Source organism: Ranitomeya imitator, chromosome 8 (assembly GCF_032444005.1).
Source record: "Ranitomeya imitator isolate aRanImi1 chromosome 8, aRanImi1.pri, whole genome shotgun sequence".
Classification (NCBI taxonomy): domain Eukaryota; kingdom Metazoa; phylum Chordata; class Amphibia; order Anura; family Dendrobatidae; genus Ranitomeya; species Ranitomeya imitator.
In genome coordinates, this window is record NC_091289.1 from 200014595 (window position 1) to 200082702 (window position 68108).

The 68108-nt window shown below is 49.5% G+C and overlaps 2 protein-coding genes across 4 annotated transcripts in view; both read right to left on the minus strand.

Annotated features, from left to right (window-relative positions):
* Positions 1–4448, minus strand: part of SSX2IP (SSX family member 2 interacting protein) — a 19851-nt gene extending 15403 nt beyond the window's left edge. The window contains exon 1 of one of the 3 annotated variants that reach the window (XM_069735821.1): positions 4385–4448. The gene's annotated coding sequence lies outside the window, so the exon portion shown is untranslated. Of the gene's footprint in view, positions 1–4049; positions 4253–4384 lie in introns of those variants that run through there. The other 2 variants (XM_069735822.1, XM_069735823.1) reach the window with 2 other exon arrangements.
* Positions 4449–33321: 28873 nt separating this feature from the next.
* LOC138647040 (atrial natriuretic peptide receptor 1-like) lies at positions 33322–60687 on the minus strand. Its single transcript, XM_069735824.1, has 18 exons — positions 60497–60687; positions 59301–59446; positions 58780–58849; positions 58563–58707; positions 57580–57666; positions 57131–57271; positions 56879–57000; positions 56267–56405; positions 54283–54331; positions 53121–53222; positions 40624–40743; positions 38744–38837; positions 37779–37866; positions 37228–37367; positions 35364–35516; positions 35107–35205; positions 34889–34980; positions 33322–34497 (listed from the first exon to the last, which is right to left on the minus strand). Exons 2-18 carry the CDS (start codon positions 59373–59375, stop codon positions 34432–34434), a joined length of 1782 nt encoding a protein of 593 aa, XP_069591925.1. The 5' UTR covers positions 59376–59446; positions 60497–60687; the 3' UTR covers positions 33322–34431.
* Positions 60688–68108: the final 7421 nt, after the last annotated feature.

Here is a 68108-nt window from a genome sequence, read left to right on the forward strand (position 1 = left end):
GACCCTGGTGGCACCTCCATAAGGCTGCCTGTGTCCCCCCTACAGCCACGGTCTGTCAGAAGAGGCCAGGAGATTGAACAGCAGGGGCCCGGTACGAGTGTGTGGGCATTTAAAAAAAAAAACAAAAAAAAAAAAAAACAACAACAAGTAGAGAACACTAAACTACAAAACCAATTCTGAACCATGGGCAAGAGTGGCCCCGTCCCTTTAAGACTATTTATACATCCAGTTCTGCACACGTTGCAGATTTGACTGTGGAATTTTCTGTGCAGATTCTGCATTTCTTGGCAGGAAACGCAGGTCAGAATCTGTGTTTTTTTGGTATGTGCACACGTTGCAGATTTTTGTGCGGATCTCTTCCTTTAAGGCTTTGTGCACACGTTGCGGATTTGCCTCTGGAATTTTTTGTGCGGATTCTGCATCTTTTGGCAGAAAACGCAGGGGCGGATTTGATGCATTTTTACCCCTGTGGATTTCTATAATGGAATAGATACAAAAACGCTGCAGATCTGCGCAAAAGTAGTGACATGCTACTTCTTCTAATCCGCAGCTTTTCCGCACCATTAGCAGTGTTTTCTTATCCATTGCTTTACATTGTACTGTAAATCACTTGCGGATCTGCAGCGTGTGCACATTGGATTATATAATGCAGACATTCTCAAGCGCCTCAAGAGGGGAGATCTGAGAGATAGGAGAGGTCCTGTTATCTAATGATGCCCACCCCTCGGCCCCTGCATGTCTATATGACACCGAGCCATCAACACTTCATACCTGATGCCCCTCGGGTGCAACACACGGGGGGCTGCTGCAATCCTGTGTGGTGACAAACAGCGTACACTGAACATTGAAAAGGCGCAGATTCTGACCTGCGTTTTCTGCCAAGAAATGCACAATCTGCACAGAAAATTCCAGTCAAATCTGCAACGTGTGCACATGGCCTTAGTCCTCTGGAGGGGGACGAGCTGCTCTGGAGCCCGGGCCATGAACACATCCGTGATACAGATCCTGCCTCTCCTCAGTAAATGATGGGAACAGACGTCCTCACCTGTGCAGGGCGCGACCATCACACCCAGAAACTGTCAATTCTGACAGACGCATCAGCTGGGAAAACAGGAGCCATGCAGCTGTTACAAAGCGTCCGGCAAAAAAAAAAAAAAAAAGTAAGAAGGTGTCAAAGCTCCAAAAACAGAGGTGGTCGGAAGCAATAGGCTCGAATGGGCTTGTTCCCAAAATATCACTGTGCAGCAGGGACACGGGGAGCAGTAAATCAACTTCTCAGAAATAAACTGACAGCAGAGACGGAGCAGATCTGGAGCAAGACGCTGATTAGCATCTGTTCCTATAAGGCCGGTTTCACATGTCAGTGGCTCCGGTAAATCAATGTGTCTCTGCACATGCACATGTCAGCGTGTTTTCATGGACCGTCCGTGTGCCGTGCAGGAGACAGCGCTACAGTAAGCGCTGTCCCCCCCACATGGTGCTGAAGCCGCGATTCATATCTTCTCTTCAGCAGTGTTCGCTGGAGAGAAGATATTAATAATCCTTTTTTTGTTGTTTTTCTTGTGTTTAAAATAAAGATCCCTGTCCCCACCCCCTCCCTGTGCGCCCTCCCGTTGTTAATAAAATACTCACCCGGCTCCCTCGCAGTGTCCTGTCCTCGCCGCAGCTTCTCCTGTATGCGGTCACGTGGGGCCGCCAATTACAGTCATGAATATGCGGCTCCACCTCCCAATGGGATCTTTATTTTAAACACGGGAAAAACAAAAAAAAGGAATATTCATATGTTCTCTACAGCGAACGCTGCTGGAAAGAAGATATGAATGGCGGCTTCAGCACCAGATGTAGGGGACAGCGCTTATCTCTAGCGCTGACTCCTGCACGCTCCGTGTGGTACCCAGTCGGCACACTGATGTGCCACATAAACGCACGGGCACAGATAATTCCGGTACCGATTTTTCCAGTACCGGAATTATCTGGACGAGTGAGACTGGCCTAAGGAGGACGAGTCCTAGGAGATGTGACAACCCTGATGGGAGGTCCGCACACAGGAGCACCACTGCACCCAGCAGACGTGGCCCTGCACTCATATGGGGTCACCACAACAAGTAGCACAGGAGCAACCTGGAATCTGACACAACCGCCGCTGGGGTTATATCACAAGGTCAGCGCTGGTAACACTACAACTCTCAGCATGCACTTATCTGCCAGGAGTAGGTGACACTGCACAGTCAGACGCCCCACAACCAGAACCCCATAGTGTCGATCCGGGGCAGTCACATACGGGGCAGTCACAGAGGCTTCCTGAGAATCCTGATACGGTGGTTTTGTGAATCAGCGTCACGTGTGCCCGTCTCTGCCGGTTCACAGCGCCGTCACGTCTCTCTCTCTCACGGTTCACAGCGCCGTCACGTCTCTCTCTCTCACGGTTCACAGCGCCGTCACGTCTCTCTCTCTCACGGTTCACAGCGCCGTCACGTCTCTCTCACGGTTCACAGCGCCGTCACGGCTCTCTCACGGTTCACAGCGCCGTCACGGCTCTCTCTCTCTCTCACGGTTCACAGCGCCGTCACGGCTCTCTCTCTCTCTCACGGTTCACAGCGCCGTCACGGCTCTCTCTCTCTCTCACGGTTCACAGCGCCGTCACGGCTCTCTCTCTCTCTCACGGTTCACAGCGCCGTCACGGCTCTCTCTCTCTCTCACGGTTCACAGCGCCGTCACGGCTCTCTCTCACGGTGCCGTCACGTCTCTCTCTCACAGTTCACGGCGCCGTCACGTCTCTCTCTCGGCGCCGTCACGTCTCTCTCTCACGGTTCACGGCGCCGTCACGTCTCTCTCACGGTTCACGGCGCCGTCACGTCTCTCTCTCACGGTTCACGGCGCCGTCACGTCTCTCTCTCACGGTTCACGGCGCCGTCACGTCTCTCTCTCACGGTTCACGGCGCCGTCACGTCTCTCTCTCACGGTTCACGGCGCCGTCACGTCTCTCTCTCACGGTTCACGGCGCCGTCACGTCTCTCTCTCACGGTTCACGGCGCCGTCACGTCTCTCTCTCACGGTTCACGGCGCCGTCACGTCTCTCTCTCACGGTTCACGGCGCCGTCACGTCTCTCTCTCACGGTTCACGGCGCCGTCACGTCTCTCTCTCACGGTTCACGGCGCCGTCACGTCTCTCTCTCACGGTTCACGGCGCCGTCACGTCTCTCTCTCACGGTGCCGTCACGTCTCTCTCTCACGGTTCACGGCGCCGTCACGTCTCTCTCTCACGGTTCACGGCGCCGTCACGTCTCTCTCTCACGGTTCACGGCGCCGTCACGTCTCTCTCTCACGGTTCACGGCGCCGTCATGTCTCTCTCTCACGGTTCACGGCGCCGTCACGTCTCTCTCTCACGGTTCACGGCGCCGTCACGTCTCTCTCTCACGGTGCCGTCACGTCTCTCTCTCACGGTTCACGGCGCCGTCACGTCTCTCTCTCACGGTTCACGGCGCCGTCACGTCTCTCTCTCACGGTTCACGGCGCCGTCACGTCTCTCTCTCACGGTGCCGTCACGTCTCTCTCTCACGGTTCACGGCGCCGTCACGTCTCTCTCTCACGGTTCACGGCGCCGTCATGTCTCTCTCTCACGGTTCACGGCGCCGTCACGTCTCTCTCTCACGGTTCACGGCGCCGTCACGTCTCTCTCTCACGGTTCACGGCGCCGTCACGTCTCTCTCTCACGGTTCACGGCGCCGTCACGTCTCTCTCTCACGGTTCACGGCGCCGTCACGTCTCTCTCTCACGGTTCACGGCGCCGTCACGTCTCTCTCTCACGGTTCACGGCGCCGTCATGTCTCTCTCTCACGGTTCACGGCGCCGTCACATCTCTCTCTCACGGCGCCGTCACGTCTCTCTCTCACGGTTCACGGCGCCGTCACGTCTCTCTCTCACGGTTCACGGCGCCGTCACGTCTCTCTCTCACGGTTCACGGCGCCGTCACGTCTCTCTCTCACGGTTCACGGCGCCGTCACGTCTCTCTCTCACGGTTCACGGCGCCGTCACATCTCTCTCTCACGGTTCACGGCGCCGTCACATCTGTGTCTGGCGGTTTCTCTGCCGTCTGTTTTGCAGTCTGCGATGCTCCTAATACCGGACTCCGCAGCGAGCCATGACCCGGCCGTCTGGTCCAATCTCACGCGGTTTTCCTGCGTCTCGCTGCAGTTCACCTTCTTTGCGCCATTTACAAAGGTCAGGAGTAAAATCCGAGACTAAACTGTCACCAATGGTGCAAATGACAGGAGAATCCCAGGCAGCTCAGGAACACGGGACACTCTCCACCCCCAGCATGCCCTGCACACAATCACATCCCGTCCTGCCGGTGTTACAGCCGCTCCCCTCAGAGGTCGGTACCTGAGCGCCTCCTCCCGGGATCTGCAGGTGCTCGAGCTTCTCTGCCCTCCGGCGGTTTATAGTTCCGTCCCACTAACTACCGGCCCCATAGGCCTGCGCGGTTACTAAGCAACCAGAGAGCGGAGGGCGGGACGTGCCTGGTCTCCAGGCAACCAAGGAGCTGAGGGGCGGGGCTTGAACACCTGTTACACCGCGCGGAGTATGACGGGAAGACAGCGCTTACACCTGCTACCGCTGTGGGCGGGGCCGGAGAGACAAGGTGGAGTGAGAGGTCTGAGGGTCCCGGAGACTTGTCGTCATGGAGACCTGTGTGGGGAGGACAGTGATAATGTGACACAGTCCTGTGTGCTGTGCCGCCATTACAACCTCCATATACAGCGCAGGTACAGAGCGAGGGATCATGTCACTGCTTATAACCTCCATATACAGCGCATGTACAGAGCGAGGGATCATGTCACTGCTTATAACCTCCATATACAGCGCAGGTACAGAGCGAGGGATCATGTCACTGCTTATAACCTCCATATACAGCGCAGGTACAGGGCGAGGGATCATGTCACTGCTTATAACCTCCATATACAGCGCAGGTACAGGGTGAGGGATCATATCACTGCTTATAACCTCTATATACAGCACAGGTACAGGGCGAGGGATCATGTCACTGCTTATAACCTCCATGTACAGCGCAGGTACAGAGCGAAGGATCATGTCACTGCTTATAACCTCTATATACAGCGCAGGTACAGAGCGAAGGATCATGTCACTGCTTATAACCTCCATATACAGCGCATGTACAGGGCGAGGGATCATGTCACTGCTTATAACCTCTATATACAGCACAGGTACAGGGCGAGGGATCATGTCACTGCTTATAACCTCTATATACAGCGCAGGTACAGGGCGAGGGATCATGTCACTGCTTATAACCTCTATATACAGCGCATGTACAGGGTGAGGGATCATGTCACTGCTTATAACCTCTATATACAGCGCAGGTACAGAGCGAGGGATCATGTCACTGCTTATAACCTCCATATACAGCGCAGGTACAGAGCGAGGGCTCATGTCACTGCTTATAACCTCCATATACAGCACAGGTACAGGGTGAGGGATCATATCACTGCTTATAACCTCTATATACAGCGCAGGTACAGAGCGAAGGATCATGTCACTGCTTATAACCTCCATATACAGCACAGGTACAGGGCGAGGGATCATGTCACTGCTTATAACCTCTATATACAGCGCAGGTACAGGGTGAGGGATCATGTCACTGCTTATAACCTCTATATACAGCGCAGGTACAGAGCGAAGGATCATGTCACTGCTTATAACCTCCATATACAGCGCAGGTACAGGGTGAGGGATCATGTCACTGCTTATAACCTCTATATACAGCGCAGGTACAGAGCGAGGGATCATGTCACTGCTTATAACCTCCATATACAGCGCAGGTACAGAGCGAGGGATCATGTCACTGCTTATAACCTCCATATACAGCGCATGTACAGGGTGAGTGATCATGTCACTGCTTATAACCTCCATATACAGCGCAGGTACAGAGCGAGGGATCATGTCACTGCTTATAACCTCTATATACAGCGCAGGTACAGAGCGAGGGATCATGTCACTGCTTATAACCTCTATATACAGCGCATGTACAGGGTGAGGGATCATGTCACTGCTTATAACCTCCATATACAGCGCATGTACAGAGCGAGGGATCATGTCACTGCTTATAACCTCCATATACAGCGCAGGTACAGAGCGAGAGATCATGTCACTGCTTATAACCTCCATATACAGCGCAGGTACAGGGCGAGGGATCATGTCACTGCTTATAACCTCCATATACAGCGCAGGTACAGAGCTAGGGATCATGTCACAGCTTATAACCTCTATATACAGCGCAGGTACAGGGCGAGGGATCATGTCACTGCTTATAACCTCCATATACAGCGCAGGTACAGGGTGAGGGATCATGTCACTGCTTATAACCTCTATATACAGCGCAGGTACAGAGCGAGGGATCATGTCACTGCTTATAACCTCCATATACAGCGCAGGTACAGAGCGAGGGATCATGTCACTGCTTATAACCTCCATATACAGCACAGGTACAGAGCGAGGGATCATGTCACTGCTTATAACCTCCATATACAGCGCAGGTACAGAGCGAGGGATCATGTCACTGCTTATAACCTCCATATACAGCGCAGGTACAGAGCGAGGGCTCATGTCACTGCTTATAACCTCCATATACAGCACAGGTACAGAGCGAGGGATCATGTCACTGCTTATAACCTCCATATACAGCGCAGGTACAGAGCGAGGGATCATGTCACTGCTTATAACCTCCATATACAGCGCAGGTACAGAGCGAGGGATCATGTCACTGCTTATAACCTCCATATACAGCGCAGGTACAGAGCGAGGGATCATGTCACTGCTTATAACCTCCATATACAGCGCAGGTACAGGGCGAGGGCTCATGTCACTGCTTATAACCTCCATATACAGCGCAGGTACAGAGCGAGGGATCATGTCACTGCTTATAACCTCCATATACAGCACAGGTACAGAGCGAGGGATCATGTCACTGCTTATAACCTCCATATACAGCGCAGGTACAGGGCGAGGGATCATGTCACTGCTTATAACCTCCATATACAGCGCATGTACAGGGTGAGGGATCATGTCACTGCTTATAACCTCTATATACAGCTCAGGTACAGAGTGAGGGATCATGTCACTGCTTATAACCTCCATATACAGCGCAGGTACAGAGCGAGGGATCATGTCACTGCTTATAACCTCCATATACAGCGCATGTACAGGGTGAGGGATCATGTCACTGCTTATAACCTCTATATACAGCTCAGGTACAGAGTGAGGGATCATGTCACTGCTTATAACCTCCATATACAGCGCAGGTACAGGGCGAGGGATCATGTCACTGCTTATAACCTCCATATACAGCGCATGTACAGGGTGAGGGATCATGTCACTGCTTATAACCTCTATATACAGCTCAGGTACAGAGTGAGGGATCATGTCACTGCTTATAACCTCCATATACAGCGCAGGTACAGGGCGAGGGATCATGTCACTGCTTATAACCTCCATATACAGCGCATGTACAGGGTGAGGGATCATGTCACTGCTTATAACCTCTATATACAGCGCATGTACAGGGCGAGGGATCATGTCACTGCTTATAACCTCCATATACAGCGCATGTACAGGGTGAGGGATCATGTCACTGCTTATAACCTCCATATACAGCGCAGGTACAGGGCGAGGGATCATGTCACTGCTTATAACCTCCATATACAGCGCATGTACAGGGTGAGGGATCATGTCACTGCTTATAACCTCTATATACAGCTCAGGTACAGAGTGAGGGATCATGTCACTGCTTATAACCTCCATATACAGCGCAGGTACAGAGCGAAGGATCATGTCACTGCTTATAACCTCCATATACAGCGCAGGTACAGAGCGAGGGTGTCACGATTCCCCTGACCGCTGTCACCACTGGGTCAGGATTCACACCGTGACCGTCACCCCTACGTCACGGATCAGGGTGACTTTAGGCCAACAGACGGCTATCACATGTGCAGGGGGGCTTATCTTAGTTATCCCTCCACTGCTAACAATGTGATGAAAAACCACACACAAGGCTATTGACCTCTTAGTTTACAGCAGGGGCTTATTCTAGGTATCCCACTGCTTTTCTATATACCACGAACTGCAGGGATTTATGTATATCCCGCTTACAGTTCCACTTAACACTTGCAGCTCTCTGGCGCCCCCTTACTCTCAGGTCAGATTAGGTACTGCACCCTGGGTAATTAGTCGCCAGAAAGGCTGCCTGCTATGTACTGGCTATTGGGCACGCTGCAGCGACGCGATAACTACTCCCACGCAGGCAGGAACAATAATTATCAAACCCGCAGTTGCTTCAGCATAATCCAACCGTCAGCACACTTTCGCTGCCACCAGCTTCGATTAAACGGGTCCGAAGCTAACCCAACACAACAGTAACAGTAGCGTATTTCCCTTCAGAGACTTAGGGTACGGTTTAGAACAGGAGAACGAACTAATATATAATAGTATATCCCATTAAAAATAATTAGGCAATGCTTTATCAAAAATAGTTTATAAAGAGGTTATAAATGAGACAGTTGCAAATATGTACATGGGTAATTATAACATAAAGGGAATAAATGAGAAAAGCAACACTTACATGTTTAAAGCATGACAAGCAACCAGGCTAGTGGAGTTTTTCCATACGTCCCAGCTCATTGGGACGTGAGCAGGGCTCTTCCAGGACAGGACAAGAAATCCAGCAGCAAGTGACTCCTCAGAGCCTGCCAGACACTTAAAACATTAAGGCTGTGACATCACAGAAAGGCTGGCTTATCCAGACCCTCCTCTCTCTACATTCTGCCTAAACTTTAAACTATTCTCTCTGATTTCTATAACTTCACTACAAAACATGTCAGCGTCCTAAAAAGCTCATCATTCATCTCAGATTAACATGAGCATTCTAATGAGATCAAATATGTCCTATCTGGGATACATATTTACAGAGAAAACCCTACTTCTTTACCAGATGGAGTTAGAAACCCGAGTGTCATGAGATGTGTAGCTACACCGAGTGGGACTACGAATATATATTTTCGTATTTCTAGCTTAAATCGTTTGCCTAATATCTAACAAAAACTAAACAAAGAATCTTTCATGGATTTTTGGAGCCATTTTCCTGTTCTAGCTGGAGCGAGATTCTACCCTGGCCGTAAATTCCTCTCGGCCATAAAACTTCCCCCAGTGCAGGGGCACAGCAGCTCTTGGCTGAATGAAAGGGAAGGGGGGCTTGTTAGCCCACAGCCTTGAGCAAGAGAACTACTTATGATATTTCATACCATATCGTGACACCTCCCCCTTTTGGTGTGCGCTAGGGAGGCAGGACCTGATGGTTCTCCTCCATGCGCACCTCAGCAGGTTCACCCTGGTGGGCCAACCCATCACCATTGCCATGCTCTGGCTCCATGGTGCCTTCGCCTACCCGGTGCCCCAGGTAGGGAACCTCCCTCATGCCCATCTGACACTTTCCCGGCTTGATAGTCAGTCCTGCTTGGTGAATTCGCCTGAGCACCTCCTCAAGATGCTGCAGGTGTTCCTTCCAGGAGGGACTGAAGATGGCAATGTCATCCAAGTACGCCACGGCGTACGTCTCCAGTCCCTGAAGCAGGCGGTTGACCATCCGCTGGAAAGTGGCAGGGGCATTCTTCATGCCGAAGGGCATGACCGTGGACTCGTACAGTCCAAAGGGTGTGATAAAGGCGGACTTCTCCTGCGCCTCGGGGCTCAGGGGAATCTGCCAGTATCCTCTACTCAAATCCATTATTGTCAGGTATTTTGCGCCAGCTAACTTCTCAAGCAGCTCCTCGATGCGCGGCATTGGGTGCGCGTCCGAGGCTGTGATGGCGTTGAGCCCCCTGTAGTCCACGCAGAACCGTGTGGTCCGGTCCTTCTTTGGCACGAGAACTACAGGCGATGCCCACGCGCTCTTTGACCGTCGAATCACCCCCAGCTGTAACATCTCATCGATCTCTTGGCGCATAGTCTGCTGCACCTGGTCAGAGATTCGATAGGGTGTTCGCCGTAGTGGGGCGTGATTCCCGGTGTCCACCTCGTGGACTGCTAACTCAGTCCTCCCAGGTCGGTTGGAGAACACGACCCGGAAAGGTTCCAGGGTGGTTTGCAACTGCACCCGCTGGGGTTCAGTTAACGAGGCGCTTACCTCCACATCCTCGATGGACCCATTGGCCTTGGCTTGGGCCAGCAAGTCCAGGAGGGTGTCTTCCTCACCGTCTTCGGGCAAGCTGCAGACCGGTAGGACGAAAGGTTCACGTTCGTGATGAGCCTTCATCATGTTGACGTGAAAGGCCTTTCGCCTACCCCGAGCGTGGTCAAGCGTGACCACGTACGTGACCGGGTTGAGCTGTTGGTGGACGACGTACGGGCCCTCCCAGGCTGCCTGAAGCTTATCCGTTGGTACGGGGACCAGCACCCACACCTTTTGACCCACGTGGTAGGTCCGCTCCCGGGCGTTCTGGTCGTACCAGTGCTTCTGATCAGCCTGAGCCTGCGTCATGTTGTCATGCACCAACTGCGTCAAGGTCTGCATCTTGTCACGGAAGCGCATGACATACTCCACTATGGACACTTCAGAAGGGTTTGGCTCCTCTTCCCAGGATTCTCTTACCAACCCAAGGGGTCCCCGGACTCGCCTGCCGTACAGGAGCTCGAAGGGGGAGAACCCCGTCGAGGCCTGTGGAACCTCTCGGTAAGCGAACAGCAGGTGTGGGAGGTACCGCTCCCAGTCGCGCCCTTGAGTCTCAACCAGCATGCGTAGCATCTGTTTGAGGGTACCATTGAAGCGTTCACACAAGCCATTGGTCTGTGGGTGGTACGCACTCGATACCAGGTGCTTCACCTGCATTTTCTTACAGAGAGCCTCCATTAGGCGAGACATAAATTGGGTCCCTTGATCAGTAAGCATTTCCCTGGGAAATCCTACACGTGAAAAGATGGCCAACAGGGCATCCGCCACCTTATCTGCCCTAGTTGACGACAGAGCTACTGCCTCTGGGTACCGGGTAGCATAGTCTACCACAGTAAGGATGTATTGCTTTCCAGAGCTGCTGGGGACGGCCAGCGGGCCCACAATGTCCACCGCGATCCTCTGGAAAGGCTCCTCTATCACTGGCAAAGGGATCAGGGGAGCCTTAAGAGCAGGCCCCGCCTTCCCCACTCTTTGACAAGTGATACAGGAGCGGCAGTAGTTTGACACATCTGTCCCCATCTTAGGCCAATAGAAGTGTTGAGACAGCCGGGCCTTAGTTTTGCTGATCCCCAAGTGTCCAGCTAGCGGGATCTCATGGGCAATCCGCAACAACTCACCCCGGAATTGCTGTGGGACGACCAGCTGTCTTTCCCTCAACCACTCCTTTTGTGATTCTCCGGGTACTGTCTCCCGGTACAACCTTCCTTGTTCCCAGAACACCTTCTCCTTATCAGTCTCGGAGAAGCGCGTCCCGGCGAGTTGTCTCAAACTCTCTAGGCTCGCATCTGTGTGCAGAGCGGCCTGAAACTCCTGGCTAGGGGAAGCCAAAAGCGACGTCAGGGTCCCTTCCCCACGGGAACCCTCTTGGACCTGCTCTGGGTCCACCTCTGGTTCAGTCACAGTGATGACTGAGGACGGTCCGGAAGGCAGACAGTTATCTGCGTTCCGGGCACTCTGACTGCGGGTGACAGCAGCTACATAGGCTGTCTCCCCGGGGGTTTCTACAGGCCCATCAGCCGGCGCTGCTATGGGCTCTACCTCCCCATCCACCCCCAACACTCCAGGGGCAGTGCTACTTATGGGCCAGTTACCTTCCTCGGTGGCACTGGTCACTTTCATGGCGTCACCTTCCTCACGGTTCCCATGCATCTCCCCATTTCCTGTAGCACCGACACTTGCCCCTGTTAGGGGTTCCTCAGCCGTCTCACTCCGCAGAGCGACGTGGCTGGGCACACCTGTACCTATGGACACATTAACCTTCACAGAAAAATCATTATCAGGTTCAGCTGGCACAGGTACAACATTTTCACCATCAATCCTAGGGAAAAAATCATTAGTAGATGCATCAACACAAGATAAAGCATGGTCAGGTAACACATGCGATTTCCCATCATCATCATCATCAGGGTTAACTTTACCCTCATTAGTAGATTGGGGAGGGGTGTCAGGAACGTAGTATGCATACATCCTCCCCAAATCAGTCCCCAACAAAACATCAGTGGGCAAATTATCCGACAGCCCAACTTCCTTCACCCCGCTCCCAGCACCCCAATCAATAAAAACCCGGGCCATCGGTAAGGGACAGCTGATGCCCCCAATCCCAGTGACAGTTAGGGTTTTCCCCGGAATGATTTCTTCAGGGGCCGCCAGTTCGGGTCGGATGAGGGTTCGTTCAGCCCCGGTGTCCTTGAGGCCTGTAGCAACATGGCCTCCCACAGTGACGGGCTGTACGTTGTCACACACCCTCCCAACCACACCACCCACCAAAAGAACTGCTGCATTAGGCCCTGGGGCCTTGGCTGGGGGGTTCTTCGGCCTGTCTGGACAGAAGGTACTGATATGCCCAGGCCGCTTGCAGGTGTAACACGCGCGAGGTTCGGTGGTAGGTCTGGTGCTGTTGGCCACAGGGACAGGACCTCTGGTGTGTTGGCTGGCAGGGGTACTGGCGTTGGTTGCAGGCTTACCCCCTCTCCAGCTGGTGGTGACTGGCTTCCGCGCTTCCGATCTACGGTTGGCCTCATAGGCATCGGCAATCTGCGCTGCTTTCGTCACGTCTTTGGGTTCTCTGTCCATCACGAACTGTCGCACCTCAGCTGGGCAAAGATGAAAAAACTGGTCTTTGATCATCAGGTCTCGCAGCTGTGCAAAGGTGGTCACTGACAGTCCTTGGGTCCACTGGTCAAAGTGGGTCCCCAGTCCATGCACCACATCACTGTAACTGTCGTGTGGGCCACGTTGGAGGGTCCGGAACTTTCTACGGTACACCTCGGGTGTAAGCTGGTACTTGGCTATCAGAGCCTTTTTGATGGCCTCATAGTCACCATCTTGTTCTTGAGGGAGAGCAGCAAACGCATCCAGAGCTTTACCTTTCAGCCCTGGTGTCAGGTATCGGGCCCATTCATCTGTAGGCAGCCGGTACTGTCTGCAGGCTTTCTCAAAGGCCCGCAGAAAAGTGTCCAAGTCTCCGTCCTTCTCCATAACAGGGAAGTGATCGGGCCGGGGCTTAGGTATCTGAGCGCTGCTGGGCTCACGGTTGGTCTGAGACAACCCCTGCATTTGCAGTCGGGCTAACTGCAGCTGGTACTCCCGCTCAGCTTGCCGCTCGGCTCGGGCCTCTTTCTCGGCTTGCTGGGCGTGGGCCTCCTGCCGGTATTGCTGAATCAGCTGCCGACGTCCCTCATGGTCGTCAATGGGGAATTCTTTCAAGGCCGCCTGCAGGTGGGGGTCCAATTCGCCCGGATTACTAACAGGGCCAGCATTCAGTGGTTGGACCTCTGCTGCAGCACCATGTTCGCTGGTGCTGGCTTCTGCGGCCTCTGAGCTCTGAGATTGGTCTCGAGCGGCTTCCCATTGCACCAGATCTGCGACCAGTTGGGCTTTGTTTTTGCTTGCAAAGTCAATGTGCTGTGTCTTGCATAAGGCAACAAGGGTGTCTCTGGTCTGCTGCTCATAAAAGGTTTCTCCCAGCCCAACCATGGTTGCCAAATAAAAGATAGGATAGAAAAACGAAGAGAAAGGGAGGGGATAATTACCAGTACGCAATTGTCTCACAACTAAAAAGCACTGAGTTCGTTCTCCAAACTTATTTGCGCAGAGTCCTCGCAAGAACTTTCTGCAAGTTTTTAGTGAGAGGAATGATTACTCAAACCAAATCACTAATGCTCTAAGATATCCCACCGCCTTGCCACCAATTGTCACGATTCCCCTGACCGCTGTCACCACTGGGTCAGGATTCACACCGTGACCGTCACCCCTACGTCACGGATCAGGGTGACTTTAGGCCAACAGACGGCTATCACATGTGCAGGGGGGCTTATCTTAGTTATCCCTCCACTGCTAACAATGTGATGAAAAACCACACACAAGGCTATTGACCTCTTAGTTTACAGCAGGGGCTTATTCTAGGTATCCCACTGCTTTTCTATATACCACGAACTGCAGGGATTTATGTATATCCCGCTTACAGTTCCACTTAACACTTGCAGCTCTCTGGCGCCCCCTTACTCTCAGGTCAGATTAGGTACTGCACCCTGGGTAATTAGTCGCCAGAAAGGCTGCCTGCTATGTACTGGCTATTGGGCACGCTGCAGCGACGCGATAACTACTCCCACGCAGGCAGGAACAATAATTATCAAACCCGCAGTTGCTTCAGCATAATCCAACCGTCAGCACACTTTCGCTGCCACCAGCTTCGATTAAACGGGTCCGAAGCTAACCCAACACAACAGTAACAGTAGCGTATTTCCCTTCAGAGACTTAGGGTACGGTTTAGAACAGGAGAACGAACTAATATATAATAGTATATCCCATTAAAAATAATTAGGCAATGCTTTATCAAAAATAGTTTATAAAGAGGTTATAAATGAGACAATTGCAAATATGTACATGGGTAATTATAACATAAAGGGAATAAATGAGAAAAGCAACACTTACATGTTTAAAGCATGACAAGCAACCAGGCTAGTGGAGTTTTTCCATACGTCCCAGCTCATTGGGACGTGAGCAGGGCTCTTCCAGGACAGGACAAGAAATCCAGCAGCAAGTGACTCCTCAGAGCCTGCCAGACACTTAAAACATTAAGGCTGTGACATCACAGAAAGGCTGGCTTATCCAGACCCTCCTCTCTCTACATTCTGCCTAAACTTTAAACTATTCTCTCTGATTTCTATAACTTCACTACAAAACATGTCAGCGTCCTAAAAAGCTCATCATTCATCTCAGATTAACGTGAGCATTCTAATGAGATCAAATATGTCCTATCTGGGATACATATTTACAGAGAAAACCCTACTTCTTTACCAGATGGAGTTAGAAACCCGAGTGTCATGAGATGTGTAGCTACACCGAGTGGGACTACGAATATATATTTTCGTATTTCTAGCTTAAATCGTTTGCCTAATATCTAACAAAAACTAAACAAAGAATCTTTCATGGATTTTTGGAGCCATTTTCCTGTTCTAGCTGGAGCGAGATTCTACCCTGGCCGTAAATTCCTCTCGGCCATAAAACTTCCCCCAGTGCAGGGGCACAGCAGCTCTTGGCTGAATGAAAGGGAAGGGGGGCTTGTTAGCCCACAGCCTTGAGCAAGAGAACTACTTATGATATTTCATACCATATCGTGACAGAGGGATCATGTCACAGCTTATAACCTCTATATACAGCGCAGGTACAGGGCGAGGGATCATGTCACTGCTTATAACCTCTATATACAGCGCAGGTACAGAGCGAGGGATCATGTCACTGCTTATAACCTCCATATACAGCGCAGGTACAGGGCGAGGGATCATGTCACTGCTTATAACCTCCATATACAGCGCAGGTACAGAGCGAGGGATCATGTCACTGCTTATAACCTCTATATACAGCGCAGGTACAGAGCGAGGGATCATGTCACTGCTTATAACCTCCATATACAGCTCAGGTACAGAGCGAGGGATCATGTCACTGCTTATAACCTCCATATACAGCGCAGGTACAGAGTGAGGGATCATGTCACTGCTTATAACCTCCATATACAGCTCAGGTACAGAGCGAGGGGTCATGTCACTGCTTATAACCTCTATATACAGCGCATGTACAGGGTGAGGGATCGTGTCACTGCTTATAACCTCTATATACAGCGCAGGTCCAGAGCGAGGGATCATGTCACTGCTTATAACCTCCATATACAGCGCAGGTACAGAGCGAGGGATCATGTTACTGCTTATAACCTCCATATACAGCGCATGTACAGGGTGAGGGATCATGTCACTGCTTATAACCTCCATATACAGCGCAGGTACAGAGCGAGGGATCATATCACTGCTTATAACCTCCATATACAGCGCAGGGACAGAGCGAGGGATCATGTCACTGCTTATAACCTCTATATACAGCGCAGGTACAGAGTGAGGGATCATGTCACTGCTTATAACCTCCATATACAGCTCAGGTACAGAGCGAGGGATCATGTCACTGCTTATAACCTCTATATACAGCGCATGTACAGGGTGAGGGATCGTGTCACTGCTTATAACCTCTATATACAGCGCAGGTACAGAGCGAGGGATCATGTCACTGCTTATAACCTCCATATACAGCGCAGGTACAGAGCGAGGGATCATGTCACTGCTTATAACCTCCATATACAGCGCATGTACAGGGTGAGGGATCATGTCACTGCTTATAACCTCTATATACAGCGCAGGTACAGAGCGAGGGATCATGTCACTGCTTATAACCTCCATATACAGCGCAGGTACAGAGTGAGGGATCATGTCACTGCTTATAACCTCCATATACAGCGCAGGTACAGAGTGAGGGATCATGTCACTGCTTATAACCTCCATATACAGCGCAGGTACAGAGCGAGGGATCATGTCACTGCTTATAACCTCTATATACAGCACAGATACAGAGCGAGGGATCATGTCACTGCTTATAACCTCTATATACAGCGCATGTACAGGGTGAGGGATCATGTCACTGCTTATAACCTCCATATAAAGCGCATGTACAGGGTGAGGGATCATGTCACTGCTTATAACCTCCATATACAGCGCAGGTACAGAGCGAGGGATCATGTCACTGCTTATAACCTCTATATACAGCACAGATACAGAGTGAGGGATCATGTCACTGCTTATAACCTCTATATACAGCGCATGTACAGGGTGAGGGATCATGTCACTGCTTATAACCTCCATATACAGCGCAGGTACAGAGCGAGGGATCATGTCACTGCTTATAACCTCTATATACAGCGCAGGTACAGAGCGAGGGATCATGTCACTGCTTATAACCTCCATATACAGCGCAGGTACAGAGCGAGGGATCATGTCACTGCTTATAACCTCCATATACAGCGCAGGTACAGAGCGAGGGATCATGTCACTGCTTATAACCTCTATATACAGCACAGATACAGAGCGAGGGATCATGTCACTGCTTATAACCTCCATATACAGCGCAGGTACAGAGCGAGGGATCATGTCACTGCTTATAACCTCTATATACAGCGCATGTACAGGGTGAGGGATCATGTCACTGCTTATAACCTCCATATACAGCGCAGGTACAGAGCGAGGGATCATGTCACTGCTTATAACCTCTATATACAGCGCAGGTACAGAGCGAGGGATCATGTCACTGCTTATAACCTCCATATACAGCGCAGGTACAGAGCGAGGGATCATGTCACTGCTTATAACCTCCATATACAGCGCAGGTACAGAGCGAGGGATCATGTCACTGCTTATAACCTCTATATACAGCACAGATACAGAGCGAGGGATCATGTCACTGCTTATAACCTCTATATACAGCGCATGTACAGGGTGAGGGATCATGTCACTGCTTATAACCTCCATATACAGCGCAGGTACAGGGTGAGGGATCATGTCACTGCTTATAACCTCTATATACAGCGCATGTACAGAGCGAGGGATCATGTCACTGCTTATAACCTCCATATACAGCGCAGGTACAGAGCGAGGGATCATGTCACTGCTTATAACCTCTATATACAGCACAGATACAGAGCGAGGGATCATGTCACTGCTTATAACCTCTATATACAGCGCATGTACAGGGTGAGGGATCATGTCACTGCTTATAACCTCCATATACAGCGCAGGTACAGAGCGAGGGATCATGTCACTGCTTATAACCTCTATATACAGCGCAAGTACAGAGCGAGGGATCATGTCACTGCTTATAACCTCCATATACAGCGCAGGTACAGAGCGAGGGATCATGTCACTGCTTATAACCTTTATATACAGCGCATGTACAGGGTGAGGGATCATGTCACTGCTTATAACCTCCATATACAGCGCAGGTACAGAGCGAGTGATCATGTCACTGCTTATAACCTCCATATACAGCGCAGGTACAGAGTGAGGGATCATGTCACTGCTTATAACCTCTATATACAGCGCATGTACAGGGTGAGGGATCATGTCACTGCTTATAACCTCCATATACAGCGCAGGTACAGAGTGAGGGATCATGTCACTGCTTATAACCTCTATATACAGCGCAGGTACAGGGTGAGGGATCATGTCACTGCTTATAACCTTTATATACAGCGCATGTACAGGGTGAGGGATCATGTCACTGCTTATAACCTCCATATACAGCGCAGGTACAGAGCGAGTGATCATGTCACTGCTTATAACCTCCATATACAGCGCATGTACAGGGTGAGGGATCATGTCACTGCTTATAACCTCTATATACAGCGCAGGTCCAGAGCGAGGGATCATGTCACTGCTTATAACCTCCATATACAGCGCAGGTACAGAGCGAGGGATCATGTTACTGCTTATAACCTCCATATACAGCGCATGTACAGGGTGAGGGATCATGTCACTGCTTATAACCTCCATATACAGCGCAGGTACAGAGCGAGGGATCATATCACTGCTTATAACCTCCATATACAGCGCAGGGACAGAGCGAGGGATCATGTCACTGCTTATAACCTCTATATACAGCGCAGGTACAGAGTGAGGGATCATGTCACTGCTTATAACCTCCATATACAGCTCAGGTACAGAGCGAGGGATCATGTCACTGCTTATAACCTCCATATACAGCGCAGGTACAGAGTGAGGGATCATGTCACTGCTTATAACCTCCATATACAGCTCAGGTACAGAGCGAGGGATCATGTCACTGCTTATAACCTCCATATACAGCGCAGGTACAGAGTGAGGGATCATGTCACTGCTTATAACCTCCATATACAGCGCAGGTACAGAGTGAGGGATCATGTCACTGCTTATAACCTCCATATACAGCGCAGGTACAGAGCGAGGGATCATGTCACTGCTTATAACCTCTATATACAGCACAGATACAGAGCGAGGGATCATGTCACTGCTTATAACCTCTATATACAGCGCATGTACAGGGTGAGGGATCATGTCACTGCTTATAACCTCCATATAAAGCGCATGTACAGGGTGAGGGATCATGTCACTGCTTATAACCTCCATATACAGCGCAGGTACAGAGCGAGGGATCATGTCACTGCTTATAACCTCTATATACAGCACAGATACAGAGTGAGGGATCATGTCACTGCTTATAACCTCTATATACAGCGCATGTACAGGGTGAGGGATCATGTCACTGCTTATAACCTCCATATACAGCGCAGGTACAGAGCGAGGGATCATGTCACTGCTTATAACCTCTATATACAGCGCAGGTACAGAGCGAGGGATCATGTCACTGCTTATAACCTCCATATACAGCGCAGGTACAGAGCGAGGGATCATGTCACTGCTTATAACCTCCATATACAGCGCAGGTACAGAGCGAGGGATCATGTCACTGCTTATAACCTCTATATACAGCACAGATACAGAGCGAGGGATCATGTCACTGCTTATAACCTCCATATACAGCGCAGGTACAGAGCGAGGGATCATGTCACTGCTTATAACCTCTATATACAGCGCATGTACAGGGTGAGGGATCATGTCACTGCTTATAACCTCTATATACAGCGCAGGTACAGAGCGAGGGATCATGTCACTGCTTATAACCTCCATATACAGCGCAGGTACAGAGCGAGGGATCATGTCACTGCTTATAACCTCCATATACAGCGCAGGTACAGAGCGAGGGATCATGTCACTGCTTATAACCTCTATATACAGCACAGATACAGAGCGAGGGATCATGTCACTGCTTATAACCTCTATATACAGCGCATGTACAGGGTGAGGGATCATGTCACTGCTTATAACCTCCATATACAGCGCAGGTACAGGGTGAGGGATCATGTCACTGCTTATAACCTCTATATACAGCGCATGTACAGAGCGAGGGATCATGTCACTGCTTATAACCTCCATATACAGCGCAGGTACAGAGCGAGGGATCATGTCACTGCTTATAACCTCTATATACAGCACAGATACAGAGCGAGGGATCATGTCACTGCTTATAACCTCTATATACAGCGCATGTACAGGGTGAGGGATCATGTCACTGCTTATAACCTCCATATACAGCGCAGGTACAGAGCGAGGGATCATGTCACTGCTTATAACCTCTATATACAGCGCAAGTACAGAGCGAGGGATCATGTCACTGCTTATAACCTCCATATACAGCGCAGGTACAGAGCGAGGGATCATGTCACTGCTTATAACCTTTATATACAGCGCATGTACAGGGTGAGGGATCATGTCACTGCTTATAACCTCCATATACAGCGCAGGTACAGAGCGAGTGATCATGTCACTGCTTATAACCTCCATATACAGCGCAGGTACAGAGTGAGGGATCATGTCACTGCTTATAACCTCTATATACAGCGCATGTACAGGGTGAGGGATCATGTCACTGCTTATAACCTCCATATACAGCGCAGGTACAGAGTGAGGGATCATGTCACTGCTTATAACCTCTATATACAGCGCAGGTACAGGGTGAGGGATCATGTCACTGCTTATAACCTTTATATACAGCGCATGTACAGGGTGAGGGATCATGTCACTGCTTATAACCTCCATATACAGCGCAGGTACAGAGCGAGTGATCATGTCACTGCTTATAACCTCCATATACAGCGCAGGTACAGAGTGAGGGATCATGTCACTGCTTATAACCTCTATATACAGCGCATGTACAGGGTGAGGGATCATGTCACTGCTTATAACCTCCATATACAGCGCAGGTACAGAGCGAGGGATCATGTCACTGCTTATAACCTCTATATACAGCGCAGGTACAGAGCGAGGGATCATGTCACTGCTTATAACCTCCATATACAGCGCAGGTACAGAGCGAGGGATCATGTCACTGCTTATAACCTCTATATACAGCGCAGGTACAGAGCGAGGGATCATGTCACTGCTTATAACCTCTATATACAGCGCAGGTACAGGGTGAGGGATCATGTCACTGCTTATAACCTCTATATACAGCGCAGGTACAGAGCGAGGGATCATGTCACTGCTTATAACCTCTATATACAGCGCAGGTACAGAGCGAGAGATCATGTCACTGCTTATAACCTCTATATACAGCGCAGGTACAGGGTGAGGGATCATGTCACTGCTTATAACCTCTATATACAGCGCATGTACAGGGTGAGGGATCATGTCACTGCTTATAACCTCCATATACAGCGCAGGTACAGAGCGAGGGATCATGTCACTGCTTATAACCTCTATATACAGCGCAGGTACAGAGCGAGGGATCATGTCACTGCTTATAACCTCTATATACAGCTCAGGTACAGAGCGAAGGATCATGTCACTGCTTATAACCTCCATATACAGCGCAGGTACAGAGCGAGGGATCCTGTCACTGCTTATAACCTCCATATACAGCGCATGTACAGGGTGAGGGATCATGTCACTGCTTATAACCTCTATATACAGCTCAGGTACAGGGTGAGGGATCATGTCACTGCTTATAACCTCCATATACAGCGCAGGTACAGAGCGAGGGATCATGTCACTGCTTATAACCTCTATATGCAGCGCAGGTACAGAGCGAGTGATCATGTCACTGCTTATAACCTCCATATACAGCGCAGGTACAGAGCGAGGGATCATGTCACTGCTTATAACCTCTATATACAGCGCAGGTACAGAGCGAGAGATCATGTCACTGCTTATAACCTCCATATACAGCGCAGGTACAGAGCGAGGGATCATGTCACTGCTTATAACCTCTATATACAGCGCAGGTACAGAGCGAGGGATCATGTCACTGCTTATAACCTCTATATACAGCTCAGGTACAGAGTGAGGGATCATGTCACTGCTTATAACCTCTATATACAGCGCAGGTACAGAGCGAAGGATCATGTCACTGCTTATAACCTCCATATACAGCGCAGGTACAGAGCGAGGGATCATGTCACTGCTTATAACCTCTATATACAGCGCATGTACAGGGTGAGGGATCATGTTACTGCTTATAACCTCTATATACAGCTCAGGTACAGGGTGAGGGATCATGTCACTGCTTATAACCTCCATATACAGCGCATGTACAGGGTGAGGGATCATGTCACTGCCTATAACCTCTATATACAGCGCAGGTACAGAGCGAGGGATCATGTCACTGCTTATAACCTCCATATACAGCGCAGGTACAGAGCGAGGGATCATGTCACTGCTTATAACCTCTATGTACAGCTCAGGTACAGAGTGAGGGATCATGTCACTGCTTATGACCTCTATATACAGCGCAGGTACAGAGCGAAGGATCATGTCACTGCTTATAACCTCTATATACAGCGCAGGTACAGAGCGAGGGATCATGTCACTGCTTATAACCTCTATATACAGCGCAGGTACAGGGTGAGGGATCATGTAATTGCTTATAACCTTTATATACATCGCAGGTACAGAGCGAGGGATCATGTCACTGCTTATAACCTCCATATACAGCGCAGGTACAGAGCGAGGGATCATGTCACTGCTTATAACCTCCATATACAGCGCAGGTACAGAGCGAGGGATCATGTCACTGCTTATAACCTCTATATACAGCACAGATACAGAGCGAGGGATCGTGTCACTGCTTATAACCTCTATATACAGCGCAGGTACAGAGCGAGGGATCATGTCACTGCTTATAACCTATATACAGCACAGATACAGAGCGAGGGATCATGTCACTGCTTATAACCTCTGTCACGGGTCTACCAATCTGTGGTACCTCTTTCAGTACCACCCCGTGTTTCAGGAGGTCCACTCTGCTTTGGCTGGAGTCTGAATGAAGGACGCTGGCTGGAATTACTTGGTTACATGGGCGCATATAATAGATCACTGCTTCTCCACGTATTTCCAGTCTGACAACACTTTACTCACAGGACACAGAATATATCACACAGATACACAGGGCAGGCCAATAGAAAAGCAGCAGGCCAGACATACATTACAATAGCCGCATGGGGCCGGAGCCTGCCGATATTTACTGCGGGAATTACAAAGGTCGGGGGCGGACAAAAGGGGAATATCGTGTCCCCTCTGCCCAGGGGCGCAGCCTGTGGACTGATGCATTTCACATGGAACCTATTATACATACATATAACTGCACAACATATTCTGGGTGCTGAGTGGTTCCATAACATGTAACACGGCTCCCCTTTTCAGCGACGCGATCGGCACACACAGTCTGATCCTTAACGGATCGGTTTGGGGATGACCGAAGTTTATGGGGTTGGTACAAGTTCTGTTTGTCGACTTAGTCCATCGGCGTTATCGTTTTGTTTGCCGGGTCTGTAGTGGATGGTGAAGTCCAGAGGTTGTAGGGCTAAACTCCACCGCAGTAATCTGGCGTTGTCTCCGGAGACCCGATTAAGCCAGACTAGGGGATTATGGTCCGTTAGGAGGGAAAACTGTCATCCATACAAATATGGTTGTAACTTTTTGAGTGCCCATACTATTGCCAGGCACTCCTTCTCGATGGCCGCATAGCTCACTTCACGGGGCAGTAGTTTCTGACTCAGGTAAGCTACCGGGTGTTCTTGGCCGTCCGGCCCGACTTGGCTCAGTACTGCCCCCAATCCAAACATAGAAGCGTCTGGGTGAACAAGGAAACGTTTAGTTGGATCGGGTGCGGACAATACAGGGGTATTGGTGAGGGCGTCCTTTAGCTGGCGGAAGGCTTCCTCACACTCTGGGGTCCAGGTTACCTGGCGGGGTTGGTTCTTACGGGTCAGATCAGTGAGGGTCTTGGCTACGCTGCTGTAATTGGGAACGAATTTCCTGTAATACCCCACTGTCCCTAGAAACGCCATGACCTGGGTTATAGTGCTTGGGGTGGGCCATTTGGCTATGGGCTCAATCTTGGCTGGTTCTGGTCTCTGTTTCCCACTTCCCACCCAATGCCCTAAATACTGATGATTCCGGCCTTGTGGATCCTGTCCAATACTGTCTCTAGGTGATTTAGATGCTCTTCCCATGTCGCGCTGTAGATGGCGATGTCATCCAGGTAGGCACAAGCATAGTCCTGGAGACCATCCAGAAGCCGGTCAGCCAGCCTCTGGAAGGTCGCGGGGCATTCTTCATCCCGAATGGCATAACTCGAAACTGGAATAAGCCAAACGGGGTGACAAATGCCGACTTGGGAATAGCGTCAGGACTAAGGGGAATCTGCCAGTAGCCTTTGCATAGATCGATGGTGGTCAAATACTTTGCCCCTGCCAGCCGGTCTAACAAGTCATCCACACGCGGCATGGGATATGCATCCGTCACTGTTTTCTCATTGAGCTTACGATAGTCTACACAAAACCGTGTATTCCCATCCTTCTTGGGCACTAACACTACGGGGGATGCCCAGGGACTATCTGACTCTTCAATGACCCCTAAACGCAACATCTCTTGTATCTCTTGTCACATCCCTTCTCGTACAGACTCAGGGACGCGGAAGGGGTTTTGTCGCAGGGAGGTCTGATCCTGGGTCTCAACCTTGTGTTGTGCCAGGCGAGTGTACCCGGGTTTCCCCGAAAACATCCTGCGTAGAGCTACAGCATCAAACACGCAGCATCCAGATGTTATAGCATAGTGGAGGGGATTTCATGAAATCCTGTCTCCACTATGCATTAATAGACGCATGCGGCAGACCGGCGTAAACGGACATGCGGCGGCGTCTTTTCAGAACGCAGCATGTCCTTACAATGCTCAAACAACGCATGAAAAACGCAGGTGACCTGCCAGTGACCTCAGGTGCAGATTTGGTGCAGATTTTACCTGCGTAAAATCCTGACCAAATCCTGATGCAATCCTGAACGTGGACACATACCCTTACACTCGTCACCTAGTAATTATATTAGAAGGTCGTTGTCACGATTCCCCTGACCGCTGTCACCACTGGGTCAGGATTCACACCGTGACCGTCACCCCTACGTCACGGATCAGGGTGACTTTAGGCCAACAGACGGCTATCACATGTGCAGGGGGGCTTATCTTAGTTATCCCTCCACTGCTAACAATGTGATGAAAAACCACACACAAGGCTATTGACCTCTTAGTTTACAGCAGGGGCTTATTCTAGGTATCCCACTGCTTTTCTATATACCACGAACTGCAGGGATTTATGTATATCCCGCTTACAGTTCCACTTAACACTTGCAGCTCTCTGGCGCCCCCTTACTCTCAGGTCAGATTAGGTACTGCACCCTGGGTAATTAGTCGCCAGAAAGGCTGCCTGCTATGTACTGGCTATTGGGCACGCTGCAGCGACGCGATAACTACTCCCACACAGGCAGGAACAATAATTATCAAACCCGCAGTTGCTTCAGCATAATCCAACCGTCAGCACACTTTCGCTGCCACCAGCTTCGATTAAACGGGTCCGAAGCTAACCCAACACAACAGTAACAGTAGCGTATTTTCCCTTCAAGAGACTTAGGGTACGGTTTAGAGCAGGAGAACGAACTAATATATAATAGTATATCCCATTCAAAATAACTAGGCAGTGCGTTATCAAAAATAGTTTATAAAGATGTTATACATGAGACAATTGCAAATATGTACAAGGGTAATTATAACATAAAGGGAATAAATGAGAAAAGATAACACTCACATATTAAAAGCATTGCAGGCATCCAGGCTAGTGCAGTTTCCATACATCCCAGTCCATGGGATGTACCAGCTCTTCCAGGACAATAGGACAAAGCAGTCCAGAGGGAGAAATCAGCAAAAAGTGACTCCTCAGAGCCTGCCAGACACTTAAAACATTAAGGCTGTGACATCACAGAAAGGCTGGCTTATCCAGACCCTCCTCTCTCTACATTCTGCCTAAACTTTAAACTATTCTCTCTAATTTCTATAACTTCACTACAAAACATGACAGAGTCATACCAAACCCATAATTCATCTCGGATTAACGTGAGCATTCTAATGAGATCAAATATGTCCTATCTGGGATACATATTTACAGAGAAATCCCTACTTCTTTACCAGATGGAGTTAGAAACCCGAGTTTAAAGGGATGGGTACCTACACCGAGTGGGACTACGAATATATATTTTCGTATTTCTAGCTTAAATCATTTGCCTAATATCTAACAAAAACTAAACAAAGAATCTTTCCTGAATCTTGGAGCCACTTTTCCAGTTTGAACTAGAGAATGTGGGAGGGGTGAGGGACTTTCCTCTGAGCCTGGAATTTACGACCCCAGAGCAATAAAACCTCTCTTCCCCCATACTCTCAGAGAAGGAAAGCCAGGAATTTGCAGCTACAAACTGTTGCTCCAAGAAGGGGGGCTTAGCCCACACAGGCTAGAGAACTACTTATGATATTTCATACCATATCGTGACACCTCCCCCTTTTGGTGTGCGCTAGGGAGGCAGGACCTGATGGTTCTCCTCCATGCGCACCTTAGCAGGTTCACCCTGGTGGGCCAACCCATCACCATTGCCATGATCTGGCTCCATGGTGCCTTCGCCTACCCGGTGCCCCAGGTAGGGAACCTCCCTCATGCCCATCTGACACTTTCCCGGCTTGATAGTCAGTCCTGCTTGGTGAATTCGCCTGAGCACCTCCTCAAGATGCTGCAGGTGTTCCTCCCAGGAGGAACTGAAGATGGCAATGTCATCCAAGTACGCCACGGCGTACGTCTCCAGTCCCTGAAGCAGGAGGTTGACCATCCGCTGGAAAGTGGCAGGGGCATTCTTCATGCCGAAGGGCATGACCGTGGACTCGTACAGTCCAAAGGGTGTGATAAAGGCGGACTTCTCCTGCGCCTCAGGGCTCAGGGGAATCTGCCAGTATCCTCGACTCAGATCCATTATTGTTAGGTAATCGGCGCCAGCTAACTTCTCAAGCAGGTCCTCCATGCGCGGCATTGGGTGCGCATCCGAGGCTGTGATGGCGTTGAGCCCCCTGTAGTCCACGCAGAACCGGGTGGTCCGGTCCTTCTTTGGCACGAGAACTACAGGTGATGCCCACGCGCTCTTTGACCGCCGAATCACCCCCAGCTGTAACATCTCATCGATCTCTTGGCGCATAATCTGCTGCACCTGGTCAGAGATTCGATAGGGTGTTCGCCGTAGTGGGGCGTGATTCCCGGTGTCCACCTCGTGGATGGCTAACTCAGTCCTCCCAGGTCGGTTGGAGAACACGACCCGGAAGGGTTCCAGTGTGGTTTGCAACTGCAACCGCTGGGGTTCAGTTAACGAGGCGCTTACCTCCACGTCCTCAATGGACCCATTGGCCTTGGCTTGGGCCAGCATGTCCAGGAGGGTGTCTTCCTCACCGTCTTCGTGCAAGCTGCAGACCGGTAGGACGAAAGGTTCACGTTCGTGATGAGCCTTCATCATGTTGACGTGAAAGGCCTTTCGCCTACCCCGAGCGTGGTCAAGCGTGACCACGTACGTGACCGGGTTGAGCTGTTGGTGGACGACGTACGGGCCCTCCCAGGCTGCCTGAAGCTTATCCGTTGGTACGGGGACCAGCACCCACACCTTTTGACCCACGTGGTAGGTCCGCTCCCGGGCGTTCTGGTCGTACCAGTGCTTCTGATCAGCCTGAGCCTGCGTCATGTTGTCATGCACCAACTGCGTCAAGGTCTGCATCTTGTCACGGAAGCGCATGACATACTCCACTATGGACACTTCAGAAGGGTTCGGCTCCTCTTCCCAGGATTCTCTTACCAACCCAAGGGGTCCCCGGACTCGCCTGCCGTACAGGAGCTCGAAGGGGGAGAACCCCGTCGAGGCCTGTGGAACCTCTCGGTAAGCGAACAGCAGGTGTGGGAGGTACCGCTCCCAGTCGCGCCCTTGAGTCTCAACCAGCATGCGTAGCATCTGTTTGAGGGTACCATTGAAGCGTTCACACAAGCCATTGGTCTGTGGGTGATACGCACTCGATACCAGGTGCTTAACCTGCATTCTCTTACAGAGAGCCTCCATTAGGCGAGACATAAATTGGGTCCCTTGATCAGTAAGCATTTCCCTGGGAAATCCTACACGTGAAAAGATGGCCAACAGGGCATCTGCCACCTTATCTGCCCTAGTTGAGGACAGAGCTACTGCCTCTGGGTACCGGGTAGCGTAGTCTACCACAGTAAGGATGTATTGCTTTCCAGAGCTGCTGGGGACGGCCAGCGGGCCCACAATGTCCACCGCGATCCTCTGGAAAGGCTCCTCTATCACTGGCAAAGGGATCAGGGGAGCCTTAAGAGCAGGCCCCGCCTTCCCCACTCTTTGACAGGTGACACAGGAGCGGCAGTAGTTTGACACATCTGTCCCCATCTTAGGCCAATAGAAGTGTTGAGACAGCCGGGCCTTAGTTTTGCTGATCCCCAAGTGTCCAGCTAGCGGGATCTCATGGGCAATCCGCAACAACTCACCCCGGAATTGCTGCGGGACGACCAGCTGTCTTTCCCTCAACCACTCCTTTTGTGATTCTCCGGGTACTGTCTCCCGGTACAACCTTCCTCGTTCCCAGAACACCTTCTCCTTATCAGTCTCGGAGAAGCGCGTCCCGGCGAGTTGTCTCAAACTCTCTAGGCTCGCATCTGTGTGCAGAGCGGCCTGAAACTCCTGGCTAGGGGAAGCCAAAAGCGACGTCAGGGTCCCTTCCCCACGGGAACCCTCTTGGACCTGCTCTGGGTCCACCTCTGGTTCAGTCACAGTGGGGACTGAGGAGGGTCCGGAAGGCAGACAGTTATCTGCGTTCCGGGCACTCTGACTGCGGGTGACAGCAGCTACGTAGGCTGTCTCCCCGGGGATTTCTACAGGCCCATCAGCCGGCGCTGCTATGGGCTCTACCTCCCCATCCACCCCCAACACTCCAGGGGCTGTGCTACTTATGGGCCAGTTACCTTCCTCGGTGGCACTGGTCACTTTCATGGCGTCACCTTCCTCACAGTTCCCATGCATCTCCCCATTTCCTGTAGCACCGACACTTGCCCCTGTTAGGGGTTCCTCAGCCGTCTCACTCCGCAGAGCGACGTGGCTGGGCACACCTGTACCTATGGACACATTAACCTTCACAGAAAAATCATTATCAGGTTCAGCTGGCACAGGTACAACATTTTCACCATCAATCCTAGGGAAAAAATCATTAGTAGATGCATCAACACAAGATAAAGCATGGTCAGGTAACACATGCGATTTCCCATCATCATCATCATCAGGGTTAACTTTACCCTCATTAGTAGATTGGGGAGGGGTGTCAGGAACGTAGTATGCATACATCCTCCCCAAATCAGTCCCCAACAAAACATCAGTGGGCAAATTATCAGACAGCCCCACTTCCTTCACCCCGCTCCCAGCACCCCAATCAATAAAAACCCGGGCCATTGGTAAGGGACAGCTGATGCCCCCAATCCCAGTGACAGTTAGGGTTTTCCCCGGAATGATTTCTTCAGGGGCCGCCAGTTCGGGTCGGATGAGGGTTCGTTCAGCCCCGGTGTCCTTGAGGCCTGTAGCAACATGGCCTCCCACAGTGACGGGCTGCACGTTGTCACACACCCTCCCAACCACACCACCCACAAAAAGAACTGCTGCATTAGGCCCTGGGGCCTTGGCTGGGGTGTTCTTCGGCCTGTCTGGACAGAAGGTACTGATATGCCCAGGCCGCTTGCAGGTGTAACACGCGCGAGGTTCGGTGGTAGGTCTGGTGCTGTTGGCCACAGGGACAGGACCTCTGGTGTGTTGGCTGGCAGGGGTACTGGCGTTGGTTGCAGGCTTACCCCCTCTCCAGCTGGTGGTGACTGGCTTCCGCGCTTCCGATCTACGGTTGGCCTCATAGGCATCGGCAATCTGCGCTGCTTTCGTCACGTCTTTGGGTTCTCTGTCCATCACGAACTGTCGCACCTCAGCTGGGCAAAGATGAAAAAACTGGTCTTTGATCATCAGGTCTCGCAGCTGTGCAAAGGTGGTCACTGACAGTCCTTGGGTCCACTGGTCAAAGTGGGTCCCCAGTCCATGCACCACATCACTGTAACTGTCGTGTGGGCCACATTGGAGGGTCCGGAACTTTCTACGGTACACCTCGGGTGTAAGCTGGTACTTGGCTATCAGAGCCTGCTTGATGGCCTCATAGTCTCCATCTTGTTCTTGAGGGAGGGCAGCAAACGCATCCAGAGCTTTACCTTTCAGCCCTGGTGTCAGGTATCGGGCCCATTCATCTGTAGGCAGCCGGTACTGTCTGCAGGCTTTCTCAAAGGCCCGCAGAAAAGTGTCCAAATCTCCGTCCTTCTCCATAACAGGAAAGTGATCAGGCCGGGGCTTCGGTGTCTGAGCGCTGCTAGGCTCACGGTTGGTCTGGGACAACCCCTGCATTTGCAGTCGGGCTAACTGCAGCTGGTACTCCCGCTCAGCTTGGGCCTCTCTCTCAGCTCGGGCCTCCTGCCGGTATTGCTGAATCAGCTGCCGACGTCCCTCATGGTCGTCAATGGGGAATTCTTTCAAGGCCGCCTGCAGGTGGGGGTCCAATTCGCCCGGATTGCTAACAGGGCCAGCATTCAGTGGTTGGACCTCTGCTGCAGCACCATGTTCGCTGGTGCTGGCTTCTGCGGCCTCTGAGATTGGTCTCGAGCGGCTTCCCATTGCACCAGATCTGCGACCAGTTGGGCTTTGTTTTTGCTTGCAAAGTCAATGTGCTGTGTCTTGCATAAGGCAACAAGGGTGTCTCTGGTCTGCTGCTCATAGAAGGTTTCTCCCAGCACAACCATGGTTGCCAAATAAAAGATAGGATAGAAAAACGAAGAGAAAGGGAGGGGATAATTACCCGTACACAATTGTCTCACAACTAAAAAGCACTGAGTTCGTTCTCCAAACTTATTTGCGCAGAGTCCTCGCAAGAACTTTCTGCAAGTTTTTAGTGAGAGGAATGATTACTCAAACCAAATCACTAATGCTCTAAGATATCCCACCGCCTTGCCACCAATTGTCACGATTCCCCTGACCGCTGTCACCACTGGGTCAGGATTCACACCGTGACCGTCACCCCTACGTCACGGATCAGGGTGACTTTAGGCCAACAGACGGCTATCACATGTGCAGGGGGGCTTATCTTAGTTATCCCTCCACTGCTAACAATGTGATGAAAAACCACACACAAGGCTATTGACCTCTTAGTTTACAGCAGGGGCTTATTCTAGGTATCCCACTGCTTTTCTATATACCACGAACTGCAGGGATTTATGTATATCCCGCTTACAGTTCCACTTAACACTTGCAGCTCTCTGGCGCCCCCTTACTCTCAGGTCAGATTAGGTACTGCACCCTGGGTAATTAGTCGCCAGAAAGGCTGCCTGCTATGTACTGGCTATTGGGCACGCTGCAGCGACGCGATAACTACTCCCACACAGGCAGGAACAATAATTATCAAACCCGCAGTTGCTTCAGCATAATCCAACCGTCAGCACACTTTCGCTGCCACCAGCTTCGATTAAACGGGTCCGAAGCTAACCCAACACAACAGTAACAGTAGCGTATTTTCCCTTCAAGAGACTTAGGGTACGGTTTAGAGCAGGAGAACGAACTAATATATAATAGTATATCCCATTCAAAATAACTAGGCAGTGCGTTATCAAAAATAGTTTATAAAGATGTTATACATGAGACAATTGCAAATATGTACAAGGGTAATTATAACATAAAGGGAATAAATGAGAAAAGATAACACTCACATATTAAAAGCATTGCAGGCATCCAGGCTAGTGCAGTTTCCATACATCCCAGTCCATGGGATGTACCAGCTCTTCCAGGACAATAGGACAAAGCAGTCCAGAGGGAGAAATCAGCAAAAAGTGACTCCTCAGAGCCTGCCAGACACTTAAAACATTAAGGCTGTGACATCACAGAAAGGCTGGCTTATCCAGACCCTCCTCTCTCTACATTCTGCCTAAACTTTAAACTATTCTCTCTAATTTCTATAACTTCACTACAAAACATGACAGAGTCATACCAAACCCATAATTCATCTCGGATTAACGTGAGCATTCTAATGAGATCAAATATGTCCTATCTGGGATACATATTTACAGAGAAATCCCTACTTCTTTACCAGATGGAGTTAGAAACCCGAGTTTAAAGGGATGGGTACCTACACCGAGTGGGACTACGAATATATATTTTCGTATTTCTAGCTTAAATCATTTGCCTAATATCTAACAAAAACTAAACAAAGAATCTTTCCTGAATCTTGGAGCCACTTTTCCAGTTTGAACTAGAGAATGTGGGAGGGGTGAGGGACTTTCCTCTGAGCCTGGAATTTACGACCCCAGAGCAATAAAACCTCTCTTCCCCCATACTCTCAGAGAAGGAAAGCCAGGAATTTGCAGCTACAAACTGTTGCTCCAAGAAGGGGGGCTTAGCCCACACAGGCTAGAGAACTACTTATGATATTTCATACCATATCGTGACAGTCGTATAACGTTTCTCAATAGAATTAATGGACCTTTTTTTCCCTGAAATCAGAATGTGGTGACAGCAAGAAGCAACAGGAGCCCCGTGACCATCCGCAACGGAATGGGCCACAATTAAAGGTGAAGCACGAGGTAAAATGATTTTTTTTATATTTTTTACTTTTTCTACCACTTGTAGGTTTTGGTAGCACCTTAACGTTATGTTCACACATTGTGTTTTTTTCTGCTTTTTTTTTTCTGCAGACAAAACAGATGTCTTCGCAGTAAAGAAGCTGCTTCCATAAAGCAGGTTTTGCTGCGTTTTTGCTCCTTTTTTAGAGCATTTTTGTCTTCTTCTTTGTGCAGATTATATTTCTCATTTCTCTACAGTTTATGTTTAATAAAGTTAGTTTTAGTCACCAAAAAAAAACAGAAAAACACATGATTGTGTGTTTGTAGCGTTTTTGCATTTTCTCATTGCTTTCTATGGTGAAGAAATGCTGTAAAAACACTGAAAGAAGCGACTGCTGCATTTTACACAAACGCAACTGTTTTCCAATTCAGTCAGTTATAAAATAACAATCGTGTGCAGCAGATTTCTGAAATGTCATTGCTTTAGCTGGTACTGTAAAAAGCAGCTTTTAATTTGCAGAATAAATGCTGCAAAAACGCAACGTGTGAACGTAGCCTAATTATGTTGATTAAAGTGTATTAACTTTCCAAACCTCAGGTATAAAAATAACAAAAGCAGCAGAGTGCGGACGGTTCTCAGTGATGCGACCATTTATTACACAGGAGAGCGGTGACAGGATCACACAATCACAGTTCGGGGATGGGTTCTACTGCACTGAAATGACCAACATTTAATATAAAGTTGTGCATCGCTCTCGTTCCTATCCTCCGTTCCTCTGGGCACCGCATCGCTCCTCTGTGATCCTGCGGACATGGCATGTCACATGAGCATGGCGCAGCTCGTTACTGTGATGTCACTATGAAGCAGCAGCAGGTTAGGACTAGCCACCGTAGTCAGGGGATGAGGCCGAGGGCGCCGCCGGAACAAGAGGGAATCTCAAAAAAAGTTTACTAGGTTTTCAAAGAGACACCGACACATTACGGTTTTTAGCAGGGCAGCTCAATCACCAGATTACAATTCATGACCGATCTATAGGTTAGGTAAAGTCTCAGACTGACAGTATTATAAATGTGGCACAAGGAGCTGGTCCCACAAGTAAAGTTCTGGTCCATTGTGATTAGTAAATCCTCCAGTTTAGTGTTTATGTCAGAGGCAGATCCTGTACATGTCTGGTCCTGCTGTCTGCTGACAAGTGGATACAATTGTATCCGCTGGACTCCGGACTGGTACATTGTAACAAACCAGCAGAGAGGTCTGTGCATCTGCTATTGATGAGTTGAGCTCACAGAGCATTGTCCAGACTGGATACATTTGTTTTCACTTCACAGCAGAGAGCAGGACTAGGTATGTACAGGGTTAATGCCACTAAATATAATGGAGAGTGTTCTCATTCACTGACAGCGACTATGTATCTTGAAAATAGTGATAAACTAAACACAAGTCTATGAGAAAGTTGTAGAACTTTTTGGACAGTGATTAAACTTTTTTTTTTTTTTACATAAATGGAGAACCCCTTTTAGGTTGGGCTCAGATTATCCAGTGCTGAGCACTGCATCAGGGGTTTCCATCTAGATCCCAGAAAAATAAGATTCAGAGAAAAAACATCACAGCTGTTCAGTATAAGAGGCTGGCGGTGTTACTTGGGACTCGGTCTTTTTTAGGCTTGGTGTATCACACTGATTTGACCCTGTAGAGGTATACGGTAAGAATATAATTTATAAGAAGGATTCTAGGATGTTAAATGTTCCAGCTTCCCGGCTTCTCTTTTCCCTCCAGCCACCACGTCGTCATTGCTCCTTTTCCCTGGGAATATATAATAGAAATACGATTACAATCTTTCTTTATATCAGAGAGCACGGTTGCTGTAAGCTGCAGTCATTAGAGGTTGTATCGGATGTCAGGTAAGAGGGCGCGGATAGAAAACAACACGTTTCTCCCACCTTGTGCTCTGCTTGCCACCACTAGAGGGACCTCTTGTTACCTACGTGTATACTGATGCTATGAGCTCCCCCTAGTGGCAGCTGCAGGCACATACTGGATGCAGGATGCACTGCGCTTGTTATCTATGTCTCTGGATGTCACATTTCTCTCTTCTATAAGAAGAATTACACATAGTAGGTAAATCTACAATTTTAGTTTACGAAGTTTCCTTATTTCCAGGTCAGACAAGTCATTTACGGAGTCATATGTTTACCTTCACTTCCAGCGTGCCGCGGCATGCAAGAGTGTAGCCGCCTATTTTCTTCAGCAGGTCCGCGGCGCTGGAGCTGCACTGAATCTTCAAAGCTAATGAAAAAAGAATGATAAATGTAAAGATGATATCTAGTTTACCTAGAAATAAATGACTCTACTGCTATCGTCAGACATATTGCACGACTCCCATACTGCGCTTTATGGAGCTGCGGACTTTACCTTCGCTGGTAGACTCCATCCTTGATGCCGTGTTCACAGTGTCTCCGAATAAACAGTAACGCGGCATTTTAGTCCCGACGACTCCGGCCACAACTGGACCTTCATTACAAGGAATAGAAACAGTAATCCGTGAATGCTTTTATATCTCATGTGATGTGCCCAGTTTGGTGTTGGCACATTATACCCAGTCAGGTCCCACCAGGCTGCTCAGAAAATGGCGGCGCACTAATTTAGTGTGTAGTAAACTTGTCACCTACCCGAATGCACTCCAGCTCGGATCTTCAGCTTCATATCTGGAAGATGTGGGATCTTAAAGGAGTGGCAGACAGCAATGAGATCTAGGGCCATGCTTGCAATCTCTGCCACGTGGCTTATGCCATTTTCCTTTGGAACACCAGACACCACCATATCTGCAGGGCAGAAGACTGGCATTAAGAGGATCGGCGCATTATAGAAAAATAACTGAGAGCTATGTCTGCTCTTCTAAAGATCTGGCTCCGTTGACTACTGTCCTGTTACATACGAAAAGTCCAAGGCCCAGGTGCAACTGTGGATATTAAATCAATTTTAGTTAAACTCCTGAATGCAATGCTTCTATTCGAAGATTTAGGGATCACGTAATGCATATTGCTAGCTTCATACAATAGAGAACAGCGTGACTGTACTCAGAGCCTGTAGCTTCACATGCAAGCATGCATAGGAGAACAGTTCTCGAAAATAAAAACAGTAATGAAACAATCATACAAAGAACAGTGTTACAGGGAACATCCACTGAGCCCAGGACCTGCATCTTCGCGTGCACGCAAGCCGGAAAAAGATGTTGAAAATAAATGAAGCAATGCAGTAATCATTCAACATCATACAACAGAAAACAATGTTACGGGGAACACGCACTGTGCCCAAAACCCACAACTGTCCATGAAGGATGCCTGAGAAACATGTCTTGAAAGTACAAAAATTGATGCAGTAGTCAACTAAAATGCTCCAAAAGAGATCAGTTTCACAGAGAAGCCCAACTATGCGAGCATGCCAGAGAAGAACACCCTGAAAATAAAGAAAACTACTCAGAAGTCATCCAAATCCATACAACAGAAAACCGTTTCACACCAGATGCCCAGAACCTGCAGCTTCACATGTAAGAATGCCTGAGAAAATACAAGAAGCAATGCAGCAATCATACAACCGAGAACATTGTTGCAGGGACACCCACTGATCCCAGAACCTGCAGCTTCACATGTAAGAATGCCTGAGAAAATACAAGAAGCAATGCAGTAATCATACATCAGAGAACAGTGTAGCAGGGACACCCACTGATCCCATAGCCTGCAGCTTCACATGTAAGAATGCCTGAGAAAATACAAGAAGCAATGCAGCAATCATACAACCGAGAACAGTGTTGCAGGGACACCCACTGATCCCAGAGCCTGCAGCTTCACATGTAAGAATGCCTGAGAAAATACAAGAAGCAATGCAGCAATCATACAACCGAGAACAGTGTTGCAGGGACACCCACTGATCCCAGAGCCTGCAGCTTCACATGTAAGAATGCCTGAGAAAATACAAGAAGCAATGCAGCAATCATACAACCGAGAACAGTGTTGCAGGGACACCCACTGATCCCAGAGCCTGCAGCTTCACATGTAAGAATGCCTGAGAAAATACAAGAAGCAATGCAGCAATCATACAACCGAGAACAGTGTTGCAGGGACACCCACTGATCCCAGAACCTGCAGCTTCACATATAAGAATGCCTGAGAAAATACAAGAAGCAATGCAGCAATCATACAACCGAGAACAGTGTTGCAGGGACACCCACTGATCCCAGAGCCTGCAGCTTCACATGTAAGGATGCCTGATAAAATACAAGAAGCAATGCAGCAATCATACAACCGAGAACAGTGTTGCAGGGACACCCACTGATCCCAGAGCCTGCAGCTTCACATGTAAGAATGCCTGAAAAAATACAAGAAGCAATGCAGCAATCATACAACCGAGAACATTGTTGCAGGGACACCCACTGATCCCAGAGCCTGCAGCTTCACATGCAGCAATCATCCGTCATAAAGCCGCTAGAACGCCTCCAGGCACAGATGCTAATTTTATAATAAAACTCATACTCACACGCATCTCCAATGGTTTCCACCTTGTACACGTCATAATTGTCAATGATGTCATCAAACTTGGTGTACAACTTATTTAGCAAGTTGACCACTTGGTGCGGAGTGCTTCCTCCAGACAGTGACGTGAAACCCACAATATCACTAGAGCAGAGAAAAACGTCATTATCAGTGGTCAGCGCACATCTCTTCATCAGTATAAGGTGCTGGATTTCCCATAGTACTTGTCACTCAGCTTTCCAAGGGCCCAGAATGGCATCTAGTAACTGTGCAGGCCTGACACCCCCCACCGCCACCTCCTCGTGTCATCATAGCAGATCTGGCACCATTGTGCAGCCCCCGGACTGTGACCAGATATCGGCCCAGATGTGGTCACTGCATTCAGTATTTATGGATTTCTATTCACAATTGGGGCCCTCCTGGGAGCCAAATGCAGAAAATGTGCGGCCGCATGCGGCTATAATGCAGAAATGCCTGCGAAATGCGTATCTCGTCATTGCGGGACTTACTCGTGGGGACACACACAATCAAGTGCACAAGATCCCGAAAACCTGCCTGAAATAGACGGTGGCATTAGCGTAACTCTGAGCCGCACAGGTCAGGCCTTGGCGCAGATCATCCGCCACGGGTTTGGGAAGCATACCTGGAAATACGCAGATATTACATTGTGAGGTTAGAGCTGCACGTCCATCAATGCAGAAGAATTAAGGTAAAGCTCAGGGAGGAGGACTGACAGCAATCTAGGAAGCGTCCGCGTCCAGTGCGGATCTGGCATTGCATCAGAGGCAGAGGATGAGCAGAGCTGGAGCTGTCTGTGGAACTGCGCTGCACGAGGCGAAATTATGGGAGGCCAGATAATACATATTGGGGGAACTCATCAAACACTTTTCTGCCAAAAAACTGCCCTAGAAAAATGGCAAAAAACGGGATAAAAACTAAACAGATCGTTGAGCAAACTGAAAAATGACAAGGACTGAAAGAACTGATGGACTGAAATGGTGCACAGCGTAAGGAATGTGGCGCAAAATAAAATGTATTGAATCCAAAAAAAAAAAAATCCTAAAAAGAATGATGAATTGGAGCATTGATGCTTTGACAACTTTTTAGAAAGTCTTGATTCATTCCCACACAAGTTTTGGAAGTTTCCCATTCATCTAGCGCACCCCCTGAAGGTGAATGGAACCAAATCCAGTTAGAGAGTTCTGCAACAAAATCTGCAACAGAAAATCCTCAGTGGCAAAAGCTGCACTAAATCGTGTTTGTTTTGCTGAGGATTTCATTGAAGAAATGTACCACATGTCACCAGTTAGTGAAGATGCATTGTTCGCTGTGGATTTGTGTGCAGAAAATTACAAAACAATTGAACTGGATCTGAAATCTGAAGCTTGTCAGTTTATGCTGCGGATTTTCACATTGTACTGAGTGAATTTGTGGCAAATCTGCAGCAATTAAGCAACAAAATCCACAACAGCCGTGCAGCACTGTCAAGTTCACTGCATTTCTCTCTGGTTCCTACTTACTGTAAAGCAGACGGTCCGTCTTTTGCTTTTCTTGTAAGAGATCTTGAGTCCTCTCAGCTACAATGGCCTCCAGATGTTTACTGTACTTCTCCATCTACAAAAAAGTTGCAACGTTTAACGGGGCAGAATATGATTAGTAAACAGGAGCATTGCATGGTGCAATCATGGTGTCCAGCACCCCATCGACATATAATGTCTGTAAAGGAATTTATACCACAAATCTGGGGCAAATCTGTTACACCTTAAAGGGGCTGGATGTCAAGGAGGGAGCTATAAGTGTTTGAGAGGCTGTGCGAAACTCAACATATCTGTTACATAAACAACTGTTTTTCTGAATGGGTGCAATAGAAAGTCAAATTCCCTGCCAAAGCTGGGAAGTACCCGACAAGGAGAACAAGCCTTCATCAGGGAATATCAGCTGCTCATGGCCAGGGAAACAAGGCTTCACCAGGGGATATCAGCTGTTCATGGCTGGGAACAAGGCTTCACCAGGGGATATCAGTTGCTCATGGCCAGGAAAGCAAGGCTTCACTAGGGGATATCAGCTGCTCATGGCCAGGGAAACAAGGCTTCAGGGGATATCAGCTGCTCATGACCAGGGAAACAAGGCTTCACCAGGGGATATCAGCTGGTCATGGCCAGGGAAGAAAGGCTTCACCAGGGGATATCGGCAGCTCATGGCCAGGGAAGCAAGGCTTCACCAGGTGATATCAGCTGTTCATGGCTGGGAACAAGGCTTCACCAGGGGATATCAGTTGCTCATGGCCAGGAAAGCAAGGCTTCACCAGGGGATATTGGCTGCTCATGGCCAGGGAAGCAAGGCTTCACCAGGTGATATCAGCTGTTCATGGCCAGTGAAGCAAGGCTTCACCAGGGGATATCAGCTGCTCATGGCCAGGGAAACAAGGCTTCACCAGGGGATATCAGCTGGTCATGGCCAGGGAAGAAAGGCTTCACCAGGGGATATCGGCTGCTAATGGCCAGGAAAACAAAGCTTCACATGGGGATATCAGATGCTCATGGCCAGGGAAGCAAGGCTTCACCAGGGGATATCAGTTGCTCATGGCCAGGGAAGCAAGGCTTCACCAGGTGATATCAGCTGCTCATGGCTAGGAGAACAAGGCTTTCCTAGGGGATATCGGCTGTTCATGGGGGGTGTCAAGGAGCTGACCATTAAATGGTATAGTCTCTGTAACTCTAAAGTGAACCTGTCAACACGTTTTTACTTATGGAAATAGTGTATGAGCCCTTGTACATATGCAAAAAATTACACTTCTTTTGTAGAGATCCCATGTGCCAGTGATAAGAAATCTGACATAGAAGCCATATGAAAATCAGTGGGTGCACTGGGGGCGTGTCCGTGAACTTGAAATAGAGGCTTCTAGTGCACTGACCTGCCCCCGTGCACTTCCAGCCTGATTTGCATGTGGCTTCTATGTCCGGTTTCTCATGACAGGCACATGGGATCCCTACAAACGAGGTGACAGTTTCCCAGCTATGGTTAGAAGCAATGTCTGATAGACGAGAAACAAATGAAGGGCTGCGCCAGATACGGTGCAGCCTTGCAGCGCTGGGGTCCTGGGTTCTAATCCCACCCAGGACAACATCTGCAAAGAGTTTGTATGTTCTCTCCGTGTTTGCGTGGGTTTCCTCCGGGTACTCCGGTTTCCTCCCACATTCTAAAGACATACAGATAGGGATTCTAGATTGTGAGCCCTATCTGGGACAGTGATGATAATGTGTGTAAAGCGCTGCGGAATATGTTAGCGCTATATAAAAATAAAGATTATTATTTATTATTATTAGATACGTAGAATATACCTAAAGTAATCACATAACCTGCCCCCACGACATCCCGTAATGAGAGATATCACATGTACCAGGTTCATCATCATATCCACCGGGCTGACTCTGTTTGGATTCATCTTCTCCAGACTCTTCTTAACCTGCTCGAACGGCGGCCGCAGCATCGGATTGTGAGTCCAGCACTTCTGTATCAGCTGCAGAAAAGAGAGAAGACTGACTCTTAAGTGAAGACGTAATTTATCACACGTGTGATCTGATAAATACTGACCATCGAGGCTGCACCCTGGACTTGGACGTGCCATGGGAGACCCTGCAGGCTTCCTGCCAGGTGGCGTTAGCTCCCTCCATCCTTCACCAACAGAGTATTTAGCACTTTACAGTCTTGTCACGATTTGTACAACATTGTCTCAACAATCCACCACACTTTTGATAAACTGTTTCCTTCTGGCCACAGTATGGGGCAAACTCATCCACATGATTGTACTATGGCCTCAGACAAAATCTTTACCGTGTGCAACTGCTACATTACTACAGGTTTCCCTTATAAGATCACTGCCAGGAGGAGCTGAATGTTGCATCTGGTCACATCTGCGCTCTGCTGCTCTATTCTCAGTCTTGCACCTGCGCCCTGCTGCTCTGCACCTGCGCCCTGCTGTTCTATTCTCAGTCGTGCACCTGTGCCCTGCTGCTCTATTCTCAGTCCTGCACCTGCGCTCTGGTGCTCTATTCTCAGTCCTGCACCTGCGCTCTGCTGCTCTATTCTCAGTCCTGCATCTGCGCTCTGCTGTTCTGTTCTCAGTCTTGCACCTGCGCCCTGCTGCTCTATTCTCAGTCCTGCACCTGCGCCCTGCTGCTCTGTTCTCAGTCGTGCACCTGCTCCCTGCTGCTCTATTCTCAGTCCTGCACCTGCGCCCTGTTCTGTTCTCAGTCTTGCACCTGCGCTCTGCTGCTCTATTTTCAGTCTTGCACCTGTGCCCTGCTGTTCTGTTCTCAGTCGTGCACCTGTGCTCTGCTGTTCTGTTCTCAGTCGTGCACCTGCGCCCTGCTGTTCTGTTCTCAGTTGTGCACCTGCGCTCTGCTGTTCTGTTCTCAGTCGTGCACCTGCACCCTGCTGCTCTGTTCTCAGTCGTGCACCTGCACTCTGCTGCTCTGTTCTCAGTCGTGCACCTGCACTCTGCTGCTCTATTTTCAGTCTTGCACCTGCGCCCTGCTGTTCTGTTCTCAGTAATGCACATTCACCGTGCTGCTCTGTTCTCAGTCGTGCACCTGCACTCTGCTGCTCTATTCTCAGTCTTGCACATTCACCGTGCTGTTCTGTTTTCAGTCGTGCACCTGCACCCTGCTGCTCTGTTCTCAGTCTTGCACCTGCGCTCTGCTGCTCTGTTCTCAGTTGTGCACCGGTACTCTGCTGTTCTGTTTTCAGTCGTGCACCTGCAACCTGCTGCTGTTCTCAGTCGTGCACCTGCGCCCTGCTGCTCTGTTCTCAGTCGTGCACCTGTGCCCTGCTGTTCGGTTCTCAGTCGTGCACCTGCGCTCTGCTGCTCTGTTCTCAGTCGTGCACCTGCTCTCTGCTGCTCTGTTCTCAGTCGTGCACCTGCGCCCTGCTGTTTTGTTCTCAGTCATGCGCCTGCGCCCTGCTGCTCTATTCTCAGTCGTGCACCTGCACTCTGCTGTTCTGTTCTCAGTCGTGCACCTGCTCTCTGCTTTTCTGTTCTCAGTCGTGCACCTGCGCCCTGCTGCTCTATTCTCAGTCGTGCACCTGCGCCCTGCTGCTCTATTCTCAGTCGTGCACCTGCACTCTGCTGTTCTGTTCTCAGTCGTGCACTTGCGCCCTGCTGTTCTGTTCTCAGTCGTGCACCTGCTCTCTGCTGCTCTGTTCTCAGTCGTGCACCTGTGCCCTGCTGTTCTGTTCTCAGTCGTGCACCTGCTCTCTGCTGCTCTGTTCTCAGTCGTGCACCTGCGCTCTGCTGCTCTATTCTCAGACGTGCACCTGCGCCCTGCTGCTCTATTCTCAGTTGTGCACCTGCTCTCTGCTGTTCTGTTCTCAGTCGTGCACCTGCGCTCTGCTGCTCTATTCTCAGACGTGCACCTGCGCCCTGCTGCTCTATTCTCAGACGTGCACCTGCGCCCTGCTGTTCTGTTCTCAGACGTGTGTTATGATTAGGCAACTCAGTACCACAGTGAACATAGAGGTCAGAGCACATACAGTGATCTGACAATAATCCAAAAACATAGAACGAGCTCTGAGATGTGGGAACTCTGTTGACCGCAATCCCTAATCCTATCCAACAACACTAGAGGCAGCCGTGGATTGCGCCTAACGCTATCTATGCAACTCGGCACAGCCTGAGAAACTAGCTAGCCTGAAGATAGAAAATAAGCCTACCTTGCCTCAGAGAAATACCCCAAAGGAAAAGGCAGCCCCCCACATATAATGACTGTGAGTAAGATGAAAAGACAAACGTAGAGAGATTTAGCAAAGTGAGGCCCGACTTTCTGAACAGAGCGAGGATAGGAAAGGTAACTTTGCGGTCAACCCAAAACCCTAAAAACCATGCAAAGGGGGCAAAAAGACCCTCCGTACCGAACTAACGGCACGGAGGTACACCCTCTGCGTCCCAGAGCTTCCAGCAAACAAATAGATAAGCTGGACAGAAGAAAAGCAAACAAAATAGCAAAGGAAAACTTAGCTATGCAGAGCAGCAGGCCACAGGAACGATCCAGGAGGAAAACAAGTCCAATACTGGAACATTGACAGGAAGCCAGGATCAAAGCACTAGGTGGAGTTAAGTAGAGCAGCACCTAACGACCTCACCACATCACCTGAGGGAGGAAACTCAGAAGCCGCAGTACCACTTCCCTCCACCAACGGAAGCTTACAGAGAGAATCAGCCGAAGTACCACTTGTGACCACAGGAGGGAGCTCTGCCACAGAATTCACAACAGTACCCCCCCCTTGAGGAGGGGTCACCGAACCCTCACCAGAGCCCCGAGGCCGACCAGGATGAGCCACATGAAAGGCACGAACAAGATCGGGAGCATGGACATCAGAGGCAAAGACCCAGGAATTATCTTCCTGAGCATAACCCTTCCACTTAACCAGATACTGGAGTTTCCGTCTTGAAACACGAGAATCCAAAATCTTCTCCACAATATACTCCAACTCCCCCTCCACCAAAACCGGGGCAGGAGGGTCAACAGAAGGAACCATAGGTGCCACGTATCTCCGCAACAATGACCTATGGAATACGTTATGTATGGAAAAAGAATCTGGAAGGGTTAGACGAAAAGACACAGGATTAAGAACCTCAGAAATCCTATACAGACCAATGAAACGAGGTTTAAACTTAGGAGAGGAAACCTTCATAGGAATATGACGAGAAGATAACCAAACCAGATCCCCAACACGAAGTCGGGGACCCACACAGCGTCTGCGATTAGCAAAACGTTGAGCCTTCTCCTGGGACAAGGTCAAATTGTCCACTACCTGAGTCCAAATCTGCTGCAACCTGTCCACCACAGTATCCACACCAGGACAGTCCGAAGACTCAACCTGTCCTGACGAGAAACGAGGATGGAACCCAGAGTTGCAGAAAAATGGCAAAACCAAGGTAGCCGAGCTAGCCCGATTATTAAGGGCGAACTCAGCCAAAGGCAAAAAGGACACCCAGTCATCCTGATCAGCAGAAACAAAACATCTCAGATATGTTTCCAAGGTCTGATTGGTTCGTTCGGTCTAGCCATTAGTCTGAGGATGGAAAGCCGAGGAAAAAGACAAGTCAATGCCCATCCTACCACAAAAGGCTCGCCAAAACCTCGAAACAAACTGGGAACCTCTGTCAGAAACGATATTCTCTGGAATGCCATGTAAACGAACCACATGCTGGAAGAACAATGGCACCAAATCAGAGGAGGAAGGCAATTTAGACAAGGGTACCAAATGGACCATCTTAGAAAAGCGATCACAGACCACCCAAATGACTGACATCTTTTGAGAAACGGGAAGATCTGAAATAAAATCCATAGAGATATGTGTCCAAGGCCTCTTCGGGACTGGCAAGGGCAAAAGCAACCCACTGGCACGAGAATAGCAGGGCTTAGCCCGAGCACAAATCCCACAGGACTGTACAAAAGTACGCACATCCCGCGACAGAGATGGCCACCAAAAGGATCTAGCCACTAACTCTCTGGTACCAAAGATTCCAGGATGACCAGCCAAGACCGAACAATGAACCTCAGAGATAACTTTATTTGTCCACCTATCAGGGACAAACAGTTTCTCCGCTGGACAACGATCAGGTTTATTAGCCTGAAATTTTTGCAGCACTCGCCGCAAATCAGGGGAGATGGCAGACACAATTACTCCCTCTTTGAGGATACCCGCCGGCTCAGATACACCCGGAGAGTCGGGCACAAAACTCCTAGACAGAGCATCCGCCTTCACATTTTTAGAGCCCGGAAGGTATGAAATCACAAAGTCAAAACGGGCAAAAAACAACGACCAACGAGCTTGTCTAGGATTCAACCGCTTGGCGGACTCGAGATAAGTCAAGTTCTTATGATCAGTCAAGACCACCACGCGATGCTTAGCTCCTTCAAGCCAATGACGCCACTCCTCCAATGCCCACTTCATGGCCAGCAACTCTCGGTTGCCCACATCATAATTTCGCTCAGCAGGCGAAAACTTCCTGGAAAAGAAGGCGCACGGTTTCATCACTGAGCAATCAGAACCTCTCTGCGACAAAACAGCCCCTGCTCCAATCTCAGAAGCATCAACCTCGACCTGGAACGGAAGAGAAACATCTGGTTGACACAACACAGGGGCAGAAGAAAAATGACGCTTCAACTCTTGAAAAGCTTCCACAGCAGCAGAAGACCAATTGACCACATCAGCACCCTTCTTGGTCAAATCGGTCAATGGTTTAGCAATACTAGAAAAATTGCAGATGAAGCGACGATAAAAATTAGCAAAGCCCAGGAACTTTTGCAGACTTTTCAGAGATGTCGGCTGAGTCCAATCATGGATGGCTTGGACCTTAACAGGATCCATCTCGATAGTAGAAGGGGAAAAGATGAACCCCAAAAATGAAACCTTCTGCACACCAAAGAGACACTTTGATCCCTTCACAAACAAAGAATTAGCACGCAGGACCTGAAAAACCGTTCTGACCTGCTTCACATGAGACTCCCAATCATCCGAGAAGATCAAAATGTCATCCAAGTACACAATCAGGAATTTATCCAGGTACTCTCGGAAGATGTCATGCATAATGGACTGAAACACTGATGGAGCATTGTCAAGTCCGAATGGCATTACTAGATACTCAAAATGACCCTCGGGCGTATTAAATGCAGTTTTCCATTCATCGCCTCGCTTAATTCGCACAAGATTATACGCACCACGAAGATCTATCTTGGTGAACCAACTAGCCCCCTTAATCCGAGCAAACAAATCAGATAACAACGGCAAGGGGTACTGAAATTTAACCGTGATCTTATTTAGAAGGCGGTAATCTATACAAGGTCTCAGCGAACCATCCTTCTTGGCTACAAAAAAGAACCCTGCTCCCAATGGCGACGATGACGGGCAAATATGCCCCTTCTCCAGGGACTCCTTCACATAACTGCGCATAGCGGCGTGCTCAGGCACGGATAAATTAAACAATCGGCCTTTTGGGAACTTACTACCAGGAATCAAATTGATAGCACAATCACAATCCCTATGCGGAGGTAGGGCATCGGACTTGGGCTCATCAAATACATCCCGGTAATCAGACAAGAACTCTGGAACCTCAGAAGGGGTGGATGACGAAATTGACAGAAATGGAACATCACCATGTACCCCCTGACAACCCCAGCTGGACACCGACATGGATTTCCAATCTAATACTGGATTATGGACTTGTAGCCATGGCAACCCCAACACGACCACATCATGCAGATTATGCAACACCAGAAAGCGAATAACCTCCTGATGTGCAGGAGCCATGCACATGGTCAGCTGGGTCCAGTACTGAGGCTTATTCTTGGCCAAAGGCGTAGCATCAATTCCTCTCAATGGAATAGGACACTGCAAGGGCTCCAAGAAAAACCCACAATGCTTAGCATACTCCAAGTCCATCAAATTCAGGGCAGCGCCTGAATCCACAAATGCCATTACAGAATACGATGACAAAGAGCAGATCAAGGTAATGGACAGAAGAGATTTTGACTGTACTGTACCAATGGTGGCAGACCTAGCGAACCGCTTAGTGCGCTTAGGACAATCAGAGATAGCATGAGTGGAATCACCACAGTAGAAACACAGCCCATTCAGACGTCTGTGTTCTTGCCGTTCAACTCTGGTCAAAGTCCTATCGCACTGCATAGGCTCAGGTTTAAGCTCAGGTAATACCGCCAAATGGTGCACAGATTTACGCTCACGCAAGCGTCGACCAATCTGAATGGCCAAAGACATAGACTCATTCAAACCAGCAGGCATAGGAAATCCCACCATGACATCCTTAAGGGCTTCAGAGAGACCCTTTCTGAACATAGCTGCCAGCGCAGATTCATTCCATTGAGTGAGCATGGACCACTTTCTAAATTTCTGACAATATACCTCTATCTCATCCTGACCCTGACAAAGAGCCAGCAAATTTCTTTCTGCCTGATCCACAGAATTAGGCTCATCGTACAGCAATCCGAGCGCCAGGAAAAACGCATCGATATTACTTAATGCAGGATCTCCTGGCGCAAGAGAAAATGCCCAGTCCTGAGGGTCGCCACGCAAAAAAGAAATAATGATCAAAACCTGTTGAACTGGATCACCAGAGGAGCGAGGTTTCAAGGCCAGAAATAGTTTACAATTATTTTTGAAACTCAGAAACTTAGTTCTATCTCCAAAAAACAAATCAGGAATAGGAATTCTTGGTTCTAACATAGATTTCTGATCAATAGTGTCTTGAATCTTTTGTACTCTTGCCGAGAGCTGATCCACACATGAAGACAGACTTCTAATGTCCATTGCTACACCTGTGTCCTGAACCACCCAAATGTCTAGGGGAAAAAAAAGGCAAAACACAGTGCAGAGAAAAAAAAATGGTCTCAGAACTTCTTTTTTCCCTCTATTGAGAATCATTAGTACTTTGGCTTCCTGTACTGTTATGATTAGGCAACTCAGTACCACAGTGAACATAGAGGTCAGAACACATACAGTGATCTGACAATAATCCAAAAACATAGAACGAGCTCTGAGACGTGGGAACTCTCTTGACCGCAATCCCTAATCCTATCCAACAACACTAGAGGCAGCCGTGGATTGCGCCTAACGCTACCTATGCAACTCGGCACAGCCTGAGAAACTAGCTAGCCTGAAGATAGAAAATAAGCCTACCTTGCCTCAGAGAAATACCCCAAAGGAAAAGGCAGCCCCCCACATATAATGACTGTGAGTAAGATGAAAAGACAAACGTAGAGATGAAATAGATTTAGCAAAGTGAGGCCCGACTTTCTGAACAGAGCGAGGATAGGAAAGGTAACTTTGCGGTCAACCCAAAGCCCTAAAAACCACGCAAAGGGGGCAAAAAGACCCTCTGTACCGAACTAACGGCACGGAGGTACACCCTCTGCGTCCCAGAGCTTCCAGCAAACAAATAGATAAGCTGGACAGAAGAAAAGCAAACAAAATAGCAAAGGAAAACTTAGCTATGCAGAGCAGCAGGCCACAGGAACGATCCAGGAGGAAAACAAGTCCAATACTGGAACATTGACAGGAAGCCAGGATCAAAGCACTAGGTGGAGTTAAGTAGAGCAGCACCTAACGACCTCACCACATCACCTGAGGGAGGAAACTCAGAAGCCGCAGTACCACTTCCCTCCACCAACGGAAGCTTACAGAGAGAATCAGCCGAAGTACCACTTGTGACCACAGGAGGGAGCTCTGCCACAGAATTCACAATAGACATGCACCTGTGCCCCACTGCTCTATTCTCAGACGTGCACCTGCGCCCTGCTGTTCTGTTCTCAGACGTGCACCTGCGCCCTGCTGTTCTGTTCTCAGTCCTGCACCTGCGCCCAGCCGTTCTGTTCTCAGTCATGCACCTGCACTCTTCTGTTCTGTTCTCAGTCCTGCACCTGCGCCCTGCTGTTCTGTTCTCAGTCGTGCACCTGCACTCTTCTGTTCTGTTCTCAAACGTGCACCTGCGCCCTGCTTCTCTATTCTCAGTTGTGCACCTGCTCTCTGGTGTTCTGTTCGTATACTTGCGTCCCAAGGCTCTTGTGTAAGTCTGTATCAGGGCCATAGCCTTAGACAGAGCAGGGCACCAGCTACCAGCTGCTCCATTCAGCTCTCTGGTGGTCTTATGGAGAGGGTCTAGGACAATACTCCATTATGACAATTGGTGGCTCCCCGCAGTAGATCTAATAATCATCATTGCTGCAGTGGATAAATAATAATTTATGGATAATGTAAAACTCCCCCTTTAATTGTGCCCACAGCTGTTATTACAGGGCGTAGTGATCTGTTATACGGGAGTCTCTGCAGCTTCATATTATGGGATTGTGGAGCCTCCACTTCCGCCATACGGCTCTGTGCACACAGTCCTACATTATGTGCATTAGGCTTGGTTCACACAGTGCAGTTTTTTTATGTTTCATTTGCATTGTGTGGCCGTCTGGGGTAATACGTAATTGATGCAGCTGTTTATGGGGATGATATTCTGGAGTTTTGGAGGTAAATCCCCATTGCACCCCCACCTCCCCCTTCCCGCAGATCTCGTAGATCCTCCGTCCAAGTGTTTGCTCTTCCCGTACACCATGTGCAGCTGATCTCCTGTGTAAACTCTGCTTCATGGGCAGTGGGACCCGTAGGTTGCCCGTTATCGGTATCGCTCATGGTAGGTGATGTCAGCGCTCATCCCGACATCTGCAGTAAACACGGCGCCGGTGACTCAGGACGAGCGATGACATCAAGGGAATGAATGAAGCTGCTGCAAATAAACATCTCGTGCGAGGACGTCTGTGCGAGGAGCTGCGGTCACAGCTGTGACATGCAAAGAGGCTCCACATGGGGCCGCGGAGGACAGAAGGGCCCGAGAGCAGGCTGCCCCATCCTCCACATGGGGCCACGGAGGACAGAAAGGCCCGAGAGCTGGCTGCCCCATCCTCCACATGGGGCCACGCAGGACAGAAGGGCCCGAGAGCTGGCTGCCCCATCCTCCACATGGGGCCACGCAGGACAGAAGGGCCCGAGAGCTGGCTGCCCCATCTTCCACATGGGACCACGCAGGACAGAAGGGCCCGAGAGCTGGCTGCCCCATCCTCCACATGGGGCCACGCAGGACAGAAGGGCCTGAGAGCTGGCTGCCCCATCGTCCACATGGGGCCACGCAGGATAGAAGGGTCCGAGAGCTGGCTGCCCCATCCTCCACATGGGGCCACGCAGGACAGAAGGGCCCGAGAGCTGGCTGCCCCATCCTCCACATGGGGCCACACAGGACAGAAGGGCCCGAGAGCTGGCTGCCCCATCCTCCACATGGGGCCACGCAGGACAGAAGGACCCGAGAGCTGGCTGCCTCATCCTCCACATGGGGCCACGCAGGACAGAAGGGCCCGAGAGCTGGCTGCCCCATCCTTCACATGGGGCCACACAGGACAGAAGGGCCCGAGAGCTGGCTGCCCCATCCTCCACATGGGGCCACACAGGACAGAAGGACCCGAGAGCTGGCTGCCCCATCCTCCACATGGGGCCACACAGGACAGAAGGACCCGAGAGCTGGCTGCCCCATCCTCCACATGGGGCCACGCAGGACAGAAGGACCCGAGAGCTGGCTGCCCCATCCTCCACATGGGGCCACACAGGACAGAAGGACCTGAAAGCTGGCTGTCCCATCCTTCACATGGGGCCACGCAGGACAGAAGGGCCCGAGAGCTGGCTGCCCCATCCTCCACATGGGGCCACGCAGGACAGAAAGGCTCGAGAGCTGGCTGCCCCATCCTCCACATGGGGCCACGCAGGACAGAAGGGCCCGAGAGCTGGCTGCCCCATCCTCCACATGGGGCCACGCAGGGCAGAAGGGTCCGAGAGCTGACTGCCCCATCCTCCACATGGGGCCACGCAGGACAGAAGGGCCCGAGAGCTGGCTGCCCCATCCTCCACATGGGGCCATGCAGGACAGAAGGGCCCAATTGCTGGCTGCCCCATCCTCCACATGGGGCCACGCAGGGCAGAAGGGCCCGAGAGCTGACTGCCCCATCCTCCACATGGGACCACGCAGGACAGAAGGGCCCGAGAGCTGGCTGCCCCATCCTCCACATGGGGCCACGCAGGACAGAAGGGCCCAAGAGCTGGCTGCCCCATCCTCCACATGGGGCCACGCAGGATAGAAGGGCCCGAGAGCTGGCTGCCCCATCCTCCACATGGGGCCACGCAGGACAGAAGGGCCCGAGAGCTGGCTGCCCCATCTTCCACATGGGACCACGCAGGACAGAAGGGCCCGAGAGCTGGCTGCCCCATCCTCCACATGGGGCCACGCAGGACAGAAGGGCCTGAGAGCTGGCTGCCCCATCGTCCACATGGGGCCACGCAGGATAGAAGGGTCCGAGAGCTGGCTGCCCCATCCTCCACATGGGGCCACGCAGGACAGAAGGGCCCGAGAGCTGGCTGCCCCATCCTCCACATGGGGCCACACAGGACAGAAGGGCCCGAGAGCTGGCTGCCCCATCCTCCACATGGGGCCACGCAGGACAGAAGGACCCGAGAGCTGGCTGCCTCATCCTCCACATGGGGCCACGCAGGACAGAAGGGCCCGAGAGCTGGCTGCCCCATCCTTCACATGGGGCCACACAGGACAGAAGGGCCCGAGAGCTGGCTGCCCCATCCTCCACATGGGGCCACACAGGACAGAAGGACCCGAGAGCTGGCTGCCCCATCCTCCACATGGGGCCACACAGGACAGAAGGACCCGAGAGCTGGCTGCCCCATCCTCCACATGGGGCCACGCAGGACAGAAGGACCCGAGAGCTGGCTGCCCCATCCTCCACATGGGGCCACACAGGACAGAAGGACCTGAAAGCTGGCTGTCCCATCCTTCACATGGGGCCACGCAGGACAGAAGGGCCCGAGAGCTGGCTGCCCCATCCTCCACATGGGGCCACGCAGGACAGAAAGGCTCGAGAGCTGGCTGCCCCATCCTCCACATGGGGCCACGCAGGACAGAAGGGCCCGAGAGCTGGCTGCCCCATCCTCCACATGGGGCCACGCAGGGCAGAAGGGTCCGAGAGCTGACTGCCCCATCCTCCACATGGGGCCACGCAGGACAGAAGGGCCCGAGAGCTGGCTGCCCCATCCTCCACATGGGGCCATGCAGGACAGAAGGGCCCAATTGCTGGCTGCCCCATCCTCCACATGGGGCCACGCAGGGCAGAAGGGCCCGAGAGCTGACTGCCCCATCCTCCACATGGGACCACGCAGGACAGAAGGGCCCGAGAGCTGGCTGCCCCATCCTCCACATGGGGCCACGCAGGACAGAAGGGCCCAAGAGCTGGCTGCCCCATCCTCCACATGGGGCCACGCAGGATAGAAGGGCCCGAGAGCTGGCTGCCCCATCCTCCACATGGGGCCACGCAGGACAGAAGGGCCCGAGAGCTGGCTGCCCCATCACACACAATTCTTCACCCCTCCATTGACAGTAATGCTCTGGTTTTTGGACCGTGGACAGGTTTCACCTCCAAGTAGCAAACGTGATTGGACGAGCATGACTCCAAGGGTCCACGGCAGCCGTATGGGTGTGTAGACCACCTCTCCACGTATGGCCACTTTCACTGCCCCTCTAAGTAGGGCAAGTTGTAGGGATGTGCCGATTCTGTGGTCACAAAATAGCACCATTCTTCCAGAGCTTGGGTCCCTCAATCTCGTACTTGGAGGTGTCATTTGGGCGCCATATAGCACTCTTATTTGGGCACTGTATGGTGGTGGTAATGCACTGGCCACCACCCAACCTAAAGCCAGCCGTGCCGCCACCTATGAGAGGACATGATGGGGTTATTCCTCTGACATTGGCAGATCAGACTTAGGATAAGTCACCAGTATCGGGTTGGCTCTGTTCAGCTTGGCGGACCCCGACGCTGCCAGGATCTCCACCCCCTCTTTGTTTCCAGCTCCACACATTTTGCAATCTCTGTGTCTTTCAAAGGAATTACCTGAGTAGTAATAGCAGGTATGCAATGGAGGAGATGCAGAGCCCCCCAGAGTTTAGCAGCCTCTTCAATCAGTTGATCTTTGGGGGTGCTGTTTCTGTTAACCTATACTAAAGGTCAAATCCCATTAGACTGACCTCAGAGTAATCCGCCTGGTTGGGGCCCCCGCAACCACAATAAAGCCCCCATTAGACTGACCTCGGAGTAATCCGCCTGGTTGGGGCCCCCCGTAGCCACAATAAAGCCCCCTTGGTTGGGGCCCCCCGCAGCCACAATAAAGCCCCCATTAGACTGACCTCGGAGTAATCCGCCTGGTTGGGGCCCCCCGTAGCCACAATAAAGCCCCCTTGGTTGGGGCCCCCCGCAGCCACAATAAAGCCCCCATTAGACTGACCTCGGAGTAATCCGCCTGGTTGGGGCAGTCGTGGTCATTTTTTCCTGCACTCAGGTCTGGTATCTCGGGTCTCCATGTCACATCTTTCAGGTAAGCGTCCCCCTGGGAAAGAGCGCGGTGTTAGGGATGGGATACGGCGATCCTGAAATCACTGATGTACATGTGTGACACCTCATATACTGAACTCTGCGTGTTCTCCAGAAACAGCGCCCCTCTTGTCTGCAGGATACATTTAGTATTACAGCTGTAAATGGGGCCGAGCTGCAATACCAGATGTAACCAATAGGAGGAGAAGAAACATTTCTCACATTCTGATGTACTAAGCAATGATATTTATTTATGGGGGCTGGCGGCGGGTGGGATCAGTCTCTGTTCACATGGCTCTTTTTAATGGGTCCAGTAGAAAAAAAATCGGCAAATAAGAAAACAGATATCAAACTGATGCCAAGATGAAACCAAATGGACCGATCCAACAGATCTGCAGCGACACGGACACTTGGCTTCTACCTCTGTTCTGTTTGTACCGGCTCCGCGTTTGTGTCACTGCAGAGTTCTGCGCTCTGCCATGAAATAACGACATGACGGATGTCCCTCCTTTATGATCCGTTCCCGCAGGTGTCCGCGCTCTGACAGCCTTTTTCTGGATGGACAGTTGAGTTGTGCGAATAGCTGAATGAATGGATGCCTCGTAGGAAACATGAAAACCCATTCAGACTAACGACCCCGGTGAATTAACGCTTTATTTCTGTACCACACTAACGAATCCTGAAAATGGCCATGTGAACAGAGCTGAAAAGATTGGTAGTAACCCAAGCGAAGACTGATCTGTGCGAGCGCCGGAGGCTGATGGCGGCGTCTTACCACTTGCCCCTTCCCCTGCGCCCATTGTCAGGACGTGCAATTGTCAGAGTAAAAGGAGCCTGAGCCCATGAGGCTGGAGTCCCCACTTCTGTGATTGATAGGGGCCGCAGCTGTCAGACCCCCTTGTCACATGACCACCTGTCCTGTAGATTGTGCTCCACACCAGATGTGGGAGATCAGACGTTAGCTGTCACTCTGCTATTCCTGGCAGACTCGGCTCTGCTACATCTGCACACACAGCAGCGGTGCGATATACATCAGACTTATAATCATTGTATTGTGTCATAGACATAAAACTCACCGGGAAGGTGTCACAGCGGCTGGCGATTTCTACTAGCACCATGGCGTAACTGGGAAAAGAGGGATAGAAGAAGTGACGGGGTGCAGTCATCATATGGGGCACCCGATCCTACATTCACACTGCCCACAAGGCCCCGTCCATAAGGTGCGTTATGTGCACAAAGGACAATTGCACCATTTATGTTCACGCCATTTACCTATCACCATAAATAATACATTCCCGGCGCTGTGCGCGTTGTTACAGATACTAAACACGGCGAGGTATTACTGTCCCTGTGATATATCTATATATATATATATAATTGTCTAAAAGGTACTTCCGTCTGTCTGTATCTAACTTCTGTAACGTAAATCCGCGTCGCTGATTGGTCGGCTTAGTCCAGCCGAAAACTGGCCCCTCCCTAGCCCCCTCCAGTCAGCGCCAGTGGGTCGCCCCATCCCGGACAACTGCCTATGCAGCATCAATAGTAAAAAGATATAATGTTAAAAATAATAAAAAAATAAAAAATTGTGCTATTCTCACCTTCCGACGTCCACCGATGCGCGCGATGCTGCCGCCAGCTTCCGTTCCCAGTGATGCATTGCGAAATTACCCAGATGACTTAGCGGTCTCGCGAGACCGCTAAGTCATCTGGGTAATTTCACAATGCATCACTGGGAACGGAAGCTGGCGGCAGCATCGCGACAGCTTCGGTGGATGCCAGAGGGTCAGTATATAATTATTTAAAAAAAAAAAAAAATTTTTTTAACAGGGATATGGTGCCCACACTGCTGTATACTACTTGCGCTGTGTTATATAATGCGCGGGCTGTGTTATATACTGTGGGGCCTGTGTTATATACTACGTGGGCTGTGTTATATACTACATGGCTGCTATATATTGCATGGCTGCTACATACTATGTGGCTGCACTATCTACTGCTTGGGCTGTGTTATATACTGTGTGGGCTGTGTTATATCCTGTGTGGCTGTGTTATATACTGCGTGGCTGTGTTATATACTGCGTGGGCTGTGCTATATACTATGTGGGCTGTGCTATATACTGCGTGGGCTGTGCTATATACTGCGTGGGCTGTGCTATATACTGCGTGGGCAGTGTTATATACTGCATGGCCTGTGTTATATACTACGTGGCTGTGTTATATACTGCATGGGCAGTGTTATATACTGCATGGGCTGTGTTATACTACATGGCTGTGTTATATACTGCATGGGCTGTGTTATACTACATGGCTGTGTGATATACTGCGTGGGCTGTATTATATACTACGTGGGCTGTGCTATGTACTGCGTGGGCTGTGTTATCTACTGCGTGGGCTGTGTTATCTACTGCGTGGGCTGTGTTATATACTGCGTGGGCTGTGTTATAAACTGCGTGGGCTGTGTTATATACTGCGTGGGCTGTGTTATATACTGCGTGGGCTGTGTTATATACTGCGTGGGCTGTGTTATATACTACGTGGGCTGTGTTATATACTATGTGGCTGTGTTATATACTACATGGATGTCTTATATACTACGTGGCTGTGCTATATACTACGTGGCTGTGCTAAGCGCGATGTACATACATACATATGCTAGAATACCCGATGCGTTAGAATCGGGCCACCATCTAGTATGTATAAAATGTTATTTCAAATGTTTTTTTATTTATTGGTAAGTGTTGGCGAAAAAAACTCTCGACTATTCCTTTTTTACACCCATAAAGTGCTGTCATGTAGACATATATCTGCATGTACCAGCACATCGTGCCTGTAAAGAAGAACATTACTACTTAGCTTTTTAGGCAGAGAAAATTCTCACACAGCACAATGCAGCCTGCTCGCTGACTCGGCACAGGTCGGCCTCCTGGCTGAGCCCCTGTACAGGGGAACCGGCTGCACATGTGCAATGTCTGCCTCTGATATAACGTTCACCACGGCAGGACCTTGATCGAGCCCATCAGGGGCCATTGACACATATATGAAGCAGTGTGTGTATTTCACCTGTACACGTCGGCAGCGGGGGTCGGCAGGACACAATTGTTGTGGCTCTGGATCACCTCGGGGGCACAGTAGATGTGTGGGGGCTTCTTCTCTATCAGTTCTTTATACTCATCCCGTCTATAAACCATCAGACCATAATCTGCAGAAACAATCCATAGATTCATACATTTCCCTGCAGGACACACCTCGTCCGTGGTCCCAGGACTCGGCCTCATTCCTGTCCGCTGAGTATTTCGTTATTGGCTGCACACGTTGGCCAGTGACTTCTGCAGCCGGCGCCGCACGGTTTGTCTTTGCCTTTGTACATCGGGAAGTGTTATATATTGCAGTTTTCTATGGTGGGTAAAGGTGTAATGATGCCCTACGACCTTTGTCCAAGTTTAAAAAAAACATGGATGCTTTCTTCCAAAAACAGTGCCACCTCTGTGCACAGGATGTAAGTGGTATTACAGCTCAGCCTCCTTACTATAGAGCTGCAATACCAGACAAAACCTGTGGACAGATTTAGCGCAGTTTCTGGAACAAAACCGACATATTTCTCTGTGCAGCCGCTTTAAATCTTTTTAACCCTTACTTCTCTGTCTGATCATCACGATTTCCTCCATCTGTTACCTGAGATCTTGCAGACCCATCGATCGTCGATGACGCAGTTACATGATGTCAGCCGCCCGTGGTACATTTTATGGTGGTGCAGATAAGCCATTCCACGTGCCACGTCTGTGGCAAAGGAAAGTCTGCAAATGGCGGGAAAGCAGAGTTAGAGTGACGCCGACTGCGCTGACATTCACGACTCTTCTTTTTTCTTGTCTATTTTCGGAGTGGCTCGTCCGTTACCCTCCATGTAGATGAGAGGACGTCACCCACCTGAACCCCCAGTTGAGAGAGACGTCGTCGTTCAGCAGGACCTCGGCCAGACTTCCCTTTGGACAGTATTCTGTGATGATGAAGATGTTTCCTTCCACCGACCCCCCTATGAACTTGCACATATTCTGGTGGTCCAGCTTCCTACAGATTCAATCACATGATGTTAATATCAATCCAATCCTCGTTCACCATTGATTATACTGCTCCGCTTTGTGCAGAGAGGAGGCTGACATTCCCTGTCCTCCGCAGCTGACTTGTCAGCTTTACTGTGCAGACTGTGACAGCATCAGCAGAGTCGTCTCATTAGTATTATTAGAGGGCAGGGTTTCAGTTTTTCATGATTTAATATCACATATGTCGGCGTTAAAGGTTCATTTGACAGAAATAAAAAAGAAAATCTTCATTACAGAAAATAGAAAGCAGCTCGGATCCTCGCGGGCGGCACATACCGGACAAGCTGCACCTCCTTCCTCACGGTTTTAGTGATGGTGAAATTTTTCTTATAAATCCTCTTGACAGAAACAATTCGTCCATCGCTAGAAGGCAATAGAAGAGAATTTGTGTTACAGGAGCGGCGGCGGCTTCAGATCTCCTCTCCGATTAGCACCTTTCCTCCCATGAAGACAATATGGCCGCCCGTGGTCAGAGGGACACAAAGTGATTATATTTTTTTTTTGCAAAAATTATTTGTCTTTTTTAAGCTCAGTTTATCCAAAAATTGGTTTAAACTGCCAAGAAAAGTGAACAATGACTTGCGCCAGTTTACAGATAGTCCAAGCTTAGGAGAGGATCACTATCGGACCACGATCACCCCCACTGATCAGCTCTCGGCACCGTTAACAGCTGATCTTTGGGGTGACGGATGTCAGATCTCTCGGATCTAATATGGATTTTAGCAACCGGGTTTCATGAAACATTCTGCACCGTTTGGTTTTTCCAGGCTCTTTTGTTTCCCTGCTCCTGATGGCTGCAGACTGAGTTAACTGACAATCCCTCAGTGAGCTCGTTCAGAGAGAGAGTTTGTGATTCTTTTGCTGTGAACTCCTGTGTGCTGATTTATGACCACAGATCACATCAATTCATCTGATCATAAATCTACTGAGAGGTGCTGAATAAAAGGCAGGTAAAAGAGTTAGAAACACTCTGAGAAGAGTTCACTGACAGATGCTCAGTTAGCTGATTCTGCAGCCAGCAACAGAGGCTACAAAAGACTCCGGGGAAAACGTTTCATTAAATCCAATTGCAAAAGTGATTTTTGGCTACGAAAAACATGTATTGAAATAAAAACCAAATGACCGACAGGCGTCCATACCCCTAAGACTGTGTCGTGCGCCAATCATTGCCTGAGGTGTGTAGGAGAAGTGCGTCACGTGTATTGCAGTTGCCCCCAATGTGATGGATTCCGGCACCCCCCATCTCGTGCGGTACTCACTAGATCCCCGTCTGGATGAAGTTTTCGGTGGAGGAGCCGCAGATGAAGACCGTGTTCGCCAGTAGCTCCGTCCGCTGCCCGGGAAGGAGGTTGTTGTTGTGTCTCAGGCTGATGGTGCTGCCCAGCTGGTTCCAGACCTCATCCCCTGCGGAGACACAAGAGGAACGCTCTGCAGAGCCGCAGCCATCGCCATGATGGACCGTGACGCACAACGTACCAGGCAAGTCCTTCACCGTCAGGATCCAACTCTCATCCCAAAGCATCTTCTGCTTCTGATACTGGAACCACTGCGGAAACGAGAGCCGGTCATTACTCCGAGGGGCGGACAAGGCTCCTCGGGGGGCTGCAGTCACGGCAGGGTCCGCCATAGCTGCGGGAAGGGCTTGTGTCTTACAGCTAGGATCCGTCTCTTCTGTGTACGGTCCGTCGCTGGTCGTAGTAATCTCTGGATTACAATTATTATCAGTGTTACATTTACCAAAAATGGCACCATTAGTGTCGAAACGTTCCGGACTCTGACCCACCACTCCACATTGACCACATGCATTTGTCCCTCCCACGTGTCTATAAGCACGCGTATTCTCTGTGCCTGTATCTTCTCGTGGCATTGTGCCGTTCCTCCTCCTGGTAATTTAGAGCTAAACTGACAACTGGGTGTGTACGTAACCCGGTGAGGGCGGACAGTATCAGAGTCAGGACATGGCCCACTGACAGGAGGACGGACATAAGAGTATATACCACCACTGCGAGGATGAAGCCGCTGCAGAACAGCGTTAGCGGAAGTACAATGGCGATTTTCACCGCGGTGGTCATCGGGCACGGGCCACAATCCGCCGGGCACAGGGCGCAGTTCTCATCTTGAGTGCAGACGTCATCACCGCACACTGCGGAGAGAAGCAGCAAATGTGAGCGTGACCCCCATGTAATGGCGACAGGTGACAGCGACGGCGCAGAACAGGTGGAGCAATTACATGCCAGTGTGACGGGAGGGTCCGGAGGAACGTCCATGTCACCCACGAGCCGCTGATTAATACTGGGCTCCGCACCCTCGTATTTCGGCATTACGCGACATTACATCCCGCCTGCACCCGTTGGCGCTACCAGCGCCTCCCTCACCGACAGTCCCCATGGTACAAGCCTGTCCCTCAAGATTCTGCATTAAATAACGCATTTCTGCCCCAATTTTGGGAAGATCCTGGGCGGAATATCGGCTGAGAGTCTTTTATTTCCAGGATTTTTTCAAATGGGTCGATGGGAATGCTATAAAGACGCATCGCTCCCCGCCGCTCCACTGGTCCCCGCAGATCCTGCAGCAATGGCGGGCCCCCCATCCGTCATGTGACTGCTGCAACCGATCACTGGTCTCAGGGGTTTTGTGCTGTACTTGCAAGTGTCTTGACTAAGGCCAGTGATTGACTGCAGCGGTCACACAGATATCAGTACATCATCCCCATAAAGGTACATGTTCACACAAACTTATTTCTGGTCCGTGTAGTAACACTGGCCTGACACGGGCAGAACTCTGAGCAGGGTCGGCCTGTGATCCTGTGCACCCAGGCGAATCTCCGCGTGGACTCAGGTCCAAGTATAAAAGCTCACAGCTGTACGTGACCCGATTTACAGACTATACTGGAGCATTTTCATAGCGGCAGCTCCTGCACCATCCGCTATATGAACAGCGCTCGGAGAGAATGCTGCACGGTCTTTTTACATCCTGCACAAACCCCTATAAAGAGGTGCTGCAGATTCCTAAACCCATGTATAAAGTCTTGTATTGATAGTGGGGGCACCCCCCCGCAGACCCCATTTCCTGTGAAGAATCTGCGTCTCTAGCAGAGAATCCGCACCCCTCCAAATACTGCCTGCGCTGTGACGGCTGAGCGGGGCGAGTACGGACCAGCCTGGATCTGACGCACCAGTAATGACCCCATTACCTTTCCCGCTGAGCACAGTGGACTGCGCTTCTAATGCCGCCTGGAAGGTGCCGACTTTGATGTGAGCGATCAATGAAGTGACGCCGAGGTGGACCAAAACAACCTGCAATTACACAAATCACAGAGCAGCGCACAACCCTTCACTACACAGGAAGAGGAGCGGCGGCCACACTCCACAGGCGCTGCTTATCTCCGGAAACTCGCACGAGATCAGGCAGAGGAAACAACATTCTGCCAGAAGACAGATGTAGAGGGGGCTGGCCGTATACACCTTGTTCCAAATTATTATACAAATTGGATTTAAGTGTCATAAAGATTTAATTATTTTGTTTTTCAAATAACCTCGTGGATGGTATTGTGTCTCAGGGCTCAATGGATAACTGAAATCAATCTTAATCACATGTGATAATTAGTTTTCCAGGTGATTCTAATTAAAGGAAAACTACTTAAAAATGAAGTTCCACATTATTAAGCAGGCTACAGTTTTCAAGTAACATGGGAAAGGAAAAGGATCTCTCTGCTGCTGAAAAGCATCGAATAGTGCAATGCCTTGGTCAAGGGATGAAAACATTAGATATTTCCCGAAAACTTAAATGTGATCATCATACTGTGAAGAGATTTGTGACTGAAACAGAGCACAGACAGAGTTCATGCAGATAAAGGCATAATGAGGAAGGTTTCTGCCAGACAAGTTCATCGGATTCAGAGAGCAGCTGCTAAAAAGTCATTACAAACCAGCAAACAGATATTTGAAGCTGCTGGTGCCTCTGGAGTCCCTCGAACCTCTAGGTGTAGGATCCTTCACAGTCTTGCTGTGGTGCATAAACCTACTATTCGGCCACCCCCGAACAGTGTTCATGAGCAGAAACGGTTGCAGTGGGCCCAGACATACATGAAGACTAATTTTCACACAGTCTTGTTTACTGATGAGTGTGGAGCAACCCTGGATGGTCCAGATGGATGGAGTAGTGGATGGTTGGTGGATGGCCACCATGTCCCAACAAGGCTGCAACGTCAGCAAGGAGGTGGAGGAGACATGTTTTGGGCTGGACTCATGGGGAAACAGCTGGTACGGCCCTTTAAGGTTCCTGAAGGTGTGAAAATGACATCTGCAAAGTATATAGAGTTTCTGACTGACAACTTTCTTCCATGGTCTAAAAAGCAGAAACCAGGAGCAAAATCATCTTCATGCTGACAATGCCCCATCTCATGCTGCAAAGAAACCTCGGAGTCATTGGCTGCTATGGGCATAAAAGAAGATAAACTCATGGTGCGGCCGCCATCTTCCCCTGACCTCAACCTTATAGAGAACCTTTCGAGAATCATCCAGCACAAGATCTATGAGGGTGGGAGGCCGATCACATCAAAACAGCAGCTCTGGGAGGGAAGAAATACAAGCAGAAACTCTCCGAAAACTCACAAGTTCAATGGATGCAAGAATTGTAAAGGTGACATCACAGAAGGTTCCTATGTTACCATTTAACTTGGCTGTTAGGAGGTTTTAGAGTTAAATAGCTTTTTTGTTCAGTGAATGTGACCTCCTAATGCTGCAAATTTCACAAATGAGACTTTTCAGTTCTTTAAAACAGATCAAATATTTTTCCGTCCAAGAACAATTGAAAACCAGATCACAAGAGCCACGAGAATATCAAGGAATCGCCTGTTACATTACAAAGCTAAAGAAGAAAATATCCGGGTACCTCTAGTGGTCACCTACAATCCAAATCTGGAGGTGCTAAGGGGATCTTCACGGAAATTACAACCTTTACTACAAAAAGATGCAGCTTACAATCCATTTTTCCAGACCCCCCACTACTGTGTTTTAGGCAGCCCCCAAATCTAAGAAGCATCATTGTCAGAAGCTCCCTGTCCTTTCCAACAGCTGCAGGAACCTTTCCTTGCAACCAGAAAAAATGTAAAACCCGTCCATTTATAATGACCACGGACAAGATAAAGATTCCCAATTCACATCAGGACTACAAGATCCCAGGTACTTTCAGCTGCGTCACATCTAATGTGGTGTACTTAATTATTTGTACTAAATGTCCAACTGGGGGTCTGTATGTGGGGGAGCCAGGGCAGAAACTGAGAACAAGAATGAACTTTCATCGCCACACAATAAGAGAAACAAGAATGGATCTACCTGTGGCCAAACATTTCTGTATCCCCGATCACAGCATTATGGACATGAGATTACTTGTATTAAAAGGCAACTTCAAATCTAAGAGAGACAGAAGAATCTGGGAATATAAACTGATGATGACCTTTGACAGTCTTAGTGCAGGAATGAATGTGTCGCATGGATTTATGTCTTTTTATATCAACTAAGGAATTTGCCCCTCAGACTATGAGGGGTCATCACAACAGAACCAGACCCCAATCAGAGGACAATAAAACATTCCGTATCTAAGAACTGGTCCAATATTTATGGACATAACTGTTTATCACTCACATAATGGTAGTTCTGCTTCACGTCACCTGTGTTATCTATGGCATTATTTCTGGGCTGTGTTGTATATAAATATGTGATTCTTCAGAATTTCTTTTAGTCTTTGCCTGATGAAGAGACCTGTGTAGTCTCGAAAGCTGCAATTTGTTACCATCTTTTCAGTTCGCCATTAAAAGGTATCAACCACTGAGGACTCTCAATTCTAAATATTTTTCTATCGACTGGCTAACACGGTACCAAGATATATATCTTTCCTGTATCAAATGTATAGAAATTCTACTGGGCCTAATAATTTGGAGCAGTGCATTGTGAGGTTTTATTCATTTTGGAGATTACACTGTTATCATTGGGAGGTTTCTTCAATAAAATTTTATGTATAATCTAACGGGTGATGACTTATTAGACTGACTGTCGTTTGCACCGACCATTTAGGAAAATCTGAGAAAAATGTAATTTGCATAATAATTTGGAACACGGTGTACATGAGATTGGACATGGACCCCGACGCAGGGCAGAAACATCCCAATGGGTGTGTAACGTGCTGCGATAGACACTGACTAAATGACCTAAAATACCAACATGCTGCGATGGTGACTGGCGACATCACAGAAGAGACGGCCCCAGGAATCAGGCTGGATATTATCATAGGGAAAGTGCCGTCCTCGGAGCTTACTCTGATCCCGGCAGCTCTGGTGCAGTGCAGCCGTCCACCTGTCAGTCATCGGGCAGGAAAGTGGCATCAGCTACCTGAGGCCATTGATAAGTTGTGAAATAATGGAGTATTAAAGGGATATTCCTACAGGATCGGTGATAAATCTCACCGAAAAGTGGTCCTGCGCCCCCAATCCTCGCTTCATGGCCGCAGTGTTGGGGAGTTTGGATGGCGCTATGGTCATGTATGCGCCCTGCCCCGGGATTTGTCCCCTGCATAAGACTAGTGTCACTACCCCTGATCCGCGGATCTTTGTGCCGCTGCCCAGCGGCCGGGGTTAATCTCCGCCGCCCCCGTGGATGAACTTACCTTACTGGTCCAGTTCAGTTGCGTCATTTTCCCCGCCTGGGACACCGTGTGCGTCACTATTTTCCCATCATCCGGGATCCACGGCCCACAGATCCCACGCTGCTTCTGTGCGGAACAATAGAGACGGATAATTCCCGACCTCGCAGATATAGAGACCGAGTGCCCACATTATATCCATCATGACTAATACCCCCAGCATCCTGCCAATAACCACTGCCCTTATTCTATGTCCTGTGCCGCTGCAGAGCATTACTGGTACAGGGTTCCCCGGCTGTAGGGTTGGTTGCCTGTCGCCCCCGTGCAGTCGCCCCCTTGGATATTCCTCGCAGACGTCACGTGATAAAGACATTGCCAGAACTTCTCACCATGAAGGCCAGCGGGCAGGAGTGGATATTCGCATGGTAGATGCAGCAGTTGTCGGCAGTCGCATATTTCCAGTCTGCGGGACACTCAACTTCCTCACAAAACTTTTTAGCTTCACTGGCGTTACTGAGAAAATACTGAATACATTTATACACAGGATCTACACGATTACACGGTTATATCACAGGGAAAGATGGAAGTAAATGCAAAGCAGTGAGGAAAGCAATGTCATATACAGAGGCCAGGAACTGACAGCAAATAGAGGCAGAAGGGCAAGAGCGTCTGTGGTACCAGACCGCCACTGCAACATTCATGGCATACTCAGAATGCATGCCGCCACTAGGCAAAGTACGGAGCTCCCCTAGTGGTGGCTGTATAATCTGTATGTAGTGAGCTCCCCCTAGTGTTAGTGATATAAATCTGTATGTAGTGAGCTCCCCCTAGTGGTGGCTGTATAATCTGTATGTAGTGAGCTCCCCCTAGTGTTAGTGATATAAATCTGTATGTAGTGAGCTCCCCCTAGTGGTGGCTGTATAATCTGTATGTAGTGAGCTCCTTCTAGTGGTGACTGTATAAATCTGTATGTAGTGAACTCCCTCTAGTGGTGGCTATATAAATCTGTATGTAGTGAGCTCCCTCTAGTGGTGGCTATATAAATCTGTATGTAGTGATCTCCTTCTAGTGGTGGCTGTATAAATCTGTATGTAGTGAGCTCCCCCTAGTGGTGGCTGTATAAATCTGTATGTAGTGAGCTCCTTCTAGTGGTGACTGTATAAATCTGTATGTAGTGAACTCCCTCTAGTGGTGGCTATATAAATCTGTATGTAGTGAGCTCCCTCTAGTGGTGGCTGTATAAATCTGTATGTAGTGAACTCCCTCTAGTGGTGGCTATATAAATCTGTATGTAGTGAGCTCCTTCTAGTGGTGACTGTATAAATCTGTATGTAGTGAACTCCCTCTAGTGGTGACTGTATAAATCTGTATGTAGTGAGCTTCCTTTAGTGGTGGCTGTATAAATCTGTATGTAGTGAACTCCCTCTAGTGGTGGCTGTATAAATCTGTATGTAGTGAGCTCCCTCTAGTGGTGGCTGTATAAATCTGTATGTAGTGAGCTCCCTCTAGTGGTGGCTGTATAAATCTGTATGTAGTGAACTCCCTCTAGTGGTGGCTGTATAAATCTGTATGTAGTGAACTCCCTCTAGTGGTGGCTGTATAAATCTGTATGTAGTGAACTCCCTCTAGTGGTGGCTATATAAATCTGTATGTAGTGAGCTCCTTCTAGTGGTGACTGTATAAATCTGTATGTAGTGAACTCCCTCTAGTGGTGACTGTATAAATCTGTATGTAGTGAGCTTCCTTTAGTGGTGGCTGTATAAATCTGTATGTAGTGAACTCCCTCTAGTGGTGGCTGTATAAATCTGTATGTAGTGAGCTCCCTCTAGTGGTGGCTGTATAAATCTGTATGTAGTGAGCTCCCTCTAGTGGTGGCTGTATAAATCTGTATGTAGTGAACTCCCTCTAGTGGTGGCTATATAAATCTGTATGTAGTGAGCTCCTTCTAGTGGTGACTGTATAAATCTGTATGTAGTGAACTCCCTCTAGTGGTGACTGTATAAATCTGTATGTAGTGAGCTTCCTTTAGTGGTGGCTGTATAAATCTGTATGTAGTGAACTCCCTCTAGTGGTGGCTGTATAAATCTGTATGTAGTGAGCTCCCTCTAGTGGTTGCTGTATAAATCTGTATGTAGTGAGCTCCCTCTAGTGGTGGCTATATAAATCTGTATGTAGTGAGCTCCCCTTAGGCCTCTTTCACACTTCCGTCTTTTCAGATCCTTCGCAATCCGTTGTTTAGGGCAAAAAACGGATCCTGCAAATGTGCTTGCAGGATGCGTTTTTTGCCCATAGACGTGTATTAGCGACGGATTGCCACACGTCACGTCCATCATGTGACAGATCCGTCGTGTTTTGGCGGACCGTCGTCACAAAAAAATGTTCAAGTGAACTTTTTTTGTCCGTCGCGGCCGCCATTTTCGACCAAACTCCGCCCCCTCCTCCCCGGACTGCAGAATGGGCAGCGGATGCGTCGAAAAACTGCATCCACTGCCCACGTCGTGCAAAAATTTCACAACGTCCGTCAGTACGTCGGGCCGACGCATGGCGACCGGCCCCGTACCGACGGAAGTGTGAAAGAAGCCTTAGTGTTTCCTGTATAAATCTGTATGTAGTGAGCTCCCCCTAGTGTTAGTGATATAAATCTGTATGTAGTGAGCGCCCTCTAGTGGTGGATGTATAAATCTGTATATAATGAGCTCCCCCTAGTGGTGGCTGTATAAATCTGTATATTTTGAGCTTCTCCTAGTGGTGGCTGTATAAATCTGTATGTTTTGAGATCCCCAGTGGTGGCTGTATAATCTGTAGATAGTGAGCTTTCTCTAGTGGTGGCTTTATAAATCTGTATATTTTGAGCTCCGTGTACAAAAAAGAAAAATATTCAGCTCACACAACAAAAATCCAAGTATGATGAAGACATCCGAGCAAGGATAAATGTACGTCGAGTGACGTGATGAATACAGGAAAAACTCAAAGAAATCCAGCTCCAGGAAATGGAATTAATCCTTTGTTTAAAATTCAAAACAGCTTTATTCAGTAGAAGACTAAGAACACAACAGTGTTCGAAACGCGTTCAGTGAAGGCTGAGATGTGATCCTCTCTTCAGCCACTTATTAGTCAAGTTCAAATTTTTTATTATGATATTTTGAATAAAGCTGTTTTGAATTTTAAACAAAATTATTATTTCCATTTCCTGGAGCTGGATTTCTTTGAGTTTTTCCTATATTTTGAGCTCCCCCTAGTGGTGGCTGTAAAATCTGTATGTAGTGAGCTCCCTCCAGTGGTGGCTGTATAATCTGTATGTAGTGAGCTCCCCCTAGTGGTGGCTGTATAAATCTGTATGTAGTGAGCTCCCCCTAGTGGTGGCTGTATAAATCTGTATGTAGTGAGCTCCCCCTAGTGGTGGCTGTATAATTTGTATGTAGTGAGCTCCTTCTAGTGGTGGCTGTATAAATCTGTATGTAGTGAGCTCCCCCTAGTGGTAGCTGTATAATCTGTATGTAGTGAGCTCCCCCTAGTGGTGGCTGTATAATCTGTATGTAGTGAGCTCCCCCTAGTGGTGGCTGTATAAATCTGTATGTAGTGAGCTCCCCCTAGTGGTAGCTGTATAATCTGTATGTAGTGAGCTCCCTCCAGTGGTGGCTGTATAAATCTGTATGTAGTGAGCTCCCTCCAGTGGTGGCTGTGTAAATCTGTATGTAGTGAGCTCCCCCTAGTGGTGGCTGTATAAATCTGTATGTAGTGAGCTCCCCCTAGTGGTGGCTGTATAATCTGTATGTAGTGAGCTCCCTCCAGTGGTGGCTGTATAAATCTGTATGTAGTGAGCTCCCTCCAGTGGTGGCTGTGTAAATCTGTATGTAGTGAGCTCCCCCTAGTGGTAGCTGTATAATCTGTATGTAGTGAGCTCCCCCTAGTGGTTGCTGTATAATCGTATGTAGTGAGCTCCCCCTAGTGGTTGCTGTATAATCTGTATGTAGTGAGCTCCCTCCAGTGGTAGCTGTATAAATCTGTATGTAGTGAGCTCCCCCTAGTGGTTGCTGTATAATCTGTATGTAGTGAGCTCCCCCTAGTGGTTGCTGTATAATCTGTATGTAGTGAGCTCCCCCTAGTGGTTGCTGTATAATCTGTATGTAGTGAGCTCCCTCCAGTGGTGGCTGTATAAATCTGTA

Bases quoted from the DNA above. Each gene is read 5' to 3' on its own strand.
- LOC138647040 (XM_069735824.1), bottom strand. From the start codon at position 59,375: ATGACCACCGCGGTGAAAATCGCCATTGTACTTCCGCTAACGCTGTTC. The intron at 58,850-59,300 runs GTATATACTCTT...TCGTTTCCGCAG, and splicing joins GCTTCATCCTCGCAGTGGTG to TGGTTCCAGTATCAGAAGCA. The intron at 53,223-54,282 runs GTGAGTTTTATG...GCTCTTTCCCAG, and splicing joins GCCGCTGTGACACCTTCCCG to GGGGACGCTTACCTGAAAGA.